The sequence below is a fragment of the Ipomoea nil genome, unplaced genomic scaffold, assembly GCF_001879475.1.
Source record: "Ipomoea nil cultivar Tokyo-kokei standard unplaced genomic scaffold, Asagao_1.1 scaffold1721, whole genome shotgun sequence".
NCBI classification, from domain to species: domain Eukaryota; kingdom Viridiplantae; phylum Streptophyta; class Magnoliopsida; order Solanales; family Convolvulaceae; genus Ipomoea; species Ipomoea nil.
Window position 1 is genome coordinate 1,083,021 of NW_017618149.1, and position 72,089 is coordinate 1,155,109.

Genomic DNA, 72,089 nt, shown 5'->3' on the forward strand with positions numbered 1-72,089 from the left:
ACATTAAGTACACAACCCACGAACCTTAAGCACAAAATCCACACACCTTAAGCACAAAACCAACGCACCTCACGCACAAAAACCACAAACCTTAAATTTGACCTATATGCAAAAATTACCAAATTACCATCACTTTTTTTTTTTTTTATTTTGGTAATCCTGGATGTTGATTTAATCAAAATCAATGGCTCTCTTCTCACCTCACAACCATACAAGAACCTTACTATATATATATATATATATATATATATATATATATATATATAGTAACTCAATTGCAAATGAAACAATATCAACGAAAAAGAAGCGGACAAGCAATGAAGAGAAGACAATGACAAACATATCCAAAAGCGAGTTAACAAAACTTAAAGTAATTCAAACTAAAAGTAGTATCTACTAACTGATACCATACCAACTACAAGAAGTATTTAGATAATTGTTTTTAGAAAATTGTAAATTAAACATTATTTTTAATGCCAACAATAATGAACTTTTATATAATCTTGCATTGATATAGTTAAAATTACTTATTTAAATAAAAATATTGGGGATTAAATCAATCGCACAATGCGCGTGTAAAACTAATAGTGTATAATAAATTCCAGAACAAACAAATAATAGTAGTAATGTTGATTAAATATAAATATAATAATGATTAATTGTGAGCAAGGAATCTTCTTATCTGCTATATATAGTCTTCGATCAGGATCAAGATTGAGAAAAAAATCATTTATTATGATGATGATTGGTAAGCTTTACCGAAACAAGGTCCATTTCATCATATACATATAACATAATCTAATAAATACACACACACACCCATAACATAATCTAATAAATAAAAAGCGTATAAAAAATTAAACATCATATACATTTACCATAGAATCAAAGAAATAGAATATATATATATATATATATATATATATATATATATATATTGTGATAGAGAGAAAAATAAAAAATTAAACAAAGTTTAGGTTGATTTAGGGGTAAAGTGGGAATAATAAAAAAAAATTAGTCTATTCATGAGGGCTCAAGAATAGCCTAAATTATTCGCACAATGCGCGTGTAAAACTAATAATGTATAATAAATTCCAGAACAAACAAATAATAGTTGTAATGTTGATAAAATATAAATATGAATAATGATTAATTGTGAGCAAGGAATCTTATTATCCGCTATATATAGTCTTCGATCAGGATCAAGATTGAGAAAAAAATCATTTATTATGATGCTGATTGGTAAACTTTACCGAAACAATGTCCATTTAATCATATACATATAACATAATCTAATAAATATACACACACATAACATAATCTAATAAATAAAAAGTGTATAAAAATATAAACATCATATACATTTACCATAGAATCAAAGAAATAGAATATATACATATATATATATATATATATATATATATATATATATATATATTGCGATAGAGAGAAAAAATAAAAATTAAACAAAGTTTAGGTTGATTTAGGGGTAAAGTAGGAATAATAAAAAATTTAGTTTATTCATGAGGGGCTCAAGAATAGCCTAATACAGTAGGGGCCCTTGGAATAGCTATTCCCCTTGCAATGGAAATAACTCATTCCCAAAAATAATTATCCATGAAAAAAATGCATTAACAAACAATGAAATAAATATATTCACGAGAATGTCACTCCATTTCATGCCTATTTTGCAAACCAAACGTGTTATAAGTGTTTTTCATTTCCTTTAGTTTATACTTATCACATTTATCCTGGTAAATTAAAATATGAATTGGACTGAGTTGAACCAAATAATAAAAATATCGGCCCAACCTATAATCCAAAATATAAAATTAATAAAAAAATGTTAATTACCTCTAATTTTATCACTCACACACCAACCACTTTATTATGTTGCAAAATCCTAGACATTATTATTTTTTATATTTTTTAATTTTAATTTTACTAATGTGTCTATAATTTTGTCACATCATGAAGTGGTTGGTTTGTAAGTGATAACATAAGAGGTGTATAGTATGGTCTTAAAAAGTTTCTTCAAATTATTTAGTTAAGAATTATTACATTTATCATAGTACTTAAAAAAAATTATTATATTTATCAATGTCTAATTAAATATGAGTAAGGTTAGATTGAGCCAAATGATAGAAATAGGCAAATTATGTTGTGCGTCCGTGTGCATCATGCATGGTGCACACGGATGCAAAAACGATATCGTTTTGACTAAAAACGTGCGTCCTACTTAAAAAAAATAATTCTGTTTCGATTCCCGGCAACAACATTATATTGTGCATAATTTGAACTATATCTCCAGAATGCATGAACTAAATATCCAGAATGAATAAACTAAAAATCCAGAATGAATAAACTAAAAGTCCAGAATGAATGAACTAAATATCCAGCATGAATGAAAAAAAATCAGTTTCGATTTCCGTCTAAATATCCAGAATGAATGAACTAAATATCCAGAATGAATGAACTAAATATCCAGAATGAATGAACTAAAAATCCAAAAAGAATGAACTAAAAATCCATAATGAATGAACAACATAATGCTGTTGACGAGAATCGAAACTGATTTTTTTTTTAAAAAAAATGGGACGCGCATTTTTAGTCAAAATGACGTCGTTTTTGCAACCGTGTGCACCATGTTTTTGCAACCATGGTGCACACGGTTGCACAGCATAACGATTGATAAAAATTTGGCCCCTACTCAGCCCACGGCCTTTTTTTTTTTTTTTTTTTTCAATTTCTATTGTTTATAGTTATTATATTTATATCAATTCATGAATATAAAAATTATTATAGTAAGACGGACAAAAGTAAATAAAAAAAAAATTATTTACATCTTTTTAATACAATTATTATTAATCATTATAAGTATTATGAATTTTAATTTATAATGGTGATTTAATGTAAATAATTATTATTATTTTTATCAAAATGATAAATATTTTTTAAGAAACAACTTTGCAGTATATTTATGCTCATATTTAAAAAAAAAAAAAAAAAACCAAACATAATATATATATATATATATATATATATATATATATATATATTGAATTTTATACCAACCAGAAAAGAATTTTTTTTTTTTTGACTTTTAACTAAAACTATAAAAGATTTTTTTTTTCAAACAAATAAGTTATTTTTAAAAATCATTTTTAAAAAAAATATTTTTCGTGTTCCCAAATAGAGCATCAAAGTCTATCAATTATAGTTTTTTTTAGTACTATTAACTCTGTTACAATGTAATATCTGTTTATATATACTTTTCTCAACCTACTAAAGCACAAATTAAAGAGTCAATGCCTTCATTGTGATTCGAACATGTGACCTCCCAAACATATTTTAGTTTCACTTTCCAATATGTTTTCCAAAAAAATATATCAACTAAGTAATTAACTAAAAATTTAACGATTATACTTTTTTTTTTTTTTGAGATCTATATTTCTACAATGACGTCGTTTTTCTTGTTTTTTATTTTGTTATTGTGTTTGGTCATGTGAGAACTCAGCATGGCCGCAGACTGTACTTAGAGTCAAAGATGATGACTTTTTAAAATTTGATTAATGAAGTTTGACAGGAATAATCCAATATACAGTAGAAAAGGAGACAAGTTTGAGAACAATCTAGAACGCATTAAATTAATCAAACAATGCATACTGACATCTCTTGTTAGGTTGTGGATATTTTCAAACCAATCATGCAGCAAATTAAGGATATTATCCTAGTCACAAGAAGAGTGTTAATATCTTTTTTCATTTACTTTCCAAATTTAGTAAATAATAACTAAAGAAATAAGAGATAACACTAAGGAATATTTTTCGTGTTCCCAAATAGAGCATCAAAATATGAGTTACAATAGTTTTTTTTTCTTACAATTGTATCTCATTTCTAATGGTACTAATTAATTGTATTTTTATTAACAAAAAAATTATCACAAATATTAAAAAAGAAAAAAAATGACCAAGAACTATTTCACAAAAAGTATCAAAATTTGTGTCCACATTATATTTTGTCACAATTATATTCGTTCTCGCCATAATTATAATGTTGTCAAAATACACATACATTTGGTGACAACAATGCAAATAGTGACAACTTAGGTTACGACACTATCATTCTAGTAGTAGTGACAACTTAATTGTAACAAATACTTATTTGTCACAATTACGCATCATACTATCCGTGACAAAAAAAAAAAAAAAAAAAAAAAAAAAAAAAGTTGTCACAATTATCACAAACAATAGTGTTGAACTATTTTGGGTTACAAAAATGGTATTATTTGTGACTAAATTATGAAGTGTGACAAATGATTTGTTTGTCACTAAATGTCTTAATCCTTGTAGTGGTTAGAAAGTTAATTAGTTGCTTCTTGAGAGATATTGTTGTAGAAGATTCATAGTAGTGATCGATAATGTAGCGGACATGTTGACAAAGACAATTACTACTATTGTTTGAACTTGTTGAGTGTTTCTAGATGCTAGATAAGCATGGTTACCCCGAGTCATGGTTATACAAATTGCCTGGCGCACTGAGTTTGAGAATCTTGCTCGAGATAAATGTCTTTGCTCGCTAACTATCTTAATCAGAGCTTATTAAGACCCCTGATTAACTGCTTGATGCCTTTTTGGTTGGAAGCCTAATGTATGCAAGTGCACTCGCCCGGATTTGCGTGAACTAGCGGACCGATCACTAAGTGGGGATGCTCCCTCCAGCATGAGCGAACCCTTTCGGAACTGGTTAAGAATGGGCGCAACTATCCCAGCCCGGATCCAGCCAGGTCTCGTCCCCGCTGCATCGAAGAGTACCTATGCACTATGTTCCGGTTCACTGATAAGGAAGATAGAGTTGGGGTGGGGGTCTCATAGTGAGATTCGTCTTTTCTTCATAGGGGCATATTCGCCAAGGTAACAATTTATTGTGCTTGTGTCATATGTACGGAACGGGGTGTAGGGGCAAGTACAATATATGAGTATTTTAATGCATGTATATGTTTAGAGATACTTATAAATACGTTTGTTGTATCCTCAAATATTTTATCATCATCACAATTAACTAAATAATAGCTTAACTCCTGTGGACGTAAGCATTTTGTCAAACCACATAAATCTTGTATTGTTTACTTCTATCATTCTTATTGCTTCTTGTTCCTGTTAATCTGAACAGGTTAAACGACTTATCACAATGAGTTGGAAAAATTCTAGGAAGTCGAAGTTAGACATATTGATAGAGAACAAAATGTGGTGGCAAATCTCTATGCAAAACTCGCTCTTCAACATAGTTTGGGAGATTATGTGTATAGAGACCCTATGGAGATAGTCCAAGGCTGGGAATCCTATTGGACGATTAGATTTGGTATATCAAGAATTAGGTAAATCCTTAACCAACATGGTTAGCGTGATGGTTCAGCACCTCGTTTCTTAAGCATGAGGTTAGAGGTTCGATTTCCACCCACGTAAATGGGTCATATCATTTGACCAGAAGGGAGGGGAGGATTAGTCTTCTGGCTATTGAGATACCTAAAAATTGTCACTTACCAAAAAGAGTTGGTTCAAGAATTACAATTTCCTATTAGTCACTATCGAATTAAAAAAAAAAAAAAAATCATTTAATTTCATGAATTACTAGTAAATCAGTTGATTGCACCGTGAGTTAATAATGAATCAATGTGTTTAATAAAAAAGAAGATGACTTGCCATGGAGTGGCTAATAAGATGTAATAATTGTATGAATATGTAGCATGATTCAATTATAGAATGCAAATATGGATACAATATGGAGGAAAAAAAAAATGGGGGGGGGGGGGGGGGGGGCTGTTTGTTCTTCTATTTCGTTTTTGACATTATAGCACCAAGATATATATTGATTGAAAAGTGCTGCTCGAAGGAAATTGACGTACACTATAAAGAAAATCTTATAACAATCCTGTTTATTTGATTTGACAACCAAACTTATCTCTAAGTCTCTATAATATAAAAGTTTCAACTCTGATTCTTACTTTATTGTAATATGAGTGCTGGTGTCATTGTTACGTTTATGCATGGTTAAAAGAAATTTTAAATAATTTATATAGTTTAATTTATTTATAGAATATATATATTAGTATTAGTTTAAATAAGATAAAGTGTGAATTGAGCAATCCATATTCCATAGCCCGACATTTGGTTAAGCAGAAACTAACGTAACTAAAATAATACTCCGTATGATATTGGAATATTAGGATTATGTTTGGCGAACATATTTGAAAAATCAGTTGAAAGTTAAAAGGGTCAAAATTAAAAGCTAAGTAGAGAGTGGTTAAATGATTTGATTATGATTAAAATTGAAACAACGAAGATAAATATATATATATATATATATATATATATATAAATATATATATATATATATATATATATATAAAAGTTATGAGTTTATGTTTGAAATAATATTGAAAATTTAAAATGATGTTTCAAAATAAGTTATTACTATTTTAATCTCATTTCTATCTTATTTATCAAACAAAATTTTTAACTTATCTGTAACTTTAACATTTGGTTCACAGATTGAATTTTGAGATAATAGAAATGCTATTCCATAAGGAATGAAATATGCAAGGAATAGAATATGAATTGTATTCTATTGTTTGGTTCGTGGAAAGAATAAACTTTAAGAATTATATTACAGTGTTTGGTTGATTTATGGAATAGAAATGAAATATGTTTTAAAAGACATAAATACCCTTATAATAATAATAATAATAATAATAATAATAATAATAATAATAATAATAATAATCTAATTACATAGAGTTTATATCCAGGTCTTATAGACTATTTGTTAAAATCTAGTCTCATATAAATAAATAAATAAATAAATACATACATACATACATACATACATACATACATACATACATACATATATATATATATAACAAAATCTAATAAATAGAAAAAAAAATTATATAAAAAGTTAAGCACCATATACATCCACCATAGAATTTGATAAATATCTTGTGAAGGCCGAAGAGTTTGAACCTGGAAGAGATGCAATTGTTGTACTGGTGATAAAGAAGTGCTGTGATAGGGAAAAATAAGTATAATCAAATTTTAGATTTAATTGTGGGGTAAAATAGGAAATAGCAACTTTAGCCTATTCCTGAGAACTCAAGAATAGCTTAATACCAGGGGGTGGAATCTCTATTCCCCTTGCAAGGGGAATAGCTCATACCCGGGAACAATATTATTGAGAACTAAAAGCATTACCAAACAACGGAATAGGTCTGTTCTTGGGAATGTTATTCCATTCCAGGCATATACCGTGAACCAAACATGTTGTAAATAAGTTATAAGCGGCTAACTACTATGTAGTGTGATGACACTTCTATTATCATCCTAAATGGTTGGTCACATGAGAAAGTATATATATAGAACAGATATTACCTTGTAAAGAATTATGAGTATTTAAAAAAATAAAGTTATAAGCTTTAATTTTGCTTTAAAAAAAAAGTTATAAGCTTTTAAAAAAAACTCTACCAAATAGAGACATGCATTATATTTATTCTTCTTCTCCAAAATAGAGAGAGCAGGAATTTTAGTGTGACTAGAATACAAAGTCCTAATAAAGGATAACCACTCCGGAGTATTATCTTAATATCTTTATCTAATGTAATACGACATTGTTTAAACCAAACATCCACTTAATTAGATATTTTGGCAAAAACTTGTGTTGAACCGTTTCATGAAACCTAGTTGGCGAGACGAGTCGGTCAATATGAAATGTAATACTTATACTAGAAAATGTAATACTAATTAAGAATAAATGGTTTATTAATTATATGGAAAAGTGTAATTCTTTTGAAGAAAAAATGTAATATTTTTACATTTTGATTTAAGGGTCCGTTTGGAAACATGGAAAATATATTCCGGAAAATGATTTCCAGAAAATGATTCATTTTAATTTTCTGGTGTTTGTTTGAATGTTAGAAAACTATCTTTTTCTGTTTGGCTGAAAGTTAAGAAATTACATTTTTTCTGTTTGGTTCATTTTTCTCAAAATTACAATATTATTTGTTATAATAATAATAACAACAACAGCAACAATAACAACAACAACAACAACGTAACAAGAATAATAATACTAATAATAATGCTAATAATATGTGGTTATGGTGGTAGTGTGGTGGTAGTTGTGGTGGGGATGGTGATGATAATGGTGTTGGTGGTGTGGTGGTGGTGGTGTGGTAGTGGTGTTGGCCTTGGTGTTGGTGTTGGTTGTGGTACGGTGATGTTGTGGTGGTTTGGTGGTTGCGGTGGTAGTAATAATAATAATAATGTGAAAACTAACTTAAAAAAGAAGAGAGGAAAGAGAGATGGAAAATAGAGATCTGGAATTCTTCCAAATTGGACATTTTTTCCGTTGACCAGAATGAATATTTTCCTTTGGCTTCATTTTCCTTGAGTACCCAAACACTGAAAAATACAGAGTCCGGGGCTCCTAAAAGTATTACATTTTTCTACAAAAGTATTACATTTTTACTTATAAGTAACAAACACTTGCCAACATTATTTAAAAGGAAAAATATAATACTTTTGATGAAAAATGTAATAATTTTACATAAAAATGTAAAAGTTACATTTTTCATCAAAAGTATTACATTTTTTTTTCTTATAAGTAACAAATTAAATACTGTATTCCTTATTAGTATGTTTTCCTTATTAGTATTACATTTTCTAGTATAAGTATTACATTTCAATATTAATCCGACACGACCTAACTCGCCTCACGGATCCTCACACAAGTGTAACCAAGATATTTTTTATCTACTAGAATTTCACTTTTCAAATCTTCACTTGTAGGTGTCAATAACTCTTAAGCATCTCCAAACGTTCTCGTCTTTACTCTTTCCACTTCAAAACAAAAATAAATGAAACAAAAGAAAAAAAATTGGATGAGTCACAAAAAAATGACAAGCAACTATGTGTCACTTTCTTGTCAAATGAGTGAATTGAAGGATTACAAGGAGTTAAACTCACTAGGGATCATCCATGATCCTCCATTAACTCTGTTGGTGAGTAGCCATTGATGTCATTTAATGAGGAACTGTTTTTTATTTTTTGAGTAATTTAACGAGAAAAATTTACCGTCACTATATGAAGATGTGCCACTTTGTGACCCTAGCCGGTAAGCAGCACAATAAAGTAAACCAATTTAAATTGCTCATAGTTGACGGAGACAGACTCAAACCAAAAAAAAGTTAATATATTACTCCAGTTTAAAGTCAAATTTGTAATTTTGTAATTACTAAATTAATAATATACCATCTTGGCTAGTGTTGCATTATTGTTGCCCTCCTTGCCATCCAATCGGAAACTTCGAAAGTACATTAAGATGTACTTAATGAAACAAAGCTTATGGTTGCGGTTGATTGAACATTTGAACCCCCAAATCAGACGGTCTCCAATTTCGCAATATTTTAATGGAGTCAAAGTCGTATTGAAAAATGAAAATTTTGTGTTAAGAAAGAGTTGAAATTTTCACCTCTACCAAAATTGTTGGAAACATTTATAAATTCAAAAATGACAATCGAAGTTGACTTGTCAACGCCATACATTGCGAAATTCTATCTTACTTTTCTTCTAAGGTTGAATCTCACGCCATCTCGACATAACATTTAAAAAGATCATCACTATCATCGAGGTTCAAACATTGTTTGATGAACCATTGAACTAAAAGATTGATTTGTAGTCTCAGATTGAAAATAAAAGATTGTAATAATATTGTAAAAGAAAAAAAAAAATTCCTAAATGTATTTACATGTCCAGAGGGAGTCCAGTTGAGCAATGGTTTAACAGTAAGTGCAGTTGGATCCCACGTGGGTACAGCAATGTGGACCTATGGGTAATGCTTCTTCTTTTGAGACCACAGCCTTGTGCTCCTCTTCCCTTGCTGCCTTTGTGAATATGACAGCTCCACCATCAACCCTTTCCATTATTCATTCAATTCCTATATATTTCCTAGCTACCATACATCAATTCCCCATTTGTTTCCCCTCTTGCCCCATTTATGTTTCCTACCACTCCTATCTATACATCTTTCTCAAGGACGGGAGATCGAGCCAACTACTATATAGGTGTAATGATATGTCTATTACCATTTCAAATAGTGGTTACAAGATTGAATTCCCGTGGTGGGAACATTGGTTATTTAGGTTGAAAAAGATTGAGAAAATATAGAACAGATACTATCCTGTAAAAAAATTATGAGTGTAAAAAAAAAAAAGAGTGGGGATTGGAGGGAGTGTTTGGTCATGTTAGAAGACACATAATATTAGAATGTTAATAAAAACAGTTATTATAATTGGTGGAGGCCTGTAAAAGGGCCTAGTCCCGCAATTAGGTTATGACAAGGACTGTTATGTAGAGACCAGTGAAGAGTCAAATCTAGCATCCTACCTTTCGAAAATGTGGTGTGAGTATATAAGGAGGTTGTGGCATCGCTACGAGCTATATCTTTTGGCGTAATGGTAAGCTTGACGTTTGATCCTAAAAAGTGGTAACAAAGTTAGGATTGTTGGCCAGCCACTATAACTTTTAGGGCAGTGGTATGATCCTAACAAGCCCCAAGAATCATTCTTGTGAAAGTAGTCCTCAGCCTATTTTTGCAATGTTACAAGATATGGACTTGCTGACATAGAAAGTAAAACTAGTTTGGAGTTTGGCTATGGCTTCCCTCCCATGTTGCCCTTGTGAATATGACAGCTCCACCATCAACATTTCCATAATTGATTTATTAATACTATACCTAGCTATCGTGCATCAATTCCCCATCTGTTTCCTTTCTTGGGGACTTAATTAACCCCATTTGTGTTTCCCCAAAATTTGTTTCCTACCAAATGAATCTATCTTCCTCTAGAGTGGGGAGGGGGTGTTGGGTTTGGGTTAGTCGCATTGCTTTAATTAATGATTGTATTTAATGATTTTATTAATTCAAAATTAGAGTGTACTTATAACCCTAGCTAATCAGATTGTGAAATTAATTCTTTAAAGAAATCTAATGATTCCCTTTTCACTTTTGACACGTTAGCGACTATATATATATATATATATATATATATATATATATATATATATATACTGCTCCATGAATAAAAAGCAATGATAGTTTGGTGTTTAGCTATAGCTCCAAAGCTAGCCTCTGAATTTAGGCTGTTTGGTGCGCGGAAAATATTTGAGGGGAAATATAATGGAAATTTAATGAAAAAGAAATTACCGACAAGATTAATTACATTGTTTGGTTGGTGGAAGATAAATTACTGGGAATATTATTTTTATTGTTTTGGTTAAGTTTAGAATTTTAAGGAATAATGAGTATAAAGACAATTACTCCTATATAATAATAATAATAATAATAATAATAATAATAATAATAATAATAATAATAATAATAATAATAATAATAATAATAATAATAATAATTAACAAAAATTGGTGAGGACATAATTGGCCTACTTGATTTCATGGAAAACAAAATACCAAGGGAATTACAATTCCATTCCCACATAATTTCGAAGGCAAGCAAATTCCTTCGTTTGGTTGGAGGGAATTGCAATTCCGCAAAATTGAAATTCTCTCATTTTCATGGAATTAGAATCTCATGCCCCCCTTGGTATTTCAATTCCATGGATTTTAGGAAAAATAAAAAGTAACTTTGAGACAAAATTACCCCTCTCTATTTTTAACCTAAAATTGATGTTTGACCTTTCTCTTTTGATTATAGCGTGTCTTCTTCTTCTACTCTAAACACAGAACGTCAATTAGTAAGTCACCTCAATCAAATATGTTTTCTCGAAACTCCCTTTTATATTTTATTGGTTTCATTATGCAATTCTAGGGTTCATTTATACAACATTTTACATAAATTTTGAAAAGAAAAATTTGAATTTGGTTATTTAGCATTTATAATAATAATAATAATAATAATAATAATAATAATAATAATAATAATAATAATAAAGTATGGGCATTTCAGACTTTATACTAATTTCTTTTCAATTCCCATGTATACCAAACATTAGAATTGAAATTTCCAGTAATTCTATTCTTGCAAACCAAACACTGGAATTTAAATTACCACTTTATTCCCACATTATTCTTCCTCCATAGAATTACAATTCCTTTCCCACCTAATTCTATCCTTTCAACCAAACGACATGTTAAAGTATGATTTTTTGCTCCTTTTTATACAACTTGCTTATTATGCAACAACCCACCTTGATTAATGTGCCAACACCAAAATTAGCAGTGAAATATCTAGTATACTACTTGAGTTGTTATGAGAATGCCTTAGGAAGCTCTTGGAATGATAGTCTTATAGGTTACTTCTTTTACTACTTGGCTTGCCTTACTACTAAATAGGACTTTAGGTCAGTAACCTTTGATTTTTAGTAATCATATTTTTCAATCGGTTTTTAGTAAAGTCCTAAACTAATTAAACTGGTTGAAATAAAAAAAATAACAAAAGAAAAATATGAAGAGACAAAAATGCCCTTACTAAAAATAGGAAAAGTCCATGAGAAAGATTAAAAGTGTCCAAAAATAATAGTCTGATATGCTAAATGGCAAAAATGATAGTCTACGACTAAATTTGGAATTGTCACCAAAGACAATGGACCTCTGGTGGAATTAACTCTGCATAATAATTATAAATGTTGATTGACATAAATGGACTATGCAAGATATCGGAAAAAGAATCACCTATGTGAGAGAGAATGATGGTCACTTCAAAGGAGAATTGTATGGTAGAAACTCTCGCAGAACCAGACAAACCTGTTCAATGGCCAAAACAGGCACACCAATGAGAACTAAACAAAGGTTTGGAGGTTCTTGTGTAAGATATATCATATCATTGTTTACACAAATAACATAATGGTTCAAAGACATCGTGTTTTAATGAACAACTAGTAAAGTAAATCACTACTACAGAAAACGATTTTAACGTCGGTTAAAATACCCCATTTAACGTCGGTTATCTTTCGACGTCGTCTTAAGAGACATCGTAAGTAAATGATACGACGTCGGTTGAACAACCGACGTCGTATGTAATATACGGCTTCGGCTTTTACCAAAAAGCCGAAGCCGTATATATATATATTAAATAATTTACATACGACGTTGACTTTTAGGTAAACGCCGAAGCCGTATATATTTATTATTTAAAAAAAAAAAAAATAATTACCCTACGGCGTCGATTTTTAGGTAAAAGCCGACGCCGTATATATATATATATATATATATATATATATATATATATATATATATATATATATATATTTATTTATTTATTTATTTATTTATTATTTTTTAAAAAAATAATAATTAACCTACGGCGTCGGTTTTTAGATAAAAACTGACGCCGTATGTTATTATTATTTTTTTTTATTTATATGCGTTTTATGTTTTCTACCCAACCTGTATCAATTTTCAAATCCTGCGCAGCTAGCAATTTAACATTCAACATTCAACATCAACTAATTTATTAAAGTAATTCAAACTATTAAACATGAAACTAATATAAAAAAACACAATTCATTAAGCTAATTCAAGCTACTAAACATAAAACTAATATAAGTACCACAATTCAACAAAACTACTAAACATTAAGCCAATAAACATAAACTAATTTTAAACGTAAAGTATCAAACTATTAAACATGAAACTAATATAAAGAACACAATTCATTAAGCTAATTCAAGCTACTAAACATAAAACTAATATAAGTACCACAATTCAACAAAACTACTAAACATTAAGCCAATAAACATAAACTAATTTTAAACGTAAAGTATCAACTAAGAAGCGTTTTATTAACCTATTCATCAATAAGAAGCTTAGACCATTTGTCTCTAACTTCATCAATCTCTTTTTTGTTGTAGGGCAATCTTCCTTGTCTTTCCAAAGCCTACAAAGTTCAAAAGAAATAAAATTAATAAATAAGCAAGTATTTTTAAACATTTGAAGCCAAAAGATATATTAAGAAATTACTTGCCTTATCCATTCCTTTGCTTAGATTGTTGGAAACAATTTCCAACATGAACTTCATCACATAATAACCACATTCGGTGGTTCCCTTTTGTATAGCACACTACATTGAATTACAATAAAAATAAAATAAATTAATAAAAAAAAAACAATAAGTTTGCATGTTTTACAAAGTGAATGAAGTACTTACCGAACATATAGTCCATTTTAGTGAACGATTTTGTTTCTTTCCACTCATCATGTTTGTTGCAGTCATACACCTATTAATATAAGACATAGAATATATATAAATACTTGGCATCACTAGTTTAATGATAACTACTAATTAATTATATAAATTTACATACGTTTCCATTATATGTTTAATGTCTTCACGCGGCCCATGACCAAGTGAATCAAACCAAAAAATTTCATTTAGTCGAGGACAAATCGCCATCAACATCCAATGCTCACTACAAATAAATAATTTATTAGTTTTAAGTGAATATAATATATAATAAAAATATATTATATATAAGTACTTTTATTTAAAACGTAATTAATACTTACTTGCGAACATATGGGGCTAAGTATACCAATTTCTTCCCCGACTGCATGGTGGCATTTATATATGATTTCCTGTCTTCCATATTATTCATTTGTGGTTGAATCCAATATGGATCTAGGAAGCCATACGTGTCTTTTGATGCCAACTCAAAACTAATGTAAATACCCCTATTCACAAACACAACCAATTATATATAGATTACCAACTATATAAATATAAAACTATTATGAATAAATAATACTAAAGAACTTATTACCTCATAAAGAACTGAACTAGAGAAACATCGATGGTCTCCATATTTAAGAAACGCATTATCTCATCACTTAGAAGGTGCAAGTCATAGTCAATGTTGCCCATAATACCACGAGCCACATGGACCACAAGAGGGTGTTCAAAACGGCGAGCTATTGAAAAGGCCTTTTTGCATCCATCAGTCAAAGAATCATCATCAGGTATAGTGAATTGTTGATGAACGGATTGCACACCCGAATGAAAAGTCAATTTGGTCTTTTCTTTTGACTGTGAATTATAATACAAGTAAGAATTATTATTTTAAAAAGTAAATTACTTACTATTTTAAAATAGAAATATTTTCAGTATACATACCACATCAACTTTAGTACATAACTCTACCAGCTTCTTTGGCCAAGCAATAAAGTGTTGAATTGCATCACCTACAAGCTGAACCTCACTGGTGGGGATTGGTACATGTGCACTTGGATCACTAACTTCATTTACGCTCACCTTCACATGATTTATATCCAGTACAACCCCATGAACCTGTCCACCACTGTAAGCTGTCCCATATGCTACTGGACGTCTAATTGGATCTTCTAAGAACAGTTGACATCGTGCCCCTAACTACAATAATTTTTAATTAAAAATCATATAAAATTTTATTGATAAATATTAATAATATAACTTTAAACGAATACTTACAGCCGGTAAATTACTAAAAGGGTCTGGGGAACTAGCTTTGTCAGTTGGAGGTAGTGACACAACATCCACACATACGCCATCCACCTGCTTTGCTTGTAAAGGAGTCTGCATAGAACTAAATTTCAACATCACACTAGCTATTTTTGCCTCAAATTGCTCAGTTAATCGTTGACCAAATTCCTCCCGTTCAGAAATATTTTGCTGCTTTTGTTTCTCTAACGCTACTGCAACAGCATCATCAACCATTTGTTGAACATCTTCAGGAGGCTTTTCGCGACGTTTTGCATGGCCAAATACACTTTTGAAGCCATGTCCTCTTCCCATGGCTCTAACACGTTCCAGAATGCTCATCAGTACCCAATGCAACAGTCAATGAATCTTGTCTTCCTTTCTCAACAAATTCTCCTTGAGAAATTTGGATCTCAAGATCATCCTAACATATATAAAAATTATTCAATAATAATTACTATTAGTTTAGTAAATGACAACATATTTACTTACAATTTTTTCCGCCACCAATCTTGTTGATTCAGTGCGATAATTTCCTGACTTGTCAATTCTTGCTTTCTTCCACTTTTCGGCTCTACGTGGAGGACTTGGAGGACTCATTGTATACGTCGGATCTGCATCAGCCAACGCTTGTTTTTCTTTCAACTTCTCATCCATCATCATCTTCTCCAACTTTTTATAACCTCCTCGAGCTAAAAGATGTGGATGAATATTTTTAGCTTGTATGTCTTGATATTTTTCTCTTTTTGCCTATATAAATACAAAATATTAATCAAACTCTTTACATGTCCCTCATAATAATGATAGAGTTTATGTTGGAAATATTGATAGAATAATAGCGATACCTCATATACTGAACCTGTATGCGACTTTACAAACTCATCCCATGTCTCTTGTTCAATGAAGTTGTATTTTATACATGGGCTCATACCTGCAAAACTACCGTATATATACTTGCTCACCAATTTCGCTTTAAAATCTTTCCACCGATCACCCACATATTTTAACCATTCTTTCCTCATATCAGTTGTGTCGGGAATATCATAAGTATTCTGCAAAACAAAATTATTTATTAGTTAGAAATGTAATTATAGAAACTTTATGAATAAATCAAAATCTTACAAAATTAAAAGTTACCAGGATTTGTTTCCAAATAGTACTCTTAATATTTTCTGGGACATTCGGCCATTCATCTATTGTGATAGGAGTATGTATTCGTCCCACTAATGCAACATAACTTTTAAATGCACTGCCTTCTGGCCCGTAGACAGACTCCAATCCATCAAGCTCAATGTGGTGTTTCCCTTCAGTAGAACGCTGCAGAATGAGTTTTTGCATACGAGTGGCGCCCCTCGTCTTAGAAGTAGTATTACTACTTTGAGTAGTATGAGTATCTTGTGTAGTACCATCCTGTGTAGTACCATCACCATTTGCTGAATCCATACGCCTGTTTAGAAACAAAAATTATTAGAATATATAAAAGTACTACAATAAGAAAACTAAAAAACAAAATAAATAGCGGGCATTGCATGTAATAATCAATTCTCCCATATCCCTTCATGATGATCATCTCGTGATGCATGTACTTCATCTATCTCATTATCAATAATAGTGGGCAATAAACTTGAAGAAAATGGTGGTATTTCCTCAATATCAAAACTAACATCTTCATTCTCATCTCTAGTAATTTGTCTCTTTCCATGAAGAACAATTGACCATTTTTTGTCACAAGGATCACTAATATAAAAGACTTGTTTTGCTTGGGATGCCATTATGAACTGCTCATTTTTGTGCCCTTCACGATTAAAATCAACAAGTGTAAATCCCAACTCATCAACTTTTACACCATGTTTATTATCTACCCATCTACATCGAAACACCGGCACCCTAAACAAAACATAATCAACTTCCCATATTTCTTCAATCACACCATAATATGACAACTCTGCGAACACAGGATTTGTATCTTTCGAACTACTGAAATGCATGGAATTTGCAACCAAAGTAACTCCACTGTTTTGCATAGTGCTCTTTTCATCTTGAGCTTTTGTATAAAAAGAAAACCCATTAATGTCATATCCATTATAGCATAGGACATCCAAACCAGGACCATGTGCTAACCATGAAACAGTTTCAGACATATTATTCTCTTCAATAACTTTATTTTTGAACCAACGAATAAAAGTTCGATTATGTTCGCCCACAATCCACATGTCTGTCTTTCTTGGATTTTGCTCTCTAATCAATGCCTTGTGTTCATCTAAATACGGCTCGACTTCACTTGTATTATGCAAGATGTACAAGTGTGCCTCCTCAACATCTTCACGAGGCATAGTCTTCACTTTGACTCCTCGAGTACCCTTCCCAGCAATTCTTCCTTCATGTCGATTAGTAGAAACACCAATAGCCTCTACCCCTGCCAAATATTCTGTACAAAACTCAGTAACCTCCTCTGCAACATAGCTTTCAACTATAGATGCTTCCGGCCTATATCGGTTCCTAACATAACCTTTTAATACTTTCATGTACCGTTCAAATGGGTACATCCACCTCAAATAAGCTGGACCACAATGTTTGATCTCTCTCACCAAATGCACAAGCAAATGAACCATGATATCAAAAAATGAAGGTGCAAAGTGCATCTCTAGCTGACACAGTGTAACAATAATGTCATTTTGCAATTCATCTAATTTGTCTGGATCAACAACTTTCCCACATATTGCATTGAAAAAGAAACAAAGTCTTATGATGGTATATCTCAACTTTTTAGGTAATATGCCTCTAACAGCCACTGGCAATAGTTGTTGCATTAAGACATGACAATCATGAGACTTCAACCCCACCAACTTTAAATCTTGCATATTAACAAGTTTACTGATATTTGATGAATACCATTGTGGTACCTTTACTCCACGTAAACACTCACAAAAACTTATTTTCTCCTTTCTTGATAAAGTATGAGCAGCTGGAGGCAAATATGTTCTCTTATCCCCGCAACGTGGAGCTAATGTAGGTCGTATACACATTTCAACCAAATCCAATCTAGCATTGAGTCCATCTTTAGTCTTACCTTTAATGTCTAAAAGAGTTCCAACAAGACTATCACATACATTTTTCTCCACATGCATCACATCAATACTATGTCTCACATCTAGTGTCTTCCAATATGGAAGATCAAAAAATATAGATTTCTTTTTCCACGGACTCTTCTCATTTGTAGGTATCTCTTTTGACCTCTTACCTCTTTGAGATTGAAGCTTTTGAGTCTTACCAAAAGTAACATTGATGCATTCAACTCGTTCATAAACTTGATTCCCTGTTAATGGTTGTGGAGCATCTGTATAGTCTTGAACGCCATTGAATGCCTTTTTTACAGTCTTTCTACCATGAACCAGTTGATGATAACAGGTATTATCTTCACATATGGGGCATGCCTTATGACCTTTGACACTATATCCAGACAAGTTACCATAAGCTGGAAAGTCATTGATTGTGCAAAAAAGCATTGCATGCAACTTAAAAGTCTCCTTCCGGTATGCGTCAAACACTAACGCACCTTCATCCCATAATTGCTTCAAGTCATCAATTAAAGGCGCCAAAAAAACATCTATATCATTACCTGGTTGTTTTGGCCCAGAAATCATCAAGCTTAATAATATGTATTTGCGTTTCATACACAACCACGGGGGTAGATTATAAATTATCAACATAACTGGCCACGAGCTATGCTTGCTACTTAGGTTCCCGTGAGGGTTAATACCATCAGTACAAAGTCCAAGTCTAAGATTTCTCGACTCGTGGCCAAATTCAGGAAATGCATTATCAAATGTTATCCATTGAGAAGAATCAGCCGGGTGTCGAAGCTTGCATCGGAAATTCTTTCATCTGCATGCCATGATAAGTTCTTCGCATCGCTTGGATTTGCAAACATGCGCTTAAATCTTGGAAGAATTGGGAGATACCACAAAACTTTAGCTGGTGGACTTTTTAAACGTACTTTACCACTCTCTCTTGTTTTATAACGAGATGCCCCGCATATTGGACATGCATGCAAGTCTTTGTAATCATTCCTAAACAATATGCAATCGTTAGGGCAAGCATGTATTTTTTTGTATCCCATACCCATGGGACACAACATCTTTTTGGCATCATATGTACTCTTGGGAAGTTCATTACCATCTGGAAGCATATCATTGACTATTTTAAGTAAAGCAGTAAAGCTCTTGTCGCTCCACCCATTCCCAGCTTTCAAGTTGAATAATTTTAATACAGCAGATAATCTGGTATATTTACTACACCCTGGCCATAAAGGTTGTTTTGAATCATTCAATAATTCATCCAACTCATTTGACCGATTGGTAAACTCTTCTCCAACATCGCGAAACATTTCATCCAACCGATCTTCAGACTCATCATCTTCATTGTCAACATACATGTTAGATGTTGTAGCCACATCGCTTTCACCGTGCCAAATCCATTGTGTATAATATGGATTAATCCCATTAACAATTAGATCATCATATATGTCTTCTTCACCTAACCTTTTCTGATTACAACATTTCGTACAAGGACAGAAGAACCTCTTATTACTATTCGGAAGGTTATTATTTGCAAACTGTAAAAAATTTCTAACTCCATCTTCATATTCCTGACTAAGTCGATTAGCTTTCATCCAACTTTTATCCATCACAAGACAATCTAAAATAATAATAACCTAGTTAAACATTTGTTAACAACATTTTAACAAATTTATATAATTATAACCACTACAACAACTACACTATATTCATTTCGGCCAATTAGTATTACATTTTTCTCACAACATTTTAAGTTAAATTATTTGGTAAGTTATATACTTGAAAAAGGCAAATTATGGACCAAGATTCACCTAGCATGGTGGGCCTTGGTCCAAAACAACATCATTTTATATTAAGTATCAACTAGTGCAATATATTCAATAACATCATCATGTATTATACACTTAGCTTGTTCACTTAAATTATTTGGTAAGTTATATACTTGAAAAGGCAAATTATGGACCAAGATTCACCTAGCATGGTGGGCCTTGGTCCAAAACAACATCATTTTATATTAAGTATCAACTAGTGCAATATATTCAATAACATCATCATGTATTATACACTTAGCTTGTTTACTTAAATTATTTGGTAAGTTATATACTTGAAAAAGGCAAATTATGGACCAAGATTCACCTAGCAAGCTAAGATTTGTTCACTTAAATTATGTATTATATTCATAATATTTGTTCTATATATCTATAAACTAAACCTTATTCGTTAATGTTCATACACAATTATTCCTAAAATTTCAAGATATACACAATAATATATAAACAAAATTTCATAAAATTTCACATATACACACAACAATTCATAATTGACCCACTAACTTATAAAATTAAATATATATACACAATTATTCCTAAAATTTCGAAAATATACACAATAATAATATATAAAATTCAAAATTCAAAAAATATATATACATAACCATTTTTAATTTATAATATATATATATATATATATATATATATATATATATATATATATATATATACATACGTACCTTGCAGGAGAGGCGGCGAGCGGCGACGACGTTGGGCGACGGCGAGGACGACGGCGAGCGAGGCCGAGGCCGAAGACGACGGCACTGTTGCGAGCGAGGCCGAGGACGACGTTGACGTGCGGCGAGCGAGGCCGAGGACGAAGTCGACGTGCGGCGACCGAGGCATTGGACGACGGCTTAGGCGGCGGTGGAGAGCATCGGTGGCGTAGGGCGTTTGGAGCAGATGAGTGAGGAGTGAAATGTTTGGAGCAGATGAGTGTGAAATGTTTAGGCGCCGATCTGAAAAGTTCTAGCTAGCTTCATTATTATTTTTTTTTAATTTAAGTATACGGCGTCGGCGTTATACGTCGCCGACGCCGTATACCATTTTAATATTTTTTTTTTTTAATTATTGGAGATACGGCATCGGAGATTAATTCTCCGACGCCGTATCTCTATTTATTTTTTATTTTTTTAAAAAAAAATCGAGTATACGGCGTCGGCGATATACGTCGCCGACGCCGTATACCATTTTAATTTTTTTTTAAATTATTCGATACGGCGTCGGAGATTTAACTCCGACGCCGTATCTCCTATTTATTATTTCTTTTTTTTTTAATTTGAGTATACGGCATCGGCGTTATACGTCGCCGACACCGTATACCATTTTTATTTTATTTTTTTTAATTATTAGAGATACGGCGTCGGAGATTAATTCTCTGACGCCGTCTCTACTATTTATTTTTTTTTTTAAATTCGAGTATACGGCGTCGGCGATATACGTCGCCGACGCCGTATACCATATATATATATTTTTTTTTATTTGAGATACGACGTCGGCGACGTATAACGCCGACGTCGTATCTCGTATTTATTTTTATTTATTTTTTATTTAATATACGGCATCGGCAATACCAAATAACCGACGTCATATGTATTTTTTAAAAAAATAAAAAATAATTTTAAATATTTAACGTCGGATTTTCAAAAAACCGACGTTATAATGTAGACGTTAAATCCGTTTTCTGTAGTAGTGAATATATCTTTACGAGGGAGTACTCAAAGAGTAACACATGTTGGGTAACCGTTGGTAAAACCGAATAATAATCCTACAAAATAAGGATTACTATTTTCTGTAGAAAAAGAAGGAAGGAAAGGATGAAGAGATAGACTCGTATTTGGTGTAGGCTTTTTAGCATGAGTCAAGCGATTACTCTTTCCTTAAAACCTTATTTGCTACCTCCCACAAGTGCTAGGAGCTTTGTAGCCTAGGTTTCCCTGGATAAAATATGCTACGATCCAATGTTTGAGCACCCAAACAAGGAATCCGGCGAACTAGAGCAAATTTTGAACACAATTTGGCTAATAAAAGAGTAGAAACAGAGAGTTTTGAGGCTTGAAAACACCCAAACAAGGAATCCGGCGAACTAGAGCAAATTTTGAACACAATTTGGCTAATAAAAGAGTAGAAACAGAGAGTTTTGAGGCTTGAAAACAATATGATTTCTTCTTGTGCCAATTTGGCTAAGAAAAGAGTAGAAGCAGAGAGTTTTGAGGCTTGAAAACAATATGATTTCTTCTTGTGCTTGTTATAAAATAGGAGACACTTAAAGGCTGGTGCCGGCACACACGAGCTCAGGCTTAAATCAAGCCTTTTCAATCTCATTTTAGGATTCGATTTGCACCCTCCCCCCTACACGCAAAAGAGAGCCTCTATGCTATACAATTCAATAAGCTTTAAAAGAGCTCTTGTATAAATAGTGGTGCAAATCCTCTTCCCTAACCAATATGGGACAAAAGCTTCACTTTTTCCCTTCATTTTTCCAACTTAATGGGTCTACTTTGAGAATCAATATCTCATTCACCCATTATCCATTTTGAGCGTACAATACTTCAATCTCTTCGTCTCACTACGAAGAACCCGAATCCACTTTGACCCGACCCAAATTGAAAGTGGACCCCACTGATAATTGTACCACAAAATAGCCACTTAATATGTCATTTTAAGCTATTTTTTCCAACAATCCCCCACATGAATGAAAAATTGATTTTCAGGGTATTTTGAAATCGGAAACAAATGTGTTCAACGGTCGATCCCTGCATAGGATAGGTAGGGGGTACCGTACCCTTTGAACCTTCCCTTGTGAAGATATGTTTACTCTACTGGATGTACGGTAGAACGCGATGTCTTTGAACCGACTGCCGTTTGTGTAGACGATGACATATCTCACACAGGAACCTCCCAACGGTGCTCTGTTCTCATGAGTGTGCCCATTTTGGTCGTGTGTCACCGTTCCTGGTTCTACAAAAGTTTCTAAAGAATTGTGCCTAGCAATTCTCCTTTGAAGCGACCTCCACTTCTCTCTTACATAGGTGATTATTTCTCGAGTATCCCGCATACTCACTCATGTCAACCGACATTCGAATCATTAAAGCATCAACGTGCTAGCCTCTTGCGGGAGTCACTGTTTCAACGAGGAGTGGTAGGGAGTCCGAGACCCCCATAGTGACACGCTCCGTTCCATAATTTAGTTGTCCCATTGAACCTAGGTGACAGCTAGGTTGGGTATCCACTATAGAACTTTTTAGTCCAAGGGCTTTAGACCCATTCCTCGTGTCAACTTCTCCACAACTTCTTTACCTAACCCTTTGGTCAGCGGATCCGCTATATTTTCTTTTGACTTTACGTAGTCAATCGAGACAACACCAGTTGTGAGAAGTTGTCTAATGGTATTATGTCTACGACGCATATGTCTAGACTAACCATTATATATATGACTTTGTACTCTCCCAATTGTGGCTTGGCTATCGCAATGCACACATATTGGAGGTACAGGTCTTTCCCAATTCGGAATATCCTCTAGAAAATGGCGTAGCCATTCAGCCTCTTCACAACCTTTGTCCAAGGCTATCAGCTCGGATTCCATCGTGGATCTAGCTATCACAGTTTGCTTAGAAGATTTCCATGCAATGGCTGCACCGGCTAGTGTAAACACGTAGCAACTCGTGGACTTAGAGTCCTTAATATCAGATATCTAGATCGTGTCGCTATACCCTTCAAGTACAGCGGGATATCTCCCGAAGTGCAGTCCAAGGTCACGAGTATACCTCAAGTATCTCATAACCTTTACTATTGCCTTACAGTGCATAGCACTGGGGTTACTCGTATATCTACTAAGTTTACTAACCGCAAAGGTAATATCCGGCCTAGTACAGCTCATAAGATACATCAAACTACCAATAACCCGAGCATATTCCACTTGTAAAATACCTTCCCTATAGTTCTTGGTTAGATGAACGTTTGTATCAAACGGTGTTCTAGCCAATTGATCATCATCCTTGTTAAACTTCCCAAGGATTTTGTCAATATAATGTGATTGGCTCAACACGAGACCATCAGGTCTTCTAATGATTCTAATCTCAAGGATTAAATCAGCCAAACTCATATCCTTCATGTCAAATCTCGCATTTAACATGTTTTTGATAGACTTGATCATCTGATCGTTACTACCAACGATGAGCATATCATCTACGTATAAACAAAGAATGACATAGCCGTCTATCGTTTCCTTAACGTAGACACATTTGTCACTTTCTTTTATTTTAAACCTGTTAGTTAACATTGCATGGTCAAACTTCTCGTGCCACTGCTTAGGTGCTTGTTTCAACCATAAAACGATTTAACCAACTTACGCACTTTCCTTTCTTGGCCCGGAACTACAAACCTAGGAAAGCGGTTTTCACATCCATTTGGTGAACTTCCAAATTCCGCAACGCGGCTATGGCAAGTATCATCCTAATGGAGTTTATTCTCGTCGCGGGAGAATATGTGTCGAAGTAATCAAGGCCCTCGTGTTGCCTGTAACCCTTGATTACAAGCCTAGCCTTATATTTCTCAATGGAACCATCAGGTTTCATCTTCCTTTTAAAGACCCACTTGGATCCTAAGGGTTTACTACTTGGAGGAAGATCAACAAGTTCCTAAGTGTGATTCTGTAGAATAGAATCCACTTCACTCTTTATAGCCTCTTTCCACATTGGTCCTTCTGCAGAAGTCATGGCTTCTACATACGTTCTAGGCTCATTCTCTATCAAACAAGATAGAAAATCGGGTTCGTTTTCTAATAAACAAGTTAGAGTAACCGAATCATACTCTAACAAGTAAGTTAGAAAATCAGGACCAAATAATTTTTTAACTCTTGCCCGCTTACTACGTCTCGGCTCGAGCTCGGGTTCTTTCTCAGATTCCCCACTATCATTATCCATAGTTTCGTCAAATGTCCATTTTGGTGTACTCGGTCTCTCGTTGGACCTACAAGGAAATACATTTTCAAAGAAATATGCATTCCTTGACTCTATTATCGTGTTCTCATGTACGTCCGGATTATGGGACTCGTGTACTAAGAACTGATAAGCACTACTGTTATCTGCATAGCCAATAAAGATACAGTCCATCGTCTTAGCATCTATCTTTACTTTCTTAGGTGTTGGCACCAAAACTTTGGCAAGACTCCCCCACACTTTCAGGTACTGGTAGGAAGGTTTCCTACCGTTCCACAGCTCATAAGGAGTCTTATCGAGCTTCTTGCGAGGTACCTTATTTAAAAGGTAATTACTTATCAAAATCGCCTCACCCCACATACCTTGAGGTAGACCCGAACTTATAAGCATCGCATTCATCATATCTTTCAATGTACGATTCTTTCGTTCGGCAACACCGTTCGATTGAGGTGCGTAAGGTGTCGTACGCTCGTGTATGATACCTACACTTGCACAGAAGTCACCAATCGGTGCTTCGTACTCACCACCTCAATCGCTTCTAACCTTCTTAATTCTCCGATTAAGTTGGTTTTCCACTTCACTCTTATAAAGAATGAATTCATCAACGGCTTCGTCTTTGCTCTTAAGCAAATACACATAGCAGTATCGTGTGCTATCGTCGATAAATGTGATAAAATACTTATTACCACCTCTCATTTGTATCGATTTAAAATCGCACAAATCACTACGAATTAATTCTAGTGGTTCAGTTTCCCTTTCAACCGATTGGAAAGGTACTTTCGTTAGTTTTGTCTCAACACAAATTTCACACTTGTTATTTGTGTTAATTTGAAAGTTAGGAATATGGTGCATGCTAATTAATCTACGTATAAAATTAAAATTAACATGACCTAGTCTACCATGCCACAAATTGGAAGACTCAAGCAAGTAAACAGAATTAACTTTGCTTTTATTGATAACAGGAATTACACTGAGCTTAAAAAGCCCATCAGTATCCTTTACCAACAAACATCCCTAACTTAGACAAAACTACTTTGTCTGACTCAAACACCATGTGGAACCCATGCTTGTACAACACGTTGTTCAACGTCAGTTCCTTCCCGGAAGTTATCTTCAGAACCACCTTGCCCATGCCTTCCACAGCAGACTAAGAAGAGTTTCCCATCCACACCTTTTCACCTTCAACGGTCTCAAAGGTGTTGAACATCTCTCGGTTGCAACACAAATTCCCGGTTGCACTAGTACCGATGAACCACTAACGTGGGTTAGAGCCCACTAGCTTCACCTCGGTCATCATAGTCGAAAGGCTAATCTTGACCTCCTTCTTACTGCTCTCTCCAACAACGTTGGCTTCATAAATCTTGTTCTTTTTCCTTGGAGCTTTGCATTCAGACGCTCTGTGGCCAGGCTTGCCACAATTGTAGCATTCACCAAGAAACTTGTTCTTGGTAACGCCACCTTTTGGACCTAGTTTTCGGTTATCCTTCTTGTTCCTCTTGGAACTTTTACCGTGCTCCACAACGTTGGCCTTAGCGCCATCAACAACAGAAACTTTCCTATCATTCGTCATGTTCCCCTCCTCAATCCTGAGTCACTCGATCAGGTCCTCCAGGTTCACCTCCTCAATCCTGAGTCGCTCGATCAGGTCCTCCAGGTTCATCTGCTTTCACTTATGCTTAAGGTAGTTCTTGAGGTCCTCCAGGTTTATCTCCTTTCACTTATGCTTAAGGTAGTTCTTGAAGTCCTTCTGACCTGGAGGCGACAAGTGGATCACAAATCCTACTTGGAAGGCTTCACTTAGCACCATGCCCTCGTCACGGATCTCGTCGAAGATTAATTGCAAATCTTCTACCTGACTTAGCACGGTCTCTGAATCAACCATTTTGAAGTCGAGGAAACAGCCAACCACAAATTTCTTTGAGCCGGCATCCTCTTAAAGGAAGTCACAAATTTCTTTGAGCCGGCATCCTCTTAAAGGAAGTCTGAATCCTTCCAAATGCCAAAATCAACCACAAATTTCGTTGAGCCGGCGTCCTCTTAAAAGGAAGTCCAAATTCTTCCAAATGACAACTACCATCATGGACAAGAACCTTGGCTTGACCTTGCCAAGCCAAGAGCCGAGAGTTGCTAGGTAGAAGTTAGTTCCGCTCCGTACCGAAGGTACCCAAGTCATGGGAATGTATCCCTCGAGGCTCCCACTGTCCACCGGTGGTGCTTGAGAATTGGCATAACCTAAGCTTGAACGCACGAGAGAGAACCTCTATGCTATAAAATTCAATAAATCTTAAAAGAGCTCTTGTATAAATAGTGGTGCAAGTCCTCTTCCCAAATCAATGTGGGACAAAAGCTTCACCTTTTCCCTTCATTTTTCCAACTTAATGGGTCTACTTTGAGAATCTATATCTCATTCACCCATTATCCGTTTTGAGCGTACAATATATCAATCTCTTCGTCTCACTACGAAGAACTCGAATCCACTTTGACCCGACCCAAGTCAAAAGTGAACCCCACTGATAATTGTACCACAAAATAGCCACTTAACATGCCATTTTATCTCATTTTAAGCTATTTTTTTCAACACTACATATCTATCCTATGCAAGGATCGCCCGTTGAACACTATTATATATGACGTTTATCCAATCGCAAAAAATTAATTTTCTTTCACGTGGGAAATTGTTGAAAAAATCAATTTAAATGTCATTAGTGCTAAAGAATTCTATTTTTCCTATAAATAAGTTGTATTGAACATATTGTTTTGGACTATTTTTAAAAGATCAAAACACATTTTTAATTCCCACAAAACTCTCTCTTTGCTTCTCGTAATTCTACCAACATTTCTATAAAAAATTTACAAAGTGTTGTTTTGTTCAAGTTCGTTGAAAGCAATATATTTGAGTTGGAATATACTGTTATAATTTATTGTATCGTGAAAAATCGACGATTTAATACTCTTAGCATCATGGGATGAAACAAATTGATCTTAAAGAAAATATGTTTCACGCGCCTTGAATTTTTTGTTGATTTGTACGTGAATTAAATTTTTTCAAAAAATTATTTTTATTTTCAATTTCTTGTGAAAATTCTCAAGAATTAGACAATAGTGAAAGGCCCCGTACCAAGTTTGTGAACTGATTTTATGGTACGCAAATGTACGAAATAGTTAAACAAGAATTATAATAATCCAATTTAGAAGGTGTAGCAACCTCAAAATGGGATATGATTCATGTGATAATTAACAAATTGAAAAGTACGTGGGATTAGATATTCCAAGCTAGGATGTAACTATCAGGATTCCAATATATAATCAATAATCAACCAAAGTCAGTCATTTTCTATGCCCTTTAATAGTTTTGTTGTCCCTACCAAATTGCCTTATAACACGTAGGGAGTATCTTATCCCAACAACAATCCCACCCAATCAAAGCCCACCATATAAGCACTGAACCTCTTGAAAACAGCTGGGATAAGAGCTTATCCATGTTTAGATTTTGCTGATACTTCAAACAAATTTTCTTGTAAGTTGTTTTCATATATAACATTTTTTACTTACTTTTGTCTGCCTCTGAAGTATTTGTTGCACATTCCAATTGGAATTATTCCCTTCAATATTACTACTTTTTTTAGATAACGATCTTCCCTTAGTGTAATTCTCCATCACAAGCTAGTATTTTTATTTCCGTATATATCTATAAAATATTTAATTCATTTTATTAACGACCTGAGTACTTAAGCATTTATTGAGTTAAAACTCTGATTAAACAATATTTTTAGTCCTTGACATTATATAATACGGGAGTTTGAGAATGCTCTCAAGAATATAATCCAGTGATCATAACCAAACTTGAAGCAATTTCATCTGCTCCCACACCTGAAACTTTGGGCTCAAGAATGCAAATTAACAAATTAGGATTAGAATTTGATGACCATATATTGTATTTACAAATTTCATTTTACAATTGTTATGTGTTTTGACTTAGAACCACAATTTATATTCTAGAATCAGGGTCCACCTTGCAAGGTGGACATTAGTCCATGATATAACAACCCTTAATGGGGCGTTTAGTAGGATGGAATTGTAATTCCATTCCTACCAAACTCCATGGAACTGCAATTCAATGGTTTGGTTGGAAGGAATTACAATTCTAGGGTCCCCTTAGAAATTGCAATTTCACACTTTCTGAAATTCCATGATAAATTATCATTTTATCCTTCTTATGATTACTATATTATTATTATATAAGGACATTTTAGTCTTTATACACTTTTTCTCTTTCAATTCCTGATCATTCTATTCTTTCTTACCCAAATAAATGTAATTTAAATTTTCACTTTATTCTTTTCTCACCCGGAATTACAATTAATTTTCTCCCTAATTCCTCATTCCAACTAAACGCCGTGTAATAGTTCAATAGTTATGTTGTGCAACCAAATGCACCATGCGCATGGTGCATACGATCCAAAACGACGTCGTTTTGACTAAAAACGCGCGTCTCACTTTAAAAAAAATAATAATAAAAAAATTCAGGTTCAATTCTCGGCAATAGCATTATTGTGGATATATAGTTATGAATTTCTGGATATATAGTTATGAATTTATGGATATTTAGTTCATTCATTGTGGATATTTAGTTCATTCATTGTAGATATTTACTTCATTCATTCACTGTGGATATATAGTTATGAATTTCTGGATATATAGTTATGAATGTATGGATATTTAGTTCATTCATTGTGGATTTTTACTTCATTCATTCAATATGGATATATAGTTGTGAATTTTTACTTCATTCATTCACTGTGGATACATAGTTATGAATTTGTGGATATATAGTTATGAATTTATGGATATATAAAAATGTTATTGCCGAGAATCAAATTTGATTTCTCTTTTAAGTGGGACGCGTGTTTTTTTAACTAAAACAATGTCATTTTGGACCGAATGCACCATGCGCGTGGTGCATTCGATTGCACAGCATAATTTGCGGTAATAGTTTTGTTCGGCCGAAGGAGACTCTTTTGGGTTGCGATACAATAAATAACTTATAACTATATGGACCCAATTACACCTCCGCTTCCCTTGGCCCACTAGACAAGCTTCCTAAGAGGCTAAGACCCTTGAGTATGTCAGCAATTATACTGTAGACCATGGACCCATAGTCCAAAATGATAGACATTATAATGTATCTAAACTGACACTGTCTCACGTATTATTTTTATTACATTATCAAATGAAACTGCAATTGAATTGAAATGAAACTTTAGTTTTGTTGAAATGAAATTGTAGGGTATATAAAATGAAACTGAATAACAATTTCACATATTTAAGTGTATATTGTCCAGCAAAACTGTAGTTATATCAAAATGATACTGTAATTGTGTTGAAATGAAACTGCAATGCATATTTAATGCCTAGATCACAATGCATTGTGGATCGCGGTCCACGATATAATTTGCCTGAGTATGTTTTCTATACTATTAGAAGTAATATATTTTATTATAGGCCCTGTTTGGTAAAATGGCTATTAGCTGATAGCTGTTTGCTGTTAGCTGATTGTGTTAATTAGAGAGTATAAATAGTTGATAACATTAACTGATTGTAGAAAAGTGTTTGGTAAATTAGCTGTTTGCTGATAGCTGTTTGGTATAATTTCTTTTTTCAAAAAGCTAATTGAAAAAGTTGCTAAGAGTAGCTTTTTTAATTTTAGCCTTTTGGAGTTGCAAAAAACTAATTAACCAAACATTTATATTGATATTTTAACTAAATCAAACAATTAATAGTGATCAAATAAGCTAAAATTGGCCTATAGGCCAATTTTTTACCAAACTGGGCCATATGTTCATTAAAAAAAATCTCTTTATATTTGTTATTAATATATTAGGATGTTTATATTTGGTTTTAATAGTTGTGGTTAAATTTCTTTGTTTAATCCCATTGGGAGCCTATTAATGTTTAACATTATATAATATAAAATATAAATGTGTAATCTCATTATCATTTTATATTTTGTAGAGTTAGATCTAGACAAAAGTTCATGAAGATTCCATGATATCTGATAAAAGAGATTGTAATTACGTGTTGTGTGACCAATCGAAAAGTAATCAACCCGCACAAGGAGCAACTATCAATTTTTAGATGAGATACAATACATCTTTAAATTACAACAACAATAACAAAAATAGTAAGATTGCTTTTTAGTTGGGGACTTTTGTACCTCAGTATAGAATCTGATACTCATTATCATGTTTGTCTATTTTTTGTTATCATACTATTAAATTCAAATCTTTTAGTAATAATAAAATTCATTACTCTTCTCATCATCAATTACTTTTGAACAATGGAATAAAAAAATAAAAATAATAATAAAAAAGGTCACTGTCCATGCGTTAAATATGGAATTTTGAACACACACACACACACACACACACACACACACACACACACACACACACATATATATATATATATATATATTTATTTATTTATTTATTTATTTTGATTTCAACTCTTATTTACTACCAAACAAAGAAACTCTTCCTACATAAACTCGTCACTATTACCAAGGATTTGATTTTCATTACCATTCAAATTCTAATAATGTTTGTGTTGGTTTTCACCGCCTCGATGGCTGCCCGGCAGGCCAACACTACCAAAAAAAGAATAAAGATCTTTATGCGAGATAGTGAAAATAAAGATAAAGTAATAAAGAGAGAATAATGTGATATTATTTCTCTAGGGTTTTGCCTTCAAAATGCCGATTCGATACATGATAATCCCAGGGGATATTTATACATATATGTGGGGTTTACATGGTAAGTAGGGCTGGCGTTTTAGCCGAGTCAAAGAGGTAGGGCTGACATAAAGGCTGATGCAACCGCTAACTAACTTCCTTTACCGTCTGAATTAACTAAGAAAATTGCCTAATGAGCAAAGATTGCTTCCGCAGGATCCGCTGATACGCGTCTCTGGGTGTGCACTCGGTCATGAATGGTCCGGACTGCGCGGGGGCGCCTTCCTGGGCGCTCGCCCCTAGTCAACGGCACCCTATCCGCAAAGCCTAGTCGCCCGGCCGGATCCCGGAAAGGCACGTGGTCGGGGACGCACCGCCCGTGTGGCCTGGTCGCCCAATCGAACCCTGTGGGGGTGTTCGGTCGGGGACACGCCGACCACCGTAGTTGGTCGCCCGATCGCTTCACTTCTGAGAGTTTGCCTGGGGAAGCGTCGGCCGGTAGGAGGTGAGTCGCTGTCACTTATTGGCGTCCTGTACCGTGTCCGGAAGGTCTCCAGGGATCTTCCTCCTACCAAGTAATGCGTCGCCTATAGATCCGGCTGATTAACATTGGTGGCTTTTATATCAAATACAAGTGCATAGATATAATTGGTTATATCAAATAATTCTATGGGAACAAGCTAGTTTGTGACAAGTCTCGATGCATGGTTGTACTTAATACAAACGATATTTGTATCATTCATCATTATAGAAGTTCAAAAAATATATTATAATAATAATAATAATAATAATAATAATAATAATAATAGATTTTTAATTTCAATGATATCCATATGCCTATTTTTTCGATACATGCATGGAGATAAAAGGAAAAATTAAAAATAACATATATAGGATGTGGCTGCCTGCACATCAATTGAATGAAGCTTTTAATAATAAAGGGTGAATATAATGTGAATGAATGATTGTTAAGGATATGAAGTTGAAGGGGTAAGTGATTAAAGCGAATTATTATTCAAACATATTAATCTCTTTATAAATATATTTGAAGAAATAATTATAATTCTTAGCCAATACTCATCGTGTTAAGGTTTTTGTTTTATTAATATGTGGATGTCTATTTAAAAAAATTAATAAAGTGTATAATGATATTCTCACCTAAATCAATGAACTTCAGATTTGAACTAATTAATCAAGTACATGGAGAGTTTGAATCATTAGTTAAAACATTTTCACTTTTGATGAATCCATCAAAACTAGGTTTGGACATATACTAAGATCAGATTCAATGTTTCTGAGATTTTAGACTTTTGATACCTTTAAGGAATCGAAAGCAATTTGTGGGTACGTCGACATCATTATTATTAAGGTGAAATCATGCATGCAATGGCTACTAATTACTATCTGTAAAGTATTTAAGCTTATTTAATACTTGCACAGTTGCATGTCTATCACAATTCACAAAAACAGGAAAGTATAGTACTATTCTAGACACAAATCTGAAATAATAACAACAACAACAACAATTGTCTTGAGAAGAAGGTTGTGGTTTTATTGATTTTTTGTTGATTTTGTACTGGGACTTGCAGTTAAGTTTTTCTGTCTTGACTATTTGTTTATCATTATGCTTTTAATTTTTTGGCTGTTGCTAACAACAACAACAACAACAAGCACAGAAGCACTACGCACCAATTATTATAAAAGATATGATAGATGATGAAGTCAAATTAAGTAAGCTAATTTGCCACGGATGGATACCCAACATGGGTTCCTGATCGCCTGATCAGTACCGTACCATTTAGCAAGCAGTCGGGTATGACACTCAGACTCGGCAATCAACATTCCGGACGTGACCAATCGACTCTTTAGTCACCTCTCCATAACCCTCAAATAATTACGCCTTAATTACCCATTGGTTACCCAAATTATTACTCATAAAAAAAAAAAAAAAAAAAAAAAAAAAAAAACACCCATGATCACCCATAAAACCGATTAACTACCTATAAAATTTCATTAAAATCCCATTAAAACCCCCATTAATTTTAGGAAGCTTACACTACTCATTCTACTATACTATAAAAGCTAAAGTGAAGAGGGGTTCCCTTTTTTCTCTAGAGAGCTCTACCATGATATATGTACAAAATACGTATAAAAATAGTGAATTTCAACTTGACACCGCCCAAAAAGGCCCATAATTTTTATCTTTCAATTTTCACGTAAAAATATTGCATCTATTTTTCTTTTTTTTCTTTCCATTATTTCTATTTTATTTACTCAAATTGATTATGTTCGCCTGCCGAGTGACTATCCCGAGTCATGCAACCAACAGCCACTAATATAAAGTGCTCCAACTAACATTGCTGACGCCATATTGCAGAGAAAAATAAAGACCACTATTCTTTAAGATTGAGCCACAAACAAGATCGAGAAAATAGTGAACACTATCATTGAAATAAATTAAATTTTCACTTTACATATGTTTAAATATTTTCCTTTAACGATGTTATTTTTTTTTTTTATAAACTAATATCTTTCTTTAAATATGTTAATATGATAGATTGTTTGACTTGATGAGATCTCTAAAGGGGGTGTTTGGTAATTAGTTGTTAGATGATTGAGTTAGTGGGTTTGACTAGTTGATATCATTAGCTGATTGTAGAAGAGTGTTTGGTAAATTAGATGTTAGCTCATGGCTGATTACACATAAAATTACTTTCTCAAAAAGCTTGTCGGAAGTTGCTTTTAAATTTTAGCAATTAGAGCAATAAGCTGTTACAAAAAGCTAATTAATCAAACATTCATATTGATTGTTTAACCAAGTCAAATAGTTAATAGTAGTCAAATAAGCGAAAATTTACTGATAAGTTAACTATATTACCAAAAAGTTAAACTCTCCTAATCAAATGAGTTAGCGTTGTAGTGAAAACAATTTTGCATGCATGTAATTGGTTATGATATATATTTGCTCTAAGTAAAAATTTAATAGTTGTCATGCATTGAGGTGCACTCAGTCATTGTTAGTTTAATTAAATATTATAATGAGTCAAATTAAACAAATATCTCACTTTTATTTAAAAGTACTACATTTTTGTAAGCAATTGATTACCATCCACCAAAAATTTTTAAACTTAAAGATAATTCCTAACCTTAATGAAAAGCTTAAGAAATAACAAACCTTTAAACCATCAAAATCTATGGCACATGGTTACAAGTTTCAATCCATTTCCCTAAGATCAGAATTGAGTGAAAAGTAGGACAAACCACTATCATCACCACCTTGTTGCTGATCCAAAGTACGTTTAGCCCTATGTTCATTTCGCTTTTGTATGAATTCTTTGTACACAAAACGTTTGTACCTGGCCTTTTCTCCTATCTCTTTGGTGAATTCCGGCAATGGTTCAAGCACTGTTGCCCCGGACACATTGAAGAAGAAAGAAAATGAGTTTCTTGACCTCCCATTTGGTCTCATTACGCGGTGACTTGGGCTCTTAAACTTCTCGTTTGTAAGAATCTTGTCAAATCACATAAAAAAAATAAATTAGAATAAAATTGAGTTACAACTTACAAGTATATTGATCAAATCTCCAGGGTGTGTGTATCGGGGTTGTATTAGAGATATTTTTTAAATAATTTTTATTATAATACAATGTATACATATTAGGAATGACAATGGGTTGGGGTGAGTTGAGTAGGGCTACATTCAGTCATCCTATCACTTGACCCACTTTATACTTTCTCCACCCACCCCTACTTTTGACCCGTATCGAGTGAACTTTTTCAAAATTCACCCCTGCCCCACCAGGTGCAAGCTCCCACTACAGGTATCCACCATTTATTATCTTATTATTTTTAAATAATATTTAAATTACTTACATATAATAAAATTTATTAATTATACTAAAACATAAAATATTCAAATATAATAATTAAATTGTTAATTAAAAAAAAAAACTTAGTAGTTTACAAATAAAAATAGCAAAAAGCTAGGTAGCACAAGTTATAAAAACTTTTATAATTAATTACATATACATGTTGGATCGGGTGGAATTCTATGCGAGTTTTGTACATAGAATCAGAATCTAACCCAATCGACGGTGGATTTAATTGTTTAAGACCCACTCAACCCACCACCCTCTATTACCCCAAAAAAAAACCCGATCGACTATCAAGACAGATTCAAATAGATATCCGCAGGGACAGATTGAAATTGTCATCCCTAACTAATGCATATTCAATCACTATATTTTGAGAACTAAAGAAAGAAAAAAAATCACCTGAAGAACAATGCCAAGGTTGACAACTAGTGCATCTTTGAGAGGGGGGACAGGAGTCCATACTCCATTGTTTTCAACCTCGAGCCCTCCCACTTCATCTTGAAACAGAATTGTAATGCACCCTACATCTTTGTGTGCTGTTAATCCAATCTTTTCATTCTCAGTTGCAGCTAGATAATATAAGACTGACATAACATCAGAATCTCTACTGTTATTAATTTGTTCTAGTGTGTTTGGGGGGAGACCAAGGCATTTGCCCAGGATTGTTTGCAGCAATATTCCAACCTTCACAAACTCATTGAATAGTTCTTCTGTCACTTCTCTACAAGTATATGAAACAATGTTAATTAAAGACTGAATCAATTATTGCAACAAGTTAAAGCATCATAAGATATATATTAATTAAGTTTAAGTAAGAGCAAAGATTTTAGGGCCAGTTTTTTTTTTTTTTTTGGGTTTTTGCAATGACAAGTAGGAAAGAAAAGAGGAAAAAAAATTGTTGAAACAAGAGTAAAAAATAAAATAAAAATTAACTTAGGCATCCAGATGGGCGCAGCATTTGAGCTGTTTTTTTTTTTTTTTCATCCACAAAAAGTTTACATTTGCAGTAATAAAAATCGATTACGTGTAAAAAACTCACCCTCAAATTTTTTTCCTGTGCAAAAACAACCCCCAAAATTCATTGATGAATTATTCTTTGGACTCAGGTCCACCTTGTAATGTGGATTCGAGTCTAAATGTTCACAATTTACATACTAAATATTCACAATTTATCTTTTAAAAATTCAGAATTTGTATATTACTGGCATACAATGTTAATATATATATAATTGATTACCTTGTTTTGTATTCAAAAGTTCCTTTCAAATACTGTAGTTACACAATATTAACATATTAGAATTTGATAACCATGTATTGTATTCACAAATCTCTTCTATATTTGTTGAGTTTTGAATTAGAAACACAATTTATATTCTAGAATTTCACAATTCAAATACTAAAAATACACAATTTATACATTGTTTAGGACCAGGATTCACCTTGCAAGATGGACCCTGATCCATGGTATAACTCTGGGTTGCCTATAGTCTATATTTTTTTTTTTTTTGTTAGACTACGAGGTGTCTTGAGCAGACCCTTACTTTAAGCCCGTACCATACTCAAATTAATCTCCGTTCACGCCGGCCGACCTATACTCTACATTTGTAACAAGTGTACCATGACTTCGCATTCAATTTCTGATTGTGATTTTGTCGATCTTGTGTAATTTTTTAAACGTATATATGATATATGATACAAATAATAATTTTAAAAAGAACGTTAGGCCGACTAGGAGCTAATAAAATATGGAGCCCAAAATTTGTCTTTTGTCACTAAAATTTAGTGGGCTGAACAAAAGAGCTTGATCTATCCATATCCATATAAGTGCATGTTAAATGGCAAATTATATCGTGCACCAGGGTGCATAATATATTGTGCACCCTAATTAAAACGATGTCGTTTTTTGTTTCTGTTGTTAATTTCTAAAAATTAAAAAAAAAAATCTTTATTTCGGATGTACAGAATTGTATAATAGAATACGCATAAACTCCTAACATAATACACATAATCTAACATAATACATAGTACACATAAACTCTTAACATAATACACAAGCTTTTAACATAATACACAGAAACTCTTAACATAATACACATAAACTCTTAACAGAATACACATAAACACAAGTGTTAAAAAAATAATAATAAAAAAAACTATAACGGGATTGGACGGACGGAACAGTGTCCGTCGCGTCAACTCCCCACACAATTTATAAAGTCGACGTCGTTTTTTTATCGAGGCACACAATGCATTGTGCGCCCTAGTGCACGATATAACGAGGCATGTTAAATAGGTAAGAATTTTCATGAGTGGAGTATGGACAATGCTATATGGATTAAATTACGGGTATTCAAGTGATTATCACATGCACCATTTTTTTTGAAAAATTATTTACTAAGATGGTACCTTTATTATAGTAAAATTATCAATTGATTCCGAGTTAACAGATGTCTAACGGCAAAACAAGCGGATGACTAAATCGGTTAAGACTTTTAAAGTTGAGAGACTTAATTGGTCAAAAAAATCATCAAACACCAAATTGATCGAAATGCCCTCGTGTTTAATGTCATATAAACATGTTTCTTGACGGATGACCAAAAATGGTTATACCACAATAACAATCGTTATGTTGTGCAACCGTGTGCATCGTGCATGGTGCACACGGTTGCAAAAACGACGTCGTTTTGACTAAAAACACTCGTCCCACTTAAAAAAGAAAAAAAAAATCAGTTTCGATTCTTGTCATCGCATAATTTAAACTATATAGTTTATTCATTATGGATTTTTAGCTCATTCATTCTGGATATTTAGACGGAAATTGAAACTGGTTTTTTTTTTCATTCATACTGGATAATTTAGTTCATTCATTCTGGATATTTAGTTCATTCATTCTGGATATATAGTTCAAATTATGCACAATATAATGCTGTTACCGAGAATCAAAACTGATTTTTTTTTAGTGGGACTCGCGTTTTTTAGTCAAAACGACGTCGTTTTTGCAACCGTGTGCACCATGCATGGTGCACACGGTTGCAAAGCATAATTTGCCCCACAATAATAATATGACCAATAAGAGATGTTTTGAAAGAAATTAAATCACTAAAAGTAAAGTGTCACCTATAAATCTAAGACAAAAATGGAATTAACTCAAAATTTTAGAAAGGGTATTTCCTAAACTTAATGATCAGTCAACACATTAAAAGTATAGAAGAAAATAATAGAACAATTTACACAATGCAAAGAGGATAAAACTCAAATTATAAATTTATCCAAGTACCTGAAATCTTGATGATTGGGAAGGGTGACATTGTAGGTTGATCCAGGGCGAAGCATCACAAAATACTCTGCAAATTCATACAAGGGATTGGGCTTCCTGTTATATCCCACAGGGAAAGGCACAGCAGCTTGAAGGGGACTGCATTTGAGCTTCTCTTCAACTGGGGACTCAAAAAAGTTTTTAGAAACTTTGAGTGCTCTTCTCATCACCTCAAGGGGTACCCCATGGTTGAGGATCTGGAAACACCCACACTCACAACAAGCTTTCTCAATCTCTTCTATCACCTCTCTCTTCCCATCTTCATCCCCAGGCCTCAAAAATGGAGAAAGATCAACAACTGGTATCTCCCAGGTAGCCATCAAGCTCAAGCTAGCTTATTAGTAAGTTTGCTAGATATATAGATATATCATATCCCCTTGTGTATATATATATACTCTTGCTAGCTTATTAGTAAGTTTGCTAGATATATAGATATATCATATCCCCTTGTGTATATATATACACTCTTGTTGGGCTGAGGGCAGTAAAGGCCAAGTTTATTAGCACTTGATGGTTGTGAAATTGTTGGACAGAGGCCGGTAAAAGGCTTAAAGAGTCACTCGGCGCCTAAAGCGCACTATGCTCCGCTTCAACAAACGAGAGTTTTCGGTGGAACCGGTGAACCACGCGAGCTGGTTAGAGGCCAGTGTCTCGAAAATGTATGACGATATAAGAAACAGCTATAACTTTTGGCGTAAGTGGTAAGCGTTTGATCCTAACAGCTGTATAAAACAATAGTGGGATTGTTGGGCAGAGGCCGGTAAAGGCCAAGTTTAGCACCCGGTGACTCTAGGATTGTTGGGCTGATGTCGATAAAGGATTTAAAGGGCACCCAGTGTCTTGAAAATGTATGACAGTACAAAGAAATAAAGTTACGCATTCGCTACTAACTATAACTTTTGACGGAAGAAGTAAGCACTTAATCCAAATAGCTCTATTTGTAAGTGGTAAACGCTTGATCCAAACAACTCTATTTATAAGTGGTAAGCGCTTGATCCAAACAGCTTTATAAAACAACAGTAAGTCCATACAAAAAAACACTACCTGCGGACTAGCATCAATTGTTTAGTGATGTTTATGACAAGAGAACAAAAACTTTGGGACTCTCGGATCTCATCAAATATATGTTACTGAGTGAATCATTATCTGTGATTCATTGGAATAAAAAATGGGAATCGTTTGGAACCAAGCTGCTTGTTGGTTGTTCTTTAATTTGCAGAATCATAATATACTAGTACTAATTGCAAGATTTTGGGGAAAAAATAATGCTAAAGGAGGGACAAGGCTTTTTCAAAGAAGAATAAAGAATTAGTAAGGATAACATCTGCTGACAAAAACCATTTTTAAAACAACCATTAAGCCCAAAAGAAAACACAGGAAAAAACAGTATAAATTAAAGCAAGCTAAACAAGAATGGTAAGGGCAAATTATTATCATGTAATCATGAATAAATGTTCATTTTTAATATACTAAAAGCTTATTATATGCGTATTAAAAGTTTATTATTTGATAATTCAATACATAAATAATGAATCTTTGAAAATAAACATTCAGCTCAATTAAGAGGCAGAGTGCTAACTGACTCCTGACCAGATTGATTTTTTCATATGAGAGGGGGTTTGAACTCCCGACCTAATTTTTTCATATGAGAAGGAGTTGTGGAAGGGTACAATTTTGTGGTACAATTTTGCCGTGAGTATTTTGAGTTGGTTGGTATTGCAGCTTCAACCCTTAGAGATAAGTAAATTGAGGTAATTTTTATATCACAATTACTGTTGATTGATTTTTATGTGTATTATATCATTTATTTAATAAACATTATTTTCTATTTAAATGCAGGATACTGATGTAATTCCTCCTGAATTGGATTCACTTACTGCAGTGTCTCTTCTGTTTAAGATAGTTATGAAGAATGAGCAAGTTGAATCTTTACATTCTTCCTTTGTTGTTTTGGGAGTATGTAAAGATGAGGGTCTTGTGTCAAAGTACTATGACAACTTGGTTTGTGACTTAGGGAGTACAAACAAAAATTGAAGATATAATTTGGGGCAGGGCACACAATGCATTATGCATTGTGCATTGTGCGCCAGTGCACGATATAATTTGCCTAGAGTGGTTAGTCAATCTCGTTGGCGAATCCTCACAACTCAAACAATGAGAGCTATGATGGAGATATTAGAAATGGCCGAATAATGGAGACTCAAAGTCCAATAGCCATTAGCTCAAAGCCCAAGAAAGATGACATGGGACGCAAATCGACAATGGGCCCAAGATAAGTTACCCGGACCAAGATAGGCAATTAAGTATTCGTGTGTGTATGTGTATGAGAACATCTTCTTATATGTGAACATGTATACTGATTTGGGCCCTTCATTTAGATTAATAGTAAGAGATGGCAATTTCAATTCGATCTCTTGATATTCACTCGAATCTACTCCACATGGATTTGAATGATGATGGGTGATGGCCACTGGTGGGTCAGGGGTAGGTCTTAAAAAAGCAAATTCGCAGGGGTTGAATTCGGGTTCTATGTACAAGACCCGCCTAGAACCTCATCCAACCCACCATGTGTATGTCTGTGTGTATATATATATATATATATATATATATATATATATATATATAATAGTAAAATAAGTACTAGTATGTAGTTATTTATAAAAGTTTATATAACTCGTGTATCTTTTCACTATTTTTTATATCAAAACTACTAAGTTTATTTTTAAAAATTAACAATTTAGTTATTATATTTAAATATTTTCATTATTTATGTTTTAGTATCACTAATGGATTTTATTTTTTTTATTATGTGTAAAGAATTTTAAATATTATTTTTTAAAAAAACATAATAAGATGATAAGTAATGGGTACCCGTGAGCACCCGCACCCGTGGAAATGGGTCCAGAAAAAGTCCACCCGATGCGGATTGGAGGTAGGGGTGGGTCGAATGATGGATGTAACCCTCCCCGACCCAATGTTATCCCTAATAGACGATCCTGATTATTTGTTTTTATAACCTGGTTTCCGATTAAAATAGGTCTAAAATTGCCTCTCCGAATCATCCTCGTCGACCGCCTCTCCAGTCGTGTGCCCTCTGCAAATCACTTGCTGGGTACCGCCACGACTGGAGAAGCCCTCTGCAATTCATTCTCCATATGGTTGCACAACCCAACGCATAGCGATGCACCGCCAACACAAAAGATAACTGATTTATAAACTGGATAGATGAATACAAAACTAAATCATAAAGAACTAAATAATTTCTCCTCAACTTCTTAATAGAACTAAACACATACCAGTAAAACTAAAGCACACAGCGCATTGAGCATTTGTCACAAGATTGAAGTAATTCTCATCTTAGAACAAAGGATGGCAAAAGAGAATATTCAGCACACAGCTAAGGAATTAGATGCCTATAGAAGCTGAAAAAAAAATAAAAAAAAAAATCCCGGTCATTTTCAGTTTTGGTTGGTTCTCCAGAAGATTCAACACCCTATTACATACAGTCACAGTACCAACAAAAAAACAAAAGTGAGGATAACTCATAAACTAAAAAGCACATGGTAGAAACAGTTAGTCGTCATCTTCATCACCATCCTCATCGTCATCATCACCGCCATCTTGTTCTTCATCATCCTCAGACCCATCACTGCCCTTCTCCTGCACAATCAGGACATAAATAATCAAACACCCACACCCTAGGAATTGAAATTCCATGGAGTTCGGTAGGATTGGAAGGTGGAATTACAATTCCATCCTACCAAACACCCTTACGGAGATAGACATCCAAAACAGCAAACTTCCAGTTCACAACTACAGAGTAATATATTCCATCCTAATTCCAGGGTTTCTATTACCAGTACCAAGTTCATAAAATAAGACAAGAACTGAGACAAATTTATATATGCATGAAAACTAAGCAACTCATGCCAACTGAACTGTTTTTGACTCAGAGGACCAATGTGTTTTCATAGTCTACAAAAATCTCAAATATTTAACAATCAATGATCTTCATTTACCTCATCATCACCCTCAAATTCTTCATCATCAGCTTCCTGCTGCAAATGTGAAGTAGACAATACACTAAAGTGTTACACGTGTAAATAACCTTCACAAATAAATTGGGGAAAATGACTAGAGGACGAGGAACTAACATTATTGAAGTAAGAGAGAGGGTCGGGCCATAAGTCCTCCCTGATTAACTCAGCAACCTGCACAAGCATAAATGATTGGGTTAAAAGGGATGTACACAAATATTATTCTTGCAATTTTTGCAGGTAGCCTATGATCAAAATGTACAAAAAATGCACTTTATACCTCATCATGAATGTCATCCATATCTTCATCCTTTTGTTGGGTTTCACTGAACCAAGTGAAGAAGCTGCATTCACAAAAGCCAAGAGGCAGTTTAAAGCATCTCACAAATATAAACATACATACATACATAACTCATCATATGTAGTGGGGATGTATGTATATTGACGGGGATAGAAAGATTAGTACATACACAATAACCAATATACAAGTTTGCAACATGTTTTTTTATATCCACTATTCAATAGTAACTAAAAAAAAATTAAAAACAAGACAAACCTGTTTTTCCTTCATAAATCCATGTTACATGTTAATAAATGAGATTCAAGATACAAATAAATTGGAGTAAGTTCACAAGTTCTTGTGTATTTGACACAATGGTCAGTTAAATTTTTTTCATATCCACAATAATATCTCCTAGACTCAACGATTGAGAACAAGCCAAGGAAAAAAGGAAATCCAGGCAACACAATCAGGTGAAGTAATTGTTAACATGTTATAACTGCTCAAACATGCTACAAATTTTGGGACAGCACGTCCATTTTGTGGGTGGGTGGGGAGAAGGTTGGAAACAGTCCAAGTAACAGTAACTATTGATATGGCCAATTATACATATCAAGGATATCAATACATCAAGTAGCATATTATGATGCTTTTCAAGTCACATATACTATAAGTAGATTAGAAAATATGAACCCTTTACATTGCTAAGTTCTTCTAACAATCACTCTGAGGCAGAATAATTTGTATGAGATTTGCTTCCTCAATCCCAATTAAAATGACCAACTTATTAGCCCTTATCAACATAATTGCTCTACTTCTCATCTTCAATAAATGATACAGTTCAATATGTTTGCAGATTCAAGTTAATTAAAATAATTACTCCACATTAGTCAACACTAATATGAATTTCCTTCTTCATTTCTAATAAATTGAGAGTACATATGGTCCCCTACAATTCATTCTGACTGGTTTCACATAATTGCTCTGTATATTGTTAATGAAGACCTAATACTCAACAGTAAAATCCAAAAGGAGAAAACAAAGTAGACAGACCTTTCCTCAGGCGGAGGACGCTTATTTCCTTTCTTCTCATTAGCAACTCCATTTGGGATTTGCTTCACAAGGCAAGCATGGTGAGGATTAAAAAAGAGTAAAAGACTAACCAAATAAGATAGAGAGGTGCTACAAAGAAAAAGAAACAACTTACCATGCCTTCTTTCCATTTGATTGGAGTGGCAGTAATTTGTGTTGCACCTTCTTCTTGGAAAGCATAGCTCTTCATGAGCTTTGTATCTTCAAAATAGGGGTTGGATTTAAAGTTCTAGCAAAAGCAGGAGAGGAAATCAGAAAACATGTTGACAAGTCAAATCTACAAAAGCATCTCAATACCCATTTAAAAGATCCTTAGCAAAAAAACAGGCAACTTATAAGAGAATGAGAGAGAGAGACTCACAAATATGATTGAATAACCAGATTTGACGTCTTTAGAATCCTCCACTTCAATGGAACTCAGAAACTTGAAAATCTAGCACAGAAGAATGATATGACAATTTTAGATACAGAAATTCAGCAAAAGAAGAAAAAAGAATACACAACGGTTTTCAGTTCTAATTCAGTGTCAAGAAAACGCAGATAAACAGTCACCACTAAAAATTTAACTCCTAATACTGGACTCTACATCAAGAAAACAAGAAGTAAGAAAAACAATGTGAATTAATACCTTTTGGTCCTCTTCAGTCAAAAGTTCACTAAGGACTGGATGACTCAAAAACTGCAACGAATAGATATTAAACAGCTGGTGAGAATACAGATTAAAAATGAGGCTTTAATTTTCAAATACAGTAGATGAGGAGAGTCACTAACAGCTGTCAACCAAAAATCTGGAATAGATTTAATTATGTCATTTCGCTTCTGGTAGACAGGCTTGCGTATCTCACTATACTTTTGCTCTACTTCCAAAACCTTATCACTTGCTTCTTCATTGATCTGTAAGGGAGAAAAACAAACCCAAAATGAAAACACATTTAAAATATAACAGGCAGAAATCCCCTTTGACTTATCCATCTGCACCTTACACTTCATTCCTAAAACAAAAGTATTCACATATATGTGTGCTTAATATGCCTTATACACTTTATACACCAAACAGATGCATGCTGAGGCCACATCCCACAGCTATCAACAAAAGCATGCATTTATTTAGTCCCTGACTTATTAACTCCTTTGAGTGAACACTTCAAATAGTTCAATATACAAAACAAACACAAAAACTGAATTGAGGTCATTCATAATTATCATTTGGCAAATCATAACCCAAACTAAAAAGTACAAACTTTTTATAATGAAAATTATATATATATATATATATATATATATATATTATATATATATATATATATATATATATATTATATACGGAGTATATAACAAGAGAATCAACTATAATTGTGTCTGTTTGTGAGAACAGCCTTACAGGAAACAACTACTACTCGCAAAACAGCCTTATACAGGAAATGCGCGAAACAGAACAAATAGAAACGCCAACACAAAACAATTAAATCTTTAAATTTGTATGATAACTCCATTCCATAACCACCTGCGGGACTAAATTTATGGACTGTATGCTTAGATAAGAAAATTAATGAGGCTACATTCAGAAACAATTTGTAATTAAATATTTTTAAACAAAAACGGTGGCTTCTTGTTCTATTTTCTCAGAGAAATCAAGAACACAGAACACTGTAGAGAAAACTGAGGAAATTAAATATACCTTTTCGAGCTCATCTTGGATCTCTTGAAGTTTTTCGATTGATAGGACAAGCTCTTTGTCAATGTGGTTTTCCTCTTTCTCTTCCACCTTCTGCTTCTTCCCTTTATCCGCCACCATTTTCTTCTTGTTGTTGTTCTTCTTCTACTTCTGTTTAGAGCTGGGACTCAGGGAGAGGCTTAAACCCTAAACCCTCCTTCGCCTGCGTTTATATCGACACAAACTCGCGACAAAAGACAAGGGAGCTAAAGCGGGGCGGGGTTAGGGTTTTTCGTAATGTGTGGTACACTATGGTACGTGGCGGTGCATAACGGAGTATGGATGTTTACTACTCAGAGATTGCCACGTATTATTAGGTTTTAAGTTTCTAAATTACTAACCCCAAATTGAATAGTTAATTACACTTTTGGTTCTATGATTATAGGGAGGGTGGCAATTTCAGTTCGTGACTTTTAAAACTAACAGATTTAGTCCTTTTAGTATGCTTTTTTTTACACATTAAGTCCTTCCGGCTAATTTGCCGGTAGATTTTCGCCGGAAAAACAATTTCATTTGTTTATTAATTTTTTGTGAGGGTAAAATAGTCACTTTTGGTCTGAGAAAAAAGGGGATAAACGGTGGCTTCTATTGCCGATAGAACTTCGCCACGTGCTTCAACTTGTTCTACGCCATGTAGAACGGTGGCTTCTATTGCCGGTAGAACCCGAACAGGAAGGGATAAACGGTGGGAAAGTCACGATGGCCGGGATAGCCAAGTCCAAACCGCTTCCGGTCGCCGCCGCCGATTCCCATGTCTTCTCCTCCATCTGTTCTCGATTTTCTCGTCTTCGATCTAATACAAAACCACATACGTTCTCAGTAGATAGTAGTCCAATATTATATACATATACTGAGTGTATGTATATATGTATGAGTGAGTACATGCAGTTGTCTCTTCTATCTCTATATGTATGAGTGAGTACATGCAGTGGTCTCTTCTATCTCTATATGTATGAGTGAGTACATGCAGTGGCCGCGGCCGGGATGGTGTACGAGGCCCTCCGGATCTAACCGTCGGTCCCGGCCCAATACGGCCGAGCCAAACGCGACTTCGTCGTCGAGTCACACGACGCCGCATTCCAAGTCAAGGAAGGGGAGATGCTATTCGGGTTCCAACCGTTCGCCACCAAAGACCCGAAGATCTTCGACAGGGCCGAGGAGTTCGTGCCGGACCGGTTCACCGGCGACAACGCAAACGAACTGTTGAGCCACGTGTTATGGTCTAACGGCCCTGAAATGGAAAGCCCTACCGTCAACAACAAACAATGCGTCGGCAAGGATTTCGTTGTCTTGGTTTCACGGCTGATGGTCGTCGAACTTTTCCTCCGTTAACATTCTTTCGACATCGAGGTGGGAACATCGCCGTTAGGTGCTTCCGTCACCGTAACGTCACTCAAGAGAGCCAGCTTCTGACGTGTTATATTTGCCTATAGACCAAAAGTGACCATTTTACCCCCCAAAAAAATTAATAAACAAATGAAATTGTTTTTCCGGCGAAAATCTACCGGCAAATTAGCCGGAAGGACTTAATGTGTAAAAAAAAGCATACTAAAAGGACTAAATCTGTTAGTTTTAAAAGTCACGAACTGAAATTACCACCCTCCCTATAGTCATAGGACCAAAAGTGTAATTTTCTCTTTTTACTTTTTAGTTTTTATGTATTTTTTTTTTTAGAACGGAAGATTAAATTTCATTAATAAAGTCATCCTAGGGAACATTACAAAGGAAAAGAGGGGGGTTAGTGACCCATTCCTCGCAATCTGACTTAGAAAGGGACTCTCGAGCAAGAGAGTGGGCAGCCCGATTCGCAGAACGTTTAACAAACGAGATAGACACATGGGAAAACTAGCTAAGCCTATCTTTAATATCTAACAAAACCAAGTCAAAAGAAGAAGCTCCTAAACTTTTTAGTTTTTTGTATATAAACCACTGCTGTAAAAATCGGTCTAGACGCCCGCCTAGGCGCTAGGCACTCCTAGACCATGGCGATTTGCCCCCTAGGCGCTCGCCTAGTCGACCGGCCGCCTAGGCGTCCGCCTAGCGCTTAACTCGGCCGACTTGGTCGCCTAGCGTCTAACTTAGCCGAGTTAACTCGTCCATTTCAGTCGAGTTAACCCGGTCAGCTCAGTCATGCTAATTTTTTTTCATTATATATGTGTGTGTGTGTGTGTACACATATATACATACATATATATAATATCACATATATACACCCGTAAACTAGTTTGATACTCTGAATCTTTGGATGATTTGAATCTTTTGATCATTGAAGTATTTGAGTATTTTTAATTTTTAATATTGTTTTGATGTTATGACTTATGAATTATCATTATTTCATTTATTTGGATGTGTTATTTGATTGAATGTTGAAAATAGCCTCATTAAAATTTTCAAACTGCAAGTCTGCCACTATTTTTTTAGCGTCGCTTAGATTCCGCCTAGGCGCTGTCCGGGCGCCCGACTAGCACCTACTGCAACCACGATATAAACCTTCAGTATAATCATTCTAATTATTAAAATAATTATTTATTTACATCTTTTAATATAATTTTACTCTTTATAATTATTATTAAATTTTTATTTATAATTTTACTTAGGAAAATTTGTGAGTTTATTCCCTGTGTTATAATCATAGTGACGACTCAGTCCCTATGTTATTAAAATAGTCATTTTTAGTCCCTCAATTATGAGAGAAATGGCGAGTTTGGTCCCTGACACTAGCGGTGTGCTGATAGAGTCAATTCTAGGGGTAAAGAAGTAAATTCCTTAAAAAAACTTGTATGTAATATAACTTGTTTTCCCCTTTTACAAACTTAGCCAAAATACTTTCGCCCCAAACCGACAAAAGCCATAAGTTGCTTATTTAATCAACGAAGAAACTCTACTCCCGTTTTTTGAAAAATCAAATTTAAATATTTCAATTCTATTTATAAAAAATAAAAACTTAAATTACAATTTTTTGACAAATACAAAAATTTATGCCATAATGTGGACAAGCCTGGTATCTTTTCTCTGGATTAGCCTCCATGACATTTTGATGGGTAATAAATCACCACATTTACATAAAAAAAAAAATCTTTAAATTTGGATAAAGATGAAGTACCACAACTAAGAGATGACATCCTATAGTTAATGGCTAAATTAATTCATCAAGACGGAGAATATTGATTATTTATTTAAACATATAAAATAGAGAAACAACTTACATGTGAATTTCACAGCTTGAAAGTCGACGAATTTGAGATTTCAGAGCTTGGGAAGAAAAAAATCTTCGATTGTAGGCAATGTTGCAAAAATCGCGCCTAGGCGCTAGGCAGTCGGCTTCCTAGGCGCCCGCCTAGGCGTTCTAGTCGCCCGCCTAGGCGCTTTAGGCGCCCGCCTAGGCGCTCTAGGCGCCCTAGGCGGTCCCCAGGCGCCTAGCGATTTTTTCAACATTGATTGTAGGTATAAGAAGAAAAGAATGATTGTTGCACAATGGGTTTCAACATAAGAAGATGATTATAATTTAAAATTATTTTTAAATTTTCGGTTAGCTGCAGGTAGTATATTAACGTTGGGGACCAAACTCATCACTTCGCTCATAACTGAGGGACTAAACTCGGTGACGGTCATAATTTAGGGACTAAGTCGGAACTTGATTATGACTCAGAGAATAAAGATACAATTTTTCCTTTTATTTATTATAAATAATTACTATTTTTAAGAACTAACTTTGTAAATGATTTATGATCATATTCTTAAAAAATGAATCAAATATTAAAAAATTACAATTTTTGGATTTTTTTTTAGCCAAACACACAAATAATTATTCACAGATTTTCAACCAAATATCAAAAAATAAAAATATTTTTCAAAAAATGAATTATTTTTCAAAAATCATTTTGCAAAAAAAAAAACAAAAAAAAAAACCAAAAAAAAAAAAAAACAAAAAACAAAAAAAAAAACATTTTCCATGTTTCAAAAATGACCTTAGTGTAACTTGGGGATATGGTTGAGTGGAAGGCACTCATCTATGCTTAATCAAATGTCAAGGGTTCAATCATTGACTTATGTGGTTATACTTTACACATAATGAACCTCATGTATAGCATAATGAAATCGATTTGTCCTTCTGGTGAAACCCTATTTTAAACAAGGTCATTTTCATCTCTTTAATTTTTATATTTTTTTCAATTTTTTGCGCCGATTATTTTTTTCCTAATTTTCGTCTCTTCAGTCATGGACAATACTGGACATCTCCTTCACCCGACTCTTGTCTTTATTTCCTTCAACCCAGTCCTAAATCGTCATTTGTCAATAGTGATACCGAGTACGTGAAGACCTCCGGGTGCAGTGAATCATTTTGCAACGCAATTGGAAAGCTCATGATGTCACCACCCGGTCGACTTCAATCTGATCATTTTTATTTTAGTCCATGATTATGTGAATCATATACTATAGATGTAGAATATCCACAAAAAAAAAAAAAAAAAAAAAAAAAAAAAAAAAAAAGGAAGAAGATGAAGAAGAAGTCTCTTCTTTGTCATCGGAAAATACCATTTTCATAAAATATGATTTCACTGTAAAAAGTCATTAAAAGGACCAAACGTGTCAAAATATGATAGTCTAAGTTGTTAAATGGCAAAACAAATGATTGTCTGTGACGAAATTTGAAATTGGCACAAAAGACAGAGGATCTCCGATAGAATTAACTCACCAAAGACAAACGACCTCCGTGATTAACCCCTTTCACTTATTAACTCGTTTATCATCTAATTCATCAACCTTAACATATTATATTACTTGAATTCTTGAATATTTACCGTCTCAGTGTCTAGAGAATTGGTTGTCATACTAGCACGTGCCTAAACCCCCAATCCTTAGCGAAACGTCATTTTACCCGTAATACTTATCATTATTTTTTACAACGATCACACCACACCACAACCACATCACAACTACCATTACCACATAGGAATTAAATAGCAAAACAACTTGTTTAAATCCTAAACTAACTTACTAACTATATAATATAATATAATATAATAATAATTTATAAAAACTAATTAATTTAAAATAATAACGGGACCAAAATTTATTGTCAGCTCAATCACGAATGGTTCCCGTGTTCGCAACACATGGGACAATGGGCCAGTGTCTTGTCTCATTCTAAGCTACGAAGGGTTGGTTTTCGTCATAGTTGCAGTAAACGTTAGGCGCTAGTCGCGCGGTAGAGTAGTGCCTAGTACCTAGGCGGCTAACTAAAATAAAGCAGTGCATGTGTGTGGGGCCGAGTTCGTCGCTAACTAGACGGCCGCCTAGGGGAGAAATCACCATGGCCTGGGACGCTTAGACCGATTTTTGCAACAGTGATTTTCGTAAAAGTGCTACCACCGTGGGTAATTAGTACAACGATTGCAGTGCCCACTAAAATTTTAAAGTGGGTCGGACATGGAGTTATAAATCCTAAGGGAGGTTCTCTTATGTAGTGGAGTAGCCTTGGCCAAACCAACCTAAAATTGGTATTTTTCTTTCTTTATTATTACATTTCAAACATATTCAACTATATATATATATATATATATATATATATATATATATATATATATATATATATATATATATATATATACACTTTCACCCAGAAGTCTAGGACTAAATGTAATTGGATAAATTGTGAAAGCTACCTAGTTAAAAGAAGAACACCATCCCTGATTGTGAAATGAATTGATAGATTTTTATCATTGATGAATCGATTATGTACTAGTTGAATTTCCATACATGGTAATCATAAATCAATATGCCTCTTATCATGTTGGTTGCTTGTAAATTTGATGAAGTATTTATCAATCACTTTTACACTACAATTGTTATTATAGTTGAGTTTATTTGATCACCTAGAATTGCATCAAATATGATTAATGGATACAATCATTTAGGATAAATGGACACATTTTTTTTTGCCTAATTCACCCCCTCCCCCCACCCACCCACCCAAGGTTAAATCAGGACTTTCAAATATTATAATTCTTGAAATCAATGAGAATTTATTCATTTCCAGTTAATTTTAGCAAATTACAAATAGAAGACGTTACATGTCTATAAAGAATACATTTTTAATATATTAAAAGTCTATTATCCGTGTACTAAATGTACAGTATACAAAATAATGTATTTTTTCAGTACTTAAATAATGTACTTTTTTTGAATATAATGTACATTATTAATGTACTGAATATACGTTATTTGATAGTATGATTCACGCAAACACAACTGTGTGAACCATGGTCTATACAATTGTGTGAACCATGATCCGCACAATAATGATTGATCCCAAAATTAATAGGGTATTTGTTCATACACCTTGTGTGTTTTCAGTTTTCGAGCACGGACTTTGTTGTTTTTGTAATAAATAATAGTACAAAAATATTATTTTATAAAAATAATTACAAGCACAAAAACAAAAGGTATGGATAGTTTGAGTTGTGCAAAATATGTTTTCAAACAAGGGTCTTGTATATATAGTGGTGCAAACTTACTTTCCAAATCAATGTGAGATAAATGGTTCTTCCAACCTTTTTACCTCATTTTCCAACTCAAATGGGTTTCACTCACCCATTATCCGTTTTGAGCATACAATATATCAAAATTTTTGTGTCACGAAAAACCCGAATCTATTTTTATTCTACTCAAATTCATGGTTGCAGTAGGCGCTAGGCGCTAGTTGGGCGCCCGGACAGCGCCTAGGCGGAATCTAGGCGGCGCTAGGCGGGCGCCAAAAAAACAGTGGTAGACTTGCAGTTTGATAATTTTAATGAGGTTGTTTTCAATATTTAATCAAATAACACATCCAAATAAATGAATTAACGCTAATTCATAAATCATGACATCAAAACAATGATTTTCAAAAAAAAAAAACATTAAAACAATATTAAAAATTAAAAATACTCAATTATGAAATACTCAAATACTTCAATCATCCAAAGATTCAAAGTATCAAACTACTCTACGAGTGTATATATGTCATATTATATATATGCGCGCGCGCACACACACATATATATAATAAAAAAATAGGCCGAGCCGATCGGGTTAACTCGACCGAAATGGACGAGTTAACTCGACTAACTTAGACGCTAGGCGGCCAAATCGGCTGAGTTAGGCACTAGGCGGACGCCTAGGCGGCCGGTAACCTAGGCGGGCGCCTAGGGGGGATATCGCCACGGTCTAGAGGCGCCTAGGCGGGCACCTAGACCTATTTTTACAACCCTGCTCAAATTAAAAGTGAACCACATATATTTGTACCATAAAATAGACACTTAGAATGCCTTTTTATACTATTTTTTCAACAGTTTTGTGCCATTGATACGTAGTTGGTAGCTAATAAATAATAATGCTTCGTTTTGTATGTGCGTGGGAATTGCAATACAGTCTGTACATAGATATGATGAAGAAAGCAAGTGAATTGATGTTCATTTATTTTGTATCAGTTTTAGTGTGACATGACTCTCGAACAAAAGAAAAGACCTAAGACGGCGAGATCCTTTGCAAAATAACGATTTTATACGTCGCCTGAGAGATTCGAACTCTCGCGGGGAAACCCCATGTACTTAGCAGGCACACGCCTTAACCACTCGGCCAAAGCGACAAGTGTTGTGCACTTGTTGACAATAACGGAATTATAAATTTTATTGCCGATTGGGTTTTATTCGCAATTCACGAACCTAACCCCATGGATATCTCTGACTCTCTGATATGGGCTATTCAATAATTCATCACAAATAAAATTGGTAGTTGGCGTGAATGGCAGTGTATTTTCATTCTTTAAGATCAAATTATACAACGTTGTTTTGATGTTAAAAAAATATTTTTATGCACGTTTGTGAAAATAATAATATTTTGGGGTAAGATAATGTATTTTATGAGTTAGAATAATGTAATTTATGTGGTAGGATAATGTACTTTATATGTGTTAAAATAATGAAATTTTCGGGATAAGACAATATATTTTATGAAATAAAATAATGTATAATGTATAATGTATTTTATGTGCTAGAATAATGAAATTTCTGAAGTAAGATAATGTATTTTATGAGTTAGAATAATGTACACTATAGGTTAGAATAATGTATTTAATGAGTTAAAACAATGTACTTTATATGTTTTAGAACTATGGTCGATGCAATAATGATTGACACAATAATGATTGTTATACCATTGACCAAAGTTCACCTTGCATTATGGATTTTAATTCAAAATGGCATTTAGATTATATATATGTCTAGAGTTAATATATTATGTGCCTGCAATTAACAAATTATGTGCTATAAAAGTGCATTATTTGTGTATTAAATGTATATTATTTGATAGTATACAAAATAATGTACTTTCAGTGTTGAAATAATGTTCTTAAATCAATTGTTGCAACATACATTTTAATTTATAACTCAAGAAGTACATTATTCTAACTTATAAAATATAGTATCTTACCTCACAATGTTCATCACTATAACACATAGTACACTATATTCTAACCAATAAACTATATTAATCTAACTCATAATGTCCATTATCGAAACACATGATGATCGATTTATCAACACCTGAGAACTTACTAAAGATACATTTTTATAACTTATAAATGACATTATTTTAAAATATAAAGTATATTATTTCAAAGCATAAAGTGCATTATTATAAACCATGGACAATTGCAAAACTTATCAAAGGTACATTGTTCAAACTAATAATGGACAGCTAGTGAACACTTGAGAACTTAATTACATAACATAAATTTTTATAACTCATATGGCACATTATTCTAACTCATAAAATATATTAGAGTAAATATCCAAAATGGTTCCTCAACTATAGCTAAATTCACAAATTGGTCCTCAACTTTCAATTTCAACCAATTAAGTCCTTAACTTTGCAATTTTAACATGATTTGGTCCTCCATCTATTTGACCGTTTGTTGACCATGATCTTTGAGGATATATATGTAATTTCACGTGCAAAGCTCAAGAGAATTTCGGAGGGGGAAGTACTTATCCGCTTGCTGCTTGGGGATCACGAGACGATTCAGCTTCCCTACGTAGCTTGGAGTCACGGCTTTCTCGAAGAGCCGCTCCAGTGACTTCGTCGATCTATCTATCAAAAGCTATAATCTCTCCGGCATGGGGTGTAGCTCCGGCCTGATCTCGATTGATCTCGCATGTGACCTCCTGACCTCCTGTACGTACACCCCAACTCTAACGCCCTGGTGGTTAGCACGGAGATGATTACGCCCAACTATTACCAAAGGCGATCGAATTTGGTAGATTGCTTTCGGCAGTGGATTCAAATGTAACAGTGCGATCTGGAAATGCAACCGGAACCTTAAAAAATCGACGGTGGACCGTGAAATTACATATATACTTCAAAAATCACAGTCAACAAACGGTCAAATAAACGGAGGACCAAATCGTGTTAAAATTGCAAAGTTAAGGACTTAATTGGTTGAAATTGAAAGTCGATGACCAATTTGTGAATTTAGTTATAGTCGAGGGACCATTTTAGGTATTTACTCAATATATTATTTTACCCCCAAACAGTTCATTATTCTAACACATAAACGGCTGAGCAGACGTCGTTATTGACTAACATAATTTTTTTAAAAGTCAAAACGACGTCATTTTAAATCGGGGTCCACAAAATAATTTTTAATGGACCATGAGTCCATGATTCGCACTACAATGCGGATTACAAATAAAAGTTTATTTTTAGTATATTAAAATTTCATTTCGAATGTTCTAAAAGTTTAATTATTGATAGTATATCTAAAAGCACTGTTCTAAAAATCGGCTTAGGTGGCGGTGCCTAGGCGCTAGGAGCCCTTAGGCCGTTCCGCTTTCACTATTAGGCGCCCAAAAATCGGCCGGGCGCTTAGGCGACGAAATTGGCCGACCGATTTTTAGATGATTGAAGTATTTTAGTATTTCATATTTGAGTATTTTTATTTTTTAATATTCTTTTGATGTTATGACTTATGAATTATCATTATTTCATTTATTTGGATGTGTTATTTGATTGAATGTTGAAAACAATCTCACTAATATTGTCAAACTGCAAGTTTGCTACTATTTTTTTTTTTTGTGCCCGCTTAGGCACTGCCCAGACGCCCGACTAGCGCCTACTGCAACCATGCCTAAAAGCGAACATTCAATACACCAGCAAATAATAATAATAATAATAATAATAATAATAATAATAATAATAATAATAATAATTTAATGTACTAAAAATAAACCTTTAGTAAACTAATAATGAATCTTAGATTAATGGTAAATCTTATAATGTGAAACATGTTTCCTGGTATCATGATTGCAAACTCTTTTTGCTCAATCATGTGTTGATGCCTGCATCTTCATCTACATTTACATCTCCGAAAATATACATTGTAATTTGATAAAATAGTTAACCTATAGGTCAATATTGACTTATTTGACTACTATTAGTTGTTTGACTTAGTTTAAAAATCAATATAAGTGTTTGGTTAATTAACTTTTTATATTCCAAAATGCTAAAATTCAAAAAGTTACTCAAAGCAACTTTTTTAATTAGCTCTTTGAGAAAAGAAATTATACCAAACAACTATCAGGTAACATCTAATTTACCAAACACCTTTCTACAATCAGCAAATGTTATCAACTAGTTATATCCTATAATTAACTCAATCAGCTAACAACTATTTACCAAACATGCTATTGTCAAAATTATCAGCAAATGTTATCAACTAGTTATATCCTATAATTAACTCAATCAGCTAACAACTATTTACCAAACATGCTATTGTCAAAATTAAATAGGGCAACTATTTCCACCATTCAGCACCTCCACCACATAAACTTTGCCCTCACCCAACCATGCTTTCCCCACCACCACCATAATCCAATAGCCATCATTCCCCTCAAAACATATGAACACCTTACACCCAAACCACATGCCCTTCCGCCTTCATAACCAATCCCTAACCTCCAAATCTATATTTTGACACCGGCCTTCTCATCGCGCAAATTTAACTCTATCACCACAACCTCGCTTAAATAATAAGACCTAAAGAGACAACATTCATTATCCCCGTTAGGAAAACAAGGACAAAGAAGAAGAGAAAGAAAAGGGGAAGAAAGATTCCTCTTCGAATCCTTCTCGTTGGTCATTAAGATAATGGAAAATGACTTTCTAAGATTTAATATTGAGACATTGTGAATTTATGAACAAATATACAATTGAAAATTCAAATATTTTTGGATGGGAGAGATGAAAACCTTAACTAAAGTATGTCAAAACAGAGTAATCTAGGTAGCAATCTAAAAGTTCTGCATATTCTTGTATGTGGCCAGAAGCAATAAAAATCTCAAATCAATGGATAAGCGGATTTGACAATTCAGAACACAAAGATTAAAATGACATAAAACAGCAGTTAAAGTAAAGACTTCCATCAAGTATATTAGGAATACATTTCAGAACACAAATCAGAAAGAATTAATGAAAGCATACTTGCATCAGAAATATTTTCAAGATATGAAATACCAACAAAAAAGCCTCTATGAATCAATGAAGAAGTAGAATCTCTTACCTGAATCCATTTTTCCATTATTAAGGACGAGGTCAATAAGCATAGGTTTCAAACGAAAGATCAGTATATGAACCAATAACCTGTCTGCCTAACAATTATAGGAAAGTTTAATTAGATCATGCAACTGCAAATCTCAATATCTTATACATACAAACATGCACAAAATTCAGAACCGGGAATTCAGAAGAACCAAAGAGGGATAATTTTATACCTCAACCCACTAAATAATATAGTAGCAACCAAGAAAGAACCTGAAACTGCAATAGATAACCAAATACGCAATTGCAGATGTTATTCGTATGGCTAACAATTACATGAAAGTTTAATCAGATCATGTATCTGTAAATCTTGCATTTATGAAAATGTACAAAATTTAGAACCAGGAATTCGAAAGAACTAAAAAAGACAGGAGTTTTTGAATGCCATAAACTGAATAACACAGTAGCAATCAAGAAAGAACCTGCAATTTCAATAGATAACCAAATCAAACTCTCAGTTCTATGCTAAGTTATAATAATATATTAATATCCGTTTCTATTATTCAGTAGAAACAAGAATCACTTCTTCCTCTTAAGTGGGCCGGTTTTGTAGCCACACTTGGTGGGCTTACCCCATGGGGTACGAGAACCCTTCCCATGGCTACCACTACTCTTGCTCTTCCCTTCCCCACCACCGTGCGGATGATCAACAGGGTTCATCGCCACACCACGAACTGTCGGCCTAATACCGCGCCACCGGTTCTGCCCAGCCTTATACAGTTTCTTCGAAGCGTGCTCAGCGTTTGGCGCCTGTCCGATTGTGGCCCAACACCGAACATCGATCAACTTCTTCACGCCGGAGGGGAGCTTGATCTCGCAGTACTTGGACGTAGAGCTTGGCTCGGTCATGATCTTAGCTACGGTGCCCCATCCCCGGACTAGTTTCGGGCCTTGACCGGGCCGCATCTCGAGGTTGTGAATCAGGGTCCCAATCCGCATCTTATTCAGCGGCATGGACGACCCTACTTGGGAGCTGACATCGAGAGTGAACGTCGGGTTCAATGAGAGCGTCGAAGACGCCGGAGCCGCATCTGTAAAAATAAATTAAAAACATATATAAATATGAAATCCTGAGTTATAAAAAATGCAAAAATTGTATGAATAGGTGGATAGAGAGAGCATATACTGGAGAAAGAACGAGCGAGGAATTGACAAATCGAGGACGAAGCCGTTCGAGCTCTGAAGAGCACCATTATTTTAAGCTGGAAGAATTAGGGCACAGTTGTTCAGTGACGGTGCTAGGTTGTTCTGTAGAAGATGAATGACAACATATTTCTCTGATTTTCTTTGGTTTTTGAAATTGCGCTTTTCCTAATGATGCATACAAATTATCAGTAGTGCCATGTCCAAATTCAATGATAACAATACTTTAGCGAGGCAGTAATTTAAGTGAAGTAAAGTTGATATAAGAAAGCAGAAATCCAGTGACAAATAATTCCATCACATCTTTCAATAGATCTCAGCACCTTCACACCCATAATGAAGATACAATTTCATTTCTTTTTTCTAGATTTTGCCTTGCAAATATAGGATACAACTCAAAATTAGAGGTTCAGGGTTGAACTTTACACTTTATCTTACACTAACATTTCAGTTAAAAACAAAACAGGTTATCAGATGTAGTTCCAAGCATTAAGCAACCAAGGTGACCAATACATGTACTGTCACAAATTATGAGTAACAATTAAGCAAAGATTATTACTAAATTTGTACAAATCAGATTACATCAAGTATTTTTAGTTTTATATTCCCCTTAACAAATGTTCAAATTAAAGGTTTTCTGTAATGTCGTATATGAAAATGTCAGTTTATAAATCCGTTAAAATGCCTAAAATTAAACACTATATATTTAAACGGGGATTAAAGAGAGAAAATAAAAGTGGAGATTACCGGATAGCAAAATGGTTGATTTCAAGAACCAATTTACACACAAGAAAAAAAATATAGATAGAAAAGGGGCATTCTTTACCGACCAAGAGGTAAGCAGGGAAGCTGATGACGAGGGCGGAGAGCTGGAGAAGGCGATGGCGGAGAGCCGGAGAGAGATTATCCGCAGGAAGAAGCTGCGCAATAATGGGTTGGGTCTAGGGTTAGATATTTGGGATTTTTTTTTTTTTTTTTTTGGGCTGAATTTTGGGTATATGAATACTGAATTTGATTTTGAGTGTTAAATAAATGGACTAAATTTTTGTTTGGGTCGAGTCCTGGTTGTGTATATAATATGGCTGGTTATTATGTTTAAGGCAAATTATATCGTGCACCGCGGTGCATCATTGATTATGCACCGCGCTTCAAAACGATGTCGTTTTGTTTAATGAAAAGAAACGGTACCCGTTTCGTAAAAAGTAACTCTGTTATTCAGTTTCAGTTCAACACAACTACAATTTCATTTCGATATAACTACAGTTTCATTCGATATTTATGCACTCAAATATGTGAAAATGTTATTTAATTTTATTTTGAGTTAATACCATCTGAGGTCCCCCGAGTATAGTGATTTTGTCACGTTTAGTCCTAAACTTTCAAATTGACCATCTGTGGTCCTTCGACTTTCAAATTTAACCATTCGTGGTCCAAGTTAACCACCCATGGTCCTTCAAGTTTCGAAATTTAACCAGTCCTGGTCCTCTTGAAAGGACCATGGTTGGTTAAAATTTAATAGTTGAAGGACCATGAGTGGTTAACTTGGACCACGAATGGTTAAATTTGAAAGTCGAAGGACCACAGATGGTCAATTTGAAAGTTTTGAATTAAACGTGGCAAAACTACTATACTCGGAGGACCTAAGATGGTATTAACTCATTTTATTTTATAAACACTATGTTTCATTAAAACATAACTACATGATCATTTCGATATAACTATAGCTTCCTTGCACAATATACACTCAAATATATGAAATGTTATTCAGTTTTATTTTATATACACTGCAGTTTCATTTCACCACAGCTACAGTATCATTTTGATATAACTGCAGTTTCATTTGATTATATATAAAATAATACGTGAGGCAGTGTCAATTTAGATATACTGCAGTTTCAGTTAGTAATTAACACACAAAAAATGCGCGCTCCGTTAATAGCAACGACGCGCCGTTTCTTTACTTAAAGAAACAACGTCGTTTTGACTACGGTGCACGTTCACTGCGATCCACGATATAACAACCGTATGTTTAATATATGAGCTAGAGTTTGGTTACATAAATTAATATATTGACGGTTTGGCCGAGTGATCTAAGGCGTCAAATTTAGGCTATAGTCCGAAACTGTTTGAGTTCAAATCTCATAGCCGTCAAATCACTGCTGGAAATTATGAAATTCCCGACCACTTGAAAGTGATCTTAAATCAAGTCGAAAGTAAAAAGTAGTCGGAAATAGCAACAAAGATTTTTTTGGATACCAAAAATGATCGAAACAAGACTTTCGATTTGATTTAAGATGTGGTCGAAAATTCCATAATTTTCAATCGTTAATGTTTATGGGTATGTACTCTAAATAGTCTCTAATTTCGGATAATCAACAAAAATAGATCATGAAAAATTAGGCATTATAAAAAGTAAACATTTCATTAGAAATTAAAAATGGACCAATATAATACTCTTAGCAAGCGAGCAGTTAGCGGTTATTAAATAGTATTTGTAAGAAAATGTTTGGTTAAAGAAAGGTGTTAAATTTGATCATTAATTTTAAAAATGTCATGTCAAAACATTAAAATTAAAATGTTAAAAAATATAAAATTGTTCTCATACAACATACACATAATAATAAAAAAAACTTACAATATAATTAATCAACAATAATATGATATGAAAAACTTGTGTAATCACTTTTGCTTCTAATATACTTTACTAAAACTCGATAATTTTGTAATGAAAAATACTTGTGTACTCCCATTTTAAACTCTCAACTTGTACTTCCTCTCACATGCTTTTGATGTAGACATTTTTCTATGAACCCACATGATAAAAATCACCAATCTTGATTTGCCACATCAGGGGGAGTAAATTTTGGGAGTTTATGTAATAGAACTCTTTTGCAATACACTGTATAAGGAATAGCAAATTATTTTGTGGATCATGATTCACATTACAATAACTATTCATTTTTAACATACTGAAGATATATTTTTAATATACTAAATGTTCATTTTTAGGTATTCCATATTACACTAAAATGAACATTTAATATACTAAACATAGCCAATACACGAGCCCCTGCTGTCTCGCCAAAACCCATCCTCATGTTGTTGAGATCCAGCGTTGCATTATCTACATTTAGTTTGTAAGAATCCATAGGGGGATTGGACCATTGTGTATTACAATTTGTATTTGAGAGGGAGTTGAATTAGCCAGATCGAGCCCACTCCTGAAGATAATTAAATCTGTGCAGATTGGCAAATAAAAGAGTTAGTGAGGATTTTATGGTTCTAGATCTTCTCATTTCTGGCTTCCAAGATTTTTCCAGCAAGTAGCTATGATCGAGCATACAAAGTTATCATCTTTGTCTCTGAAAATGTGTTCAAGCCATTCGATAAGAGAGTTGCAAAGAGGATAATTATTAACATCACCAATAATATTCCAACAGTTTCTAGCCAAAGGACACTGAACAAAAAGGTGGTAGGCTGTTTCATCATCAGTATTGCAAATCTCCATGCTTGCTTTAATTTGTAGACTCTAGCTAGAGACCCAAGAATTGGGTTGGTGAATAAGTCTCCATGCTTGTTTACCAACCATGGCTATGTCGAAATCTCTGATTCTTTTGAAACCCATACTACCCCACTGTTTAGGAGTACACAGTCTTTCCCAACTTTTCCAACGAATATCCTTGTTATTATTTCCATCACAATCCCACCAAAAACTCTCTCAACATCTTTACCCATTTCAAGAGGCAACAAAAAGACACTTAGGGCAAAAGTGGGAATAGCTTGAATGAAGTTTTTAAGGAGGATTTCTCTTCCGGCTCTAAATAGAAATTTGTGAGTCTAGCTTTTGATTCTACCCACAACCTTGTCTTTAATGAACCCCAGAATTGCCCATTTGTTTTTACCAATCAAGGAAGGATTAATGCCAAGATAGTTACCATTAAGATTCCCCTCTCTCATACCCAAAATATTACAAGTTGTTTCCTTGTTAGCAATAGTGCCAAGATAGTTAACTGTTTGACCCGAGGCAGTTGCAAAATTTTCAATGATAAGTTTAAGGGTTGATGCTTCATGAGGGTGGCTTTACAGAAAATGTAACAATCATCGGCAAAGAAAATGTTTGTGATTGTGGGGGCTTTTCTACCAATATAAATACAATGGATAGAGCCTTCAGCTTGGATTTTCATCAGCATTAGGTGGAAGGATTCAAGGATCAAGATGAAGATATAAGGAGATGGGTCTCCTTGCCTTAAACCTCTACCAGGAGTAACCGAGCCAACTTCTTAACCCTCAAGAAAAATTTTATAATCTAACAGCAACTCTATTAATAATTAGATAAATTTACTCATTATCATTAAACACAAAATTAGAATACAGTGGCAGACAATTTTGTTGTTCTTTCCAAACATCACTCATGATCAATTGAGCTGTTTATGCAGGTAGTGGCAGACAATCTTGTTTAACCCAAACATGATATGATTGAGAGTTTGAAACTTGAATTCAAAGCTGATGCAAAAGATATTGTACGATAGATTCAACTGAAAGAATATTAACAATAATTAAACTCGTGACTTTTAAGTACGAAAATTATCCTCTACTCATTCAGCTTCCATTTATAGATGCACTCATGTGATTTTCCCCTTATGTTAATCCCCTGACCTCTCCATGCGCTATTTAATACATCCACCATTTCCTTCAACCTACCCTATAATATAACCTAACCGATTTTATGAGATTTAACACTAGAAAATAATTTTACAGTGTGTTTGATTTATCGAATAAATCGTGAATAATTTTTTTTTTTTTTTAAGAATAAGTTTATTTCATTACTTGGCAAATCCTTTTATTCTTGAATATAAAGCCTCATCAACCTTAATTAAATTAAACTCAAATAGACTTTCAACGCAAATTATGCCGTGCAACCGTGTGCACCTTGTAAAACAGCGTCGTTTTGATTAAAAATGACACTGTTCGACTTTTAAAAAAAAAATCATTGTCGATTGCACGTTGACGGTGTTATGCTGTGCATAATTTGAACTCTATATCCAGAATTAATGAATTATATATCCAGAATTAGTGAACTATATATTCACACCGGTTACTGGTACTCTGTATTCAGAATGAATGAACTACATATTCATATTGGTGGAGTTAAAAAAAAAAATTGATTGGTGGAGTTAAACGGTGCCACTAACGGCACCGTTACCCACCAAAGTGAAACGGCGTCGTTCGCAACCGTATGCACCATGCACACGGTTGCAGAGCATAACGATTGGACTTTCAAATATAAGAGGTTTGCATCCGCATGGGCAGCTCAATTGGTCATAAAAGTGAAAGTTTAGAAGAATGACCATGGATTGAGTCTCACCAGCGACAATGTGGGAGAAATGCTCTGTCAGGTTGGGATTTAACCTCTTGGAAGAATGTAAGAGGTTTGCACCTTAGGTTCAACTGATTTACCGTTATATAATTTGACATGATGAGTACGAGTTCACTTGGGATCCATTTAGAAATCTATATTTAAAAAAAAAATGATTTTCAAAATATGAATGATTTTTTAAAATATATTTTAATTTATGATGTTTGATTGAAGATAAGATATTGCATTTTTTCAATTTGGTCCATTTTCTTAAAAATGAGCATAAATATATTATAAAGTTATTTTTTTAAAAAATATTACTAATAATTATTTTTATAATAATAATGATGTTGATGATGATGATAATAATAATAATAATAATCCAAAAACTAGTTTGAAGAGAGTTGAGAGAGAAAAGGGAGATGAGAAAATAAAAAATTTGACAAATATCTTTTGATTAAAATTTTAAGAATACATTTTCTGTTAAATTGGGTGTCTTTAACCAAAATAAATATTTTCCTTTGACTTTATTGTCTTTGAATATTAAACACGGAAAAATCTAAAAAAATGACTTCAAGAATTATTTCTCAGCCCGCACGGGTTTATCTCAATGATTCAGTAGGCAGTATTTGAGAGAAAAGATCAAAGTTTGGACATCGACGGCGACAGTGTGGGGATTATGCCCAAAGTGGACAGATCCCTAATGCGCACCGACATTTGACCATGTCTGCTAAGTCATTATGTCATAGTGATTTACATAATCCCAAATGCTCTGTCAAGCGGGGTATGGAAGCCATTAAGATTGAGAATTCAACTTTTTGGAAGAAGAAGGAAATCATTTCTCAAGTTTCCAAACAGTTAATTAATTCTTTAATGCGGTTAACTAATTTACACATTTAATTAAAAATTATAAAAGAGAATGATACTTATCCAAAACACTTGAATGTACCAAATTTAAATAAATATAAAAGATAATGATACTTATCCAAAACAAATAAATGTTACAAGATTTTAATTTGTACGTAGTAAAATAACATTTTCCTTAAATAAAATAGTGTCAAAGTAATTTTTTTTTTTTTTTTTTTTTAATTTCCCTCAAGTGTTATTAGGCTTTTCATACATAAATTCGTTCTCCACATTAGGTGGATCCGTGGATTTAATAAAATACGATTGGCAAAGAAATATAGAGACCACTAAATTAAGTGGTCCAAAACAAAATTATTAACATTAATATAATTGTCCCCAGAGCTTCACAACGAAATCGATGTACATCTAGCTTGCAGTGTGTTGGTCCCCTGAAAAACATTCCATTGCAAGGCCAGCCTACAATTGATTTTCTTTTTCAACATTAAATGTGGGATTTTCCCACACAAATGACACAATTAGTCATTTTCAATATAGGAATGTTTTTTTTTTTAAACAAAAAAAGAAAAAGAAAAAGGGAGGTTGAGATTCAAACTTTTGAAATATCTAATAAAGAATGTATGCGACAGTAAAGTAGAAACTTAAATATATTACTGGTTGGTTTTATGATTTTGGATAGTCAATGGCTGGTCAACACAATCGTTAAAATAACGAGTATATAGGAATATAGAAAATATTGTGATAATTTATAGAAAATAAATATGTTGTATTATTGAGAATTGATTGTGAATGGTAAAAATTGCTTGCCCTTCTCCCCATGTATGGGGTCTATTTATACATATTTTGGATTAGGAGTCCTATTAGAAATAGAGATTCTAGACTGCCTCATATTGGGAATCATTGTTATATTGGAAATAATATGTCCTAATCCTACTACATTAGGTAGTTGCTCCGAGCTGGTGGCAGCGTCATTTAGGAAGGACGGGGAGGCATTGTACTTCGAGACGACTGTGTTAATCTTCTCTTCGGTTACATCCACCCTCTAATCAGATGCCTTGACTTTTCTCTCGAGCTCCTGGATATTGACATCTCGGCAAGCCACACTTTTCTTGGCCGCTTCCATGTCCTTCTTGTAGAGCCGCTCAGCGGCCTTAGTCCGATAGAAAAGGCCAGCTAAGGCCTAAGGTACAACTCAACTGCCATGTGAAACGCTGAAAAAGTTAGGTCTAAGGGGAGATTTACAGATGTAAATAAATTGGTTAAGGATTAACTTGGATTAGCTCCTAGGCTCCGCGTTCGCCAACCGGTTGGTCGACTAGTCATGAGTGCTGTGACACCCCGAAAAATTATCATTTAAAATGAATTAATTATCCAACTAATTCCTATTTTTGCCCTACAATTTTCTTCCTAATTTTCATTGAGAATAGTGGAGGGACCTAAATTGACTAAGTTCCTTGGTCTTCTAATTTAGTCAATGGAAAGACTTTGTGCTTTATGTCTTGTACCCTAACCTTTAATTTCCTCCTAACTAGTTTGTGGGAAAGGGAGGTCATTTTAGCCTTTTCACAATCCTAGCTTGGCATCCAAGACATTTCCTAATACTACCACCTTAGCCTTCCTCACTTAGACAAGAAACACCATTCTCTCTACCCTTCTCTATACACTTTAGCTTTCTCTCCAAGCTAACCTAAAACCCTCCCAACCTTGCAAATGAAAACCTCCAAGATTCCACCTTTCCACCTCTACAACCTTAGGAAGGGTAAGTCCTAGGCTTGTTTAGTGTTATTACTTAGTTTTCCATCACCTTTATCAAGTTTTGCTTGTTTTCTTGGGGTTTTGGTTTGTGTTTGGAAGATCTTGTGGAAGAAGACGTTCAAGAAGAAGCTTAGGAGTTTGAGAAAGTGTTCTTTAGGTTACAAGAGGTAACCCATGTGCTACAAAATCTATTTTATACTTGCTATGATGATTTCTTGACATTCTTGATGCTATTGAGTGATTTTGAGCATATTCTTGTGTTTATGCCATGTTAGAGCTTGTATATAGGATCTTTTGATGCTATTGTTTGAGCTATTCTATGTGTTCAAGTTCCTTTGTTGATGAGTATGAATTTTGAGGTGTTTTGGACTTGAACTTGAGCATTTTGGCAATTTTCCCCGAAGGAATTTCTCTCCCAGGTTCGGTACCCAAGGGTAGACCGGCGGCCAGTATGCATCCCGCCGTTCCACCCGTTGGGTACAAGGTGGTGTGTGGCGGGGGGTCCACGGATGGTTGACCACTCGTAGTACCACCTGCTGGTACACGGCGGGTAGGGTGGCGGGTGGTTAACCACCCGCCATACCGCCCACTGGTACGTTGTATTTTGGCCTCCGTTTTGTTAATTCGTTGTGCAAATGTGTGTCTCGATTGATGTTTCATAAGTCTAGAACAATGTTGTAACACCCCGTGTTACGCCCTTTAGACTCGGATTAATTATTTAATTAAATCCGTTAAAAGAATAATTAAAAAGGAATTTAAGTAAGCATAGACCCTTAATTAATTAGTATGGTCCGCGGTGGACCATGGACCCTTGCCCACAATAAAGCCTTAGAACCCAATAGGATAAAGAAAGGGAGAGTCCAGTATTAATCATATTCTAGTTAGGAATCCTAAATCTATATAAAAGGAATTAGAAAGCTTTAGAACTCCCTCCCATCCCCTCTCTTACACACGAAAACCCCTCCCTGAGATCAGGCAAAGGATTCCCTGTCACCAAGCTTAGGAAAGATTGATAAGAAGAGAACCTCGAGGAAAGACCATAGAAGTTAGTTGTAAGGAGTTTTAATTAAAACTACCAGGTAACCCATGTCCTACAAAACCTATTTTCCTTGCTATTGTTTATTGATTGGCTCCGTTGGATGATTAAATGTGTGATTTTGTATGTTTGCGTGGTTAGAGCTTGTCTTTAGGATTTATGGTATGAATTCTTGTTGTTCTTGATATTCTTGATATTCTTGATGACCCTGTGTGGTTATTGGCATGTTCTTGTATTTAATCGCGTTTAGAGCTTGTCCTTAGGATTTGTACGGTGAATCTTGTTATTGAATACGTTCTTGGCGTTCTTGGGTGGGTTTATGCATGCTCGGGTGTTGTTCTATGTTTAGGGCTTGTTGTTTAAGCTTGTTATGACCGAGTTCTTGAACCATTGTGTATTTATTCTTGATTCTTGGCATGATTAGTGATTGTATTTAGGGTTTAATTGTGTTGTTTCCTTGGCCTATTCTTGATGATCAAGTCCCTATTGTTGTTGTTGTGAATTGGGAAGTGTTTGGACTTGATTTTGGATGAACTGGATGAATTCCCGGGTTGGGAAATTGGCCATGGATCTTGTTTCAACGGGTAGTCGGTGGGGGGACGAACCCCCACTCGATCATCCGCCCGAAATGGGTGATGTTCCAGCGAGAGGACAGGCGGGTGAACGGCCACCCGCCGGTCCACCCACTGGAACGGCGAGGTTTCGCCGGCGGGAGGTTGTTCTCCCGCCGTACCCCCGCGAGTACGGGCTGGTGCGGGGTCGTTCGGTCTCCGCGGGTCGAACCCCGTGCCCCGTGGTGTCTTGTTTTACGTGTATGAGTCTCGCATGATGTTTTAGGTACCGTAACGTGATTTTTGAGTCGTGTCTAAGCATGTGGTCTAAACTTGTATCACGTGATTTAATTTCTGTTATTTCCTGTAGCTTGCATGATATAGCTAATATCCCATGTTGTTATCGCATGTTGAGCCCTTTCCTGGTAACCCTGTGATGTAGTTGTTGATTAAGTCTTGATTGTTGTGCTTTGCCCATGGTATTGAAAAGATGTGTTGTTGATGAAAAAGATTTGTTGGTGGTTTGACGCACTGCGAGTGCTTTAATCATTGTGTTATAGGCACATATCGCATGATTACCGTGCTATAGGCCGGATCATGTTATGTTTGGCATTGCGAATTCCTAGTTATTGTGCTATAGGCACAGACCACTTAACCATTGTGCTATAGGCACATGTCAAGCTATGTTTGGCACTACGTGTGTTGTTTTGTTGGTGGATTGTTGGAGGTTTTGTTGGAGGGGAGCATGCGCTGCTCCGGAGGGATAAGGGTGGCCTGGAGGTACATGTTGGAACTGATATAAGGATAGAGAGGCGTAAAGGTTGGAACCTGGGCGTGTCTTGTGGTGTGGCCTGGCTTGTTATTGTTGTTACCTTGTTTTGTATTGCATGCTGTGTCTTTATGCTTCATGTCGCGTTGTGTCTGTTGATATGCCTTGAGTCTGATTCTTGGTTTTAAAGCTAGAATTGTTAGGATTATATTATGTATTCCCAAGTCTCAAAATGGTTTTCTTATATCTATACTTATTGTACTCAACGGGTGGGAGTGGGTTGCTTAGCATTATTCGCTAACAGTTGTGATAACGCATGTTTTTCAGGTACTGATTAGACGATCGTGAGCGCGCTAGAGGGAGTTACGGTTCCTGGCTTAGATAGTATTAGCTTAGCTTAGTCAGCCTGTTAGCCTTGCTTGTATTCGGATAATGATTATGGATTGTAATTTGCTTAGATAGTTAGCCTGTGCATCTAGGTTCTCTAGCTTAGATGTGACATACCACCCCAACTCTGATGTTTAGCTTCCACTCTATTTGGGTATTAATGGTAGTCTTGCCTTTATTTCATAAGTGTTAATGATTTTAAATTATGCTGAAATTTGGGGGCTGTTACAAATGTCTTAAGGACCGTGATAGGACTTGTGAGTCTTGAATCGCGTTTATGATCCAATCTTGTGATTCGTTGGATTGATATGAAGTATATGTTGTTCGAATGAGCCTTATTGATGATCTTGATTGAATTGCATGCTAGTTACGTTGATTCGTTGGTACTAGTATGTGTTTACCTCATATTGATCTTGCCTATTCTTGATGAGGATTGGTGACTTGTGTTACTAATCGTTGTGATCCTTTGATTTGGAAGCCTTTCGTTATTGTGGTATCACCATGAAATGTTTCCTTCGTATTTTCTCTTGAGTTATTCGATTGAACCTATCTTTGTGAACTTGTACAAATGTTGTACTTTATCATGCTTGTTCTTTGATTGGGCTATGAATGAGCCTTGATTTTCTATGTCAATGATTATGTGACTATGTGTATAAAAGCTGGCGTATATCAGCTTTACTCAAAATGATTAGCGATAAACTATCACGTGATATGTTATATGTTTAATGAAAAGCTGGCGGCAAGCAGGTAGTAAAGCGAGTGGGGAGCATAGTCTCCGGAGGGATAAGGTTGGACTGGTTGTACAGTGTGGCCTGCAGGTTCATGTTGGAACTGAAATAAGGATAGAGCGGTGTAAAGGTTGGAACTTGGTATAATGTTGGAACATGAAACTTGATCATTGATAATGTTTCTTGAAATTCATTGCTTATGAGCATCTCTTTCTATGTGACCTTGATGATTGTTTATTGAATACCTTATCGTTGAATCTATATCATTGTCTTCTCGTATTGATTCCATTGTTTAACCGTTGTTGGTCGGTATGATTGAATGAATCTCTTGATGAGTCAAATGATCCTTCTATCTTCTATTTTTTTAAAAGCTAGTGATGCTAAGACTATATGTATGTATTCCTAATGTCTCAAAAGTGGTTTTTCTTATAAACTATATGATATGGTACTTAACGCGTTGGAGTGCGTTACTTAGCATTATTCGCTAACGGGTGCTACCCCTTAATGTTTTTCAGGTACAAAGTAGTTCATCCTTGAGCTCGCTAGATGGAGACGTTGTTTAGATTAGCCTTTCCTTCTCTTTTAGCTTAGACGATGTGGCATACGAGCCTTGATTACTAGACTTGTGAACTTGTGATGGATTTTGACTTAAGTAGTTTGAACTTAGCCTGTGCATCTAAAGTTTAGTTTAGATGTGGCATAACACTCTGTTACCGTTTACTTAGCTTCCGCACTATTTAAATCTTTATGGTTAGATTGCCTTACTTCTTAAGTCTTACATTGCTTTAAATTATCCTTAAAATTAGGGGTGTTACAAGTGCTCTCTGCCTCTGGTAGGAATATGCTGAGCTTGTCCAAAAGGCCGGCCGGTCTGGTCCCCTCCGCTCAAGGGAGTGTCGATAATCGGGGTTTGATCTGGGGACTCAACCTGTTTTGTTTCTTCGAATGGTGGACCTATTCGACCTCCGAGGCCTTGTCTTTTCCTGCTTTTTATGTACATGGGTCACTTGGAAATCCGACCCTGAGCTGTTCGAGACGATTGTAGTGAGCCTCAAAGAGGTGGGTATAGATGCGGCTATCTTGGCGATGGTGGCAACCTTTTAGCCGCCCCAAGGCAATTTTAGGGCAGGGGCCCCAAAGGGTGGAAGTCTTGAACCCCTTATCCAAACCCATATCTACAAAGCACAAGAAATCAGTTAGGTTAAAAACTACTATCTCAAACCAACTTTATAAACTTAAGAAATTTTTGCAAAATCCTAAGTATTGAACCTTTGGTGCTCGACCCAAGTAGAAGAAAAGAGACTGCAACGGTGACCATTTGAGAATCTAGTGTGTACTTGGTTTCTAAGTCGTATCTTGGCCCCTAGAGGTTGGCCTGTGACACAGCCATCGGGAGATTGAAAGATTCTATAGTCATAGAATTCCAAGGAACTCTTCGCGGCAAAGGATGTTAA

The 72,089-nt window shown here is 34.3% G+C and overlaps 3 protein-coding genes, 1 long non-coding RNA gene and 1 other non-coding gene across 6 annotated transcripts; 1 reads left to right on the top strand and 4 right to left on the bottom strand.

Annotated features, from left to right (window-relative positions):
• Window positions 1–7,061: 7,061 nt before the first annotated feature.
• LOC109191880 lies at window positions 7,062–20,106 on the top strand. Its single transcript, XR_002056008.1, has 3 exons — window positions 7,062–7,178; window positions 10,357–10,360; window positions 20,097–20,106. It is a non-coding gene; the product is annotated as an uncharacterized LOC109191880 (long non-coding RNA).
• Window positions 20,107–35,217: 15,111 nt separating this feature from the next.
• On the bottom strand, window positions 35,218–39,664 carry LOC109191871 (gibberellin 2-beta-dioxygenase 7-like). The gene is made up of 3 exons (XM_019342545.1): window positions 39,251–39,664; window positions 36,373–36,694; window positions 35,218–35,609 (listed from the first exon to the last, which is right to left on the bottom strand). Exons 1-3 carry the CDS (start codon window positions 39,607–39,609, stop codon window positions 35,313–35,315), a joined length of 978 nt encoding a protein of 325 aa, XP_019198090.1. The 5' UTR covers window positions 39,610–39,664; the 3' UTR covers window positions 35,218–35,312.
• A 2,926-nt stretch (window positions 39,665–42,590) lies between these two features.
• On the bottom strand, window positions 42,591–46,607 carry LOC109191826 (NAP1-related protein 2-like). 2 transcript variants are annotated; one of them, XM_019342503.1, is made up of 10 exons: window positions 46,377–46,607; window positions 45,470–45,592; window positions 45,327–45,377; window positions 45,060–45,131; window positions 44,814–44,927; window positions 44,660–44,721; window positions 43,607–43,670; window positions 43,444–43,500; window positions 43,309–43,344; window positions 42,591–42,949 (listed from the first exon to the last, which is right to left on the bottom strand). In XM_019342503.1, exons 1-10 carry the CDS (start codon window positions 46,491–46,493, stop codon window positions 42,863–42,865), a joined length of 783 nt encoding a protein of 260 aa, XP_019198048.1. In that variant the 5' UTR covers window positions 46,494–46,607; the 3' UTR covers window positions 42,591–42,862. The 2 variants fall into 2 exon arrangements, with proteins under 2 accessions (XP_019198048.1, XP_019198047.1); XM_019342502.1 differs by having other exon boundaries at window positions 42,630–42,949; window positions 43,309–43,347; window positions 46,377–46,606.
• Window positions 46,608–53,957: 7,350 nt separating this feature from the next.
• TRNAS-GCU lies at window positions 53,958–54,039 on the bottom strand. Its single transcript has one exon. It is a non-coding gene; the product is annotated as a tRNA-Ser (tRNA).
• A 4,279-nt stretch (window positions 54,040–58,318) lies between these two features.
• On the bottom strand, window positions 58,319–60,124 carry LOC109191830 (60S ribosomal protein L2, mitochondrial-like). Its single transcript, XM_019342509.1, has 3 exons — window positions 60,020–60,124; window positions 59,173–59,357; window positions 58,319–59,077 (listed from the first exon to the last, which is right to left on the bottom strand). The coding sequence occupies exons 2-3, from the start codon at window positions 59,237–59,239 to the stop codon at window positions 58,566–58,568; spliced, it is 579 nt and encodes a 192-aa protein (XP_019198054.1). The 5' UTR covers window positions 59,240–59,357; window positions 60,020–60,124; the 3' UTR covers window positions 58,319–58,565.
• Window positions 60,125–72,089: the final 11,965 nt, after the last annotated feature.

Bases quoted from the DNA above. Each gene is read 5' to 3' on its own strand.
- LOC109191871 (XM_019342545.1), bottom strand. From the start codon at position 39,609: ATGGCTACCTGGGAGATACCAGTTGTTGATCTTTCTCCATTTTTGAGG. The intron at 36,695-39,250 runs GTACTTGGATAA...ATATACTTGTAG, and splicing joins CCCAATCATCAAGATTTCAG to AGAAGTGACAGAAGAACTAT. The intron at 35,610-36,372 runs GTGATTTTTTTT...TGATTTGACAAG, and splicing joins ACCTTGGCATTGTTCTTCAG to ATTCTTACAAACGAGAAGTT.
- LOC109191826 (XM_019342502.1), bottom strand. From the start codon at position 46,493: ATGGTGGCGGATAAAGGGAAGAAGCAGAAGGTGGAAGAGAAAGAGGAA. The intron at 44,928-45,059 runs GTGAGTCTCTCT...TGCTTTTGCTAG, and splicing joins CTGGTTATTCAATCATATTT to AACTTTAAATCCAACCCCTA. The intron at 43,348-43,443 runs GTTAGTTCCTCG...TCACATTTGCAG, and splicing joins CTCTCTCTTACTTCAATAAT to CAGGAAGCTGATGATGAAGA.
- LOC109191830 (XM_019342509.1), bottom strand. From the start codon at position 59,239: ATGGTGCTCTTCAGAGCTCGAACGGCTTCGTCCTCGATTTGTCAATTC. The intron at 59,078-59,172 runs GTATATGCTCTC...TTATTTTTACAG, and splicing joins CCTCGCTCGTTCTTTCTCCA to ATGCGGCTCCGGCGTCTTCG.